The 72,089-nt window shown below is 37.9% G+C and overlaps 3 protein-coding genes across 4 annotated transcripts in view; 1 reads left to right on the top strand and 2 right to left on the bottom strand.

Annotated features, from left to right (window-relative positions):
* The window catches only part of LOC122659728 (transcription factor bHLH128-like), a 4,473-nt gene extending 4,006 nt beyond the window's left edge, over nucleotides 1-467 (bottom strand). The window contains exon 1 of the mRNA XM_043854840.1: nucleotides 1-467. This exon is cut by the window's left edge and continues 72 nt beyond it. Within this exon, the coding sequence (XP_043710775.1) occupies nucleotides 1-424 (424 nt within the window). The 5' untranslated portion in view covers nucleotides 425-467.
* Nucleotides 468-32,702: 32,235 nt separating this feature from the next.
* LOC122658697 (CBS domain-containing protein CBSX6-like) lies at nucleotides 32,703-37,689 on the bottom strand. Of its 2 annotated transcripts, none has more exons than XM_043853771.1 (2): nucleotides 36,995-37,689; nucleotides 32,703-33,632 (listed from the first exon to the last, which is right to left on the bottom strand). In XM_043853771.1, exons 1-2 carry the CDS (start codon nucleotides 37,336-37,338, stop codon nucleotides 32,732-32,734), a joined length of 1,245 nt encoding a protein of 414 aa, XP_043709706.1. In that variant the 5' UTR covers nucleotides 37,339-37,689; the 3' UTR covers nucleotides 32,703-32,731. The 2 variants fall into 2 exon arrangements, with proteins under 2 accessions (XP_043709706.1, XP_043709707.1); XM_043853772.1 differs by lacking the exon at nucleotides 36,995-37,689 and adding an exon at nucleotides 33,810-34,181 and having other exon boundaries at nucleotides 32,703-33,735.
* Nucleotides 37,690-56,540: 18,851 nt separating this feature from the next.
* LOC122659461 lies at nucleotides 56,541-58,502 on the top strand. Its single transcript, XM_043854568.1, has 4 exons — nucleotides 56,541-56,990; nucleotides 57,104-58,111; nucleotides 58,207-58,298; nucleotides 58,430-58,502. Exons 1-4 carry the CDS (start codon nucleotides 56,541-56,543, stop codon nucleotides 58,500-58,502), a joined length of 1,623 nt encoding a protein of 540 aa, XP_043710503.1.
* The last annotated feature ends 13,587 nt before the right edge of the window (nucleotides 58,503-72,089 follow it).

Genomic DNA, 72,089 nt, shown 5'->3' with positions numbered 1-72,089 from the left:
CACCGCTGCCGCAACCACCGCCACCTCCGGAGGCCACAGCACCAACAGCACCACCACCTCTGAAGCTAGATGTTGCGAAATCTCCAACGGCTATCTCGTTAAATCCGTAGGACCTATCTAGACCAGCGGAGGAACTGGTGGCGCCACCAACCCTTCCGTTCCCATGTCCTCGATAAGCTTCATTGAGATCAGGAGAAACGTTGGCTTTGCAGCTTGATTCTGACGTTAAAGACGACAAATCGGCGTTGAAGAATCGACCCATCATGGATTCCGATCCCACGGCAGAGAATTCTTGTTCACCACTGCCGCCGATGACTGAATTGACGGCGTTGGTTAAGAGAGAACCTGGTGCAGAACAGTAGCGGGTGAGGCCTCCTTGTGACGCCATGGCCGATGGCCTGTGTGGTTGAGGTGAAGGGTACATGGGTATGCGTGGACTTCTGAATAGGAAGGAGATAGGAGTGAATGGGAGGAACGCAGGAAGGAAGGAGGAGGAGAAGAGTATTAAAGTGGGGAGAGGCAAAATGGAAATTAAATATAATATTAGTGGGTGCTATTGGTTGAGGTTTTTGTAAGATGATAAAACTATGATTTTACCCTTGGCCTGTCCCTTAGGAAGCTAAAGTAACATCTTCTTTATGCCCAAAATACCCCTCATAATTGAAATTTAATAAAATGTTAATAGGTGATATGAATAAAAATTTCATTAATCTGAACACCATTTGGCAGGAGATCCATCTGCTCTGTCCCACTCTTTCTCAAGGGTAAGAGATCTCGAAGGAACTATTTCTTGGTTTCCCAAGGAGAGTTGAACTTGTGACCTCTTAATTGTGAGGTATTGGCCTTTGATAAACTGAGCTAGTGTTTCTTGTTTGCTTTTGTTTCCACCCCACACACCCCCCCCCCACCCATCCATCGACAATGGACGTGTTTGTGACAAGGAATGTTGTGTAGATCCCCTTCTAAGTTGATATCTTCTCTGTATAGTTTTTCTTCTTTTCAATAAAGAGATATTGTCTATAAAAAAAATTTCTATTAATTCAAGTATCAAAGTCTGTATATTAAGAATGGGATAAAGTTCTTTGTTCGGGAGTGTGGCCTATGCTAGCACTCCCATGAGTCTATCTCTCTCCTCTCCATTTGAAAAGACACCTCTACCCCTTTGTTTTGAGGAGGAGAGAGATAGACACATGGGAGTGTTGGCGTAGGCCACACTCCCGGACAGAAAACTACTTCCCATTAAGAAAATATGGATCTTTGTCCCCTCCAGTACCTTGTCCGACCTAATTCCTCCAATGCCTCTAATGAAGGGGATCACAATGACCACCTTATCCCTACCTGAGCACTCTATCCAGGTGGAATCCAACATCTCCCCCAACCCCCCCCCCCCCACCCCTGCAATTTTATTACAGGCACCGAGAGAACTGGCCAGGCAAGGCATTGGAGATGATAATTTTCCAAGAAAACATGACCTAAGAAGAGAATTTTAATTTCCACACAATCTTTAATTTGAGCTCGAGGTTAGATTAGTAATTTCACTATAATAGTCAACTGTTCGTTCGATTGGCTGTTTTCGTAATTACCGGGTAAAGCGAAGGTTAAACATTGAAATCGTGTCACTTCCTTTGTGTCTATCCTAATAAACCCCTCCAATCTCCCATCCTCCCCGCTGTCGGGTTCCTATCCATGCTACACGACAAAACAACAAAGTAAAATTTATTAATTTTTTATTAAAAATAATAATAATAATAAAAAGAGATTTGAAACAATCAATCAGAATCCTCACATCTCTCCCTTCACTCTTCCCCATCCAACTAAAATTTATTAAAATATAACAAATAAAAAAATAAAAACACGGCTGGACAGTGAGGATCCCAGTACACTATCGAAAATGGGCCCCACAATACTCCTAAGGTGATAGCAGCCGCAAGTGCGTTCACGCGCTATGGAATGGAATAAATATCTTTGACTACACTCAACGCGTCGATGCGGCGTTAAATCGTAACAGACGAGAGACCGACAGAGTTTTGATTTAACGGGGAAGCCTTTGGCTTTTCGTCCAAGTGATGCGCCGGAATAGTTCGGCTGTTCCTTAAATGTGAATGCTGAATGTTATCGATGTTTGATATTTCTTAGATGGACTTCCAAAAACTAGCTATGAATTTTATATCTGGATGTCTAACTTAAGGGTGTCAATTGATCAGGCTCAGTCGGTCTCGATCGGGTCTAGTAGGACCTCATCAATTTTATTGGCTGTATCATATCTGACTGTTTAGACATTCGGGCTTGTCTTGGGCCGATATAGTACAGTTTCATTTCGATCGATCGATGTTCAGTCTTTAATCAGGGCAGCCTTATTCGGGTTAAACGGGTCTAAAACGGGCTAATGAGTCGTTTAACTCTAAATGGTCTCTAAATGGTGTGGGCTTACTAATTGACATGGAACCAGAATTTTAAGTTCAAACCATCATACCATTGGACAGTCACTGTACACCTCAACTCAAAGTAAAATAAAATTTATCTCAACTAAAATAGCAGCACAACACTGAATAGAAACACATCTAACAAAATAAGTAGAGGGAAATAAAAAAATAGCAATACAACATCGAATAGAAGCACATCTAATAAAGTAAGATCTTAAAACTAAAACTAAGCCTCATCTCACTTACGTTAAGTATATCTCACCAATAAATGTCAAAGACCAATAAAGAAACAAATAAAAAAAGTGAAATTTGGAGAGAAGGGGAGGGAAAGTTTATAGATTAAAGGGGAGGGCTGGGTCAGGCTATAACAGGACGGTCAAGGTCGAGGTTGGAATCGATCGGTTCGATCGGGCGCCTGTCGAGCTAGGACCCCACACCGGGACTGCCCGGTTACTAAACGTGTCGGGCTTAAGACCGACACGTTTAGTAATCGACCCGGGTCAGGCCGGGCTTTAACCGGGCAAACTCGATCAAGCTTGGAATTAACACCCCTAATTTGACTTAATTAGCACACTCTCATGTGTGTATCTCTCTCTTCCTCAAAATAAGGGGTAAAAATGTCTTTTCATAAGGGGAGGAGAGAGAGACTCATGAGAGTGCCAGCGTAGGCCACACTCTTGAATAGAGAACTTTCTCCCATGTTTTTAATAGCATTGACATGTCATAGGGGTGTCAATCACTTGTGCCGATTTGTTTAAGACTGAATCAATTTTGATGTAGGAATGGTGAATTTGAAACCAAACCAATGAAGAAAAGTTCAGTTTCAATTTGGCTTCAGGTTCTTGTCAGTTTGATTTCAGTTTTGGTCATATTTGGGTTCAGTTTAACATGTATATGTATAAATTAATGAGGAGCAAAATAGGTTTTTAATGAATTTCGAATTGTTATTAGTTTCTTATCGATTTCTACCAGTTTGGTTTCAGTTTTACATATACGGGTTTGGTTTCGTTTAATTTAGGTTTGGTTTGGTTTGGATTCGTTTTAGAATACCCAATCCAAAATCGATTCAGTAAAGATCAATTTGGTTCGGTTCAATCTAGTTTAAGCCGGTTTCATTGGTTCAGTTTGCATTTTGACACGCCTAGAATCATGCACTCAGGCTTAATCTCCCTTAAGAGTGTTTTCTATAAGCATCTCCCTCCTTTGAGTTTCACTTAAATATATGTGATTTTCTCCGTAGTTTTTACTGCGGCCTTGGGTCAAAAAATCACAACTAAAGATCTGGCAAGACCACATCGAATTCAATCGCAGCTGTTGATAAACCGTCTTCGACCACGGTTCTAAAATCTGCATGGTGCACGCCAACCCCTCCTATTAGTGCCCCTTTTTATAAAATCCTTTTCTAATGGTCCAAAATTGAAACATTAATATCTCTTGATCCGTGTGGTCGACTTTTGCATACCACGTAACACCGCGAAGAATTTCTTGAGAATTTTCCATCTATATGGAGACTATGGTTAAAAATTTACTAAAAAGTGGCACAAATAATGAGGGATCCACTTAATGATGTTTTACACTTATCGAAACTTAAACAATATTGGATTTGAATGTAATTTTATGCACAAACTAAAAATAGATAAATAAGGTTATCCAAAGAGTTTCGATCCAAATCGGGGATGTCTAGATATTGAGAATATTCTAAGGATAAAATTTTCATTGTGCATTAGGTAAAAAACAAACATCGTTGAATTTGAGTGAAATTTTACGCAAATGCTCAAAATGAAAAAATAAGGTTATTGTAGGGGTTTTGGCTATATATGGAAAGATTTGGGTATAAAAATATTCTAGGGGTAAAATAATCATTTTCACCACTCAATCACTAAGAGAGTCAGCTGGGCTCTGATCATCATCACCGGAAGATCCTCCAAAGGTGTTAAATGTAGTGTATAACGACTGGAGACTAGTAGCTAGTGTGAAGAGTAGCGACGAAAATCAACGTGAAGAGTAGCAACGGGCAATGGTCGCAGTGAGACAATAGCTGTAAACCTGTGATCGACAACCATCACCCAAGGAATATGGAAAATGGTTCATACAAAGGAGACCACATGATGAAGAAGAGTACTAGGGGAAACATGAAGACGGACTAAAAAATGATGGTGAAAATAAAATTTTGATTGTAGACAATCTAATCATGATATAGAGAAACTACTTTGATAACATGTTGGAGGGTCCAACCTATAAAGCCCTAAGGCACTAGGTGGAGACATAACTTTATGAGTCCGATCCCAACATCTCAACACTTTGTCTTACGGGTAGTTTTGGCATACTTGGTTCTATACGTTGATGGACAACTCTAGGAAAGATAACAAAGCGACCTGGACTCTCATACCATATTGAATATGAAGATAAAACAAAGAGATCAATGAAGAAGAATAAGAAGACAAGCTGGAATTTACATGGTCAATAATATTCCTACACCCATAGGAAGATAGAAATCTATTTTCTATATGAGTTCTAGGGCTACAGTAGGGACGGGTTGGGCCACGTTTTTTAAAACCTCAGCCAACCCTGAGTCCTATTAGCTGAGCCCAAGCCCAAACCCGACCCTGACTTAGGACCTGAAAAATGCAACCCTACCCCACCCTCAGGGTCGGGCCGGGCTGACCTGATTGGCCCTGATCATGTAGTAGGAGAAGGGAGAGATGCATGGACTGGACTGAGTTGGACTGGTTCGGAGAGAAAATTATCAATTTTACATAAAATAACACTATAATAAAATATAGGAAAAAATTTTCATACATAGTCGTGTAAACCGTGTATGTGAGAGGGTGGGAGTTTCAAGGCATTAATTAATGGATGGGGATTTATGACTTTTCCAACTCTTTCTGAGAGACCCTCTCACATACACGGCTTACACAGCCGTGTATGAAAACTTTCCCCTAAAATATATTATCACTTATTATCTTCATATATAATATATTATATAACAAAATATGTGTGACATTTGAAGTTTATAATATATATAGTATATCAATAAATAATTTATAGTATAACTTAAAACGAGATCAGACTGGGCCGGACCCCTGACTTAGGGTTAGAAATTTTCAACCCTAACCCACCCTCAAGGCCAGGTATCTCAGCCCAGACCCTATTCAAGCTTAGAGCGGGCCAGGGCGGTTCGGGCCAACAGGGCCAAACTTGCACCCTTAATTGAGTTCTCATGCTTTTTTGTTTTGTTTTGTTTTGTTTTAAAGAGACGGCTTGCTCCACCGACCTCACCTCTCTCCTTGGGTGCAGTTTGACCTGATCTAATTAATACATGTCAACAAACTTTGAAAGGAAAAAAATTATGCAGCCGTGAGACACTCAATTGTTGTATATTGCACTTTTCATATCATATTTGGAGTTGCAATATAGCCCATTCTTTGGTGTTGGAAGTACAAGGAATCTAGGCTACCTTATTTTGAAGCTTTATGTATTAGGTTTGAACCATTTTCTTTCTTGTACGTGTTTGGGCAATTAGAAACAAAACAATTCACTGGTTGGCAAAAACCCAAACAACCCTTATGGACTCTATGTGGCTGGCTTAATTTCTCTCTTAATCAATGGTTACCCATTAAAAATTACAACAAAAAAAAATGGAATTTTAAAGTAATGTACTAGTGTACTACCAATCGAGTACTTAATTAGAGTAAGGCTTTTAGTCAAGTTGAATTATTTATATTGTGAATCGATGTATCAATGTGATGTTTATAATAAATAAACTGATTTACAGGAGAGTTAAGGTATGGTCAACATCCATAGGCTCACTTAGACTTCAAATATGATTTTTTAACGACGTAGTTTCTATTAAGAAATTCCTTCATTATGGGCATCAGTACCATTAGATTGCTGATTGGAGGGTACTTTTGACTTTGTCATGAAAAAAAACTTGGGCAAATTTCATGGACACCCCCTCTAAGTATTCAATATGTCACGGACTTACCAAACATGGTCAAAATGTCAACCTTCCCCCACAATGTTAAGCACTAGTACCCAAAGGTGAAATATCCATTTTACCCCTTAGTTATTTAAATAAAAAAACTGTCATTTCATCTTCTTCCCTTGATTTTCCCTTCAGTTATAAGATTAAAAATTGCACCCCTTAGTTTTTCCTTCAGTTTGAGTGACTCGAGACGCTGAAACCTGCGTTTGGGACGCTCTGGACTTGTTGTGTAACAATGAGCAAGAATAATATGCTTCCATGTCAACGCATCGATCTAAAACCGTTTATGGCAAACCAGAGACACAACATTGCGATCACGAGGATCACTGACGTATGCCATAACCAGTTCTAAAGTCACATCTGATACTCCAAAAAACTCATCAATCTGTTAAGGTTTCGCCCCACCATGGCTTAAACGTTCCTCCAAATTGGGGTTCCGCCGCGCGGGAAAGAGGAATTCCGAAAAAGAAAATTTTTTTTTGGGGAGTTGGAACTGAAAAGAAAAATTGAAATCAAAGAAAGTGGAAGTCTAGCTTTATAAAAGGTCGTAAAAAAAAAAAAAAAAAAAAACCCTGCTACATTCTAGAACCGACTTTAAACTCATTAGGGTACCCACATGGTTTAAATAAAAAAAAACACTTTAATTCATCTGCTAGCCTGCCACAAAGCACAAATCCATCGGAAAAGCCAAAACCTGACCGACCATCGGTGCCAATTATTCCATTGAAGAACCTCAAATCTCCTTCCGACGAAGTTTAAAATCTCCCAAAAATCCAAAACAACATCAAGTAGCAGAAGCTGATTAGCAACTGTGCCACCAGAATAAAATGATAGAGATAAAGTAAAAGCTTTTGTAATACCACACCAATCCAACAGAGTTATGAGCCAATCTGCAACTTATTTGCAACCAGAATAAATGCTTATTTTAACATGTAAACCAACCAACCAGCCATTAAATCAAGCTTAGAATCTGTTTGATGGAAGCAACAAGCACCTCGACACAGCAGGTAACTAAACGATAGTAAATCAATGGCAGTAGAAACTGTTCAGATCAATCGATACACCAATAAAGTAGCCATAGGGTCATAATTTACCAGAAGCATAGAGGTTTTAAGGAACTGAAACTTTGCCACCAAATCAAATCTGCCATTAATGGACTTCCAAACATCATAACCAAATCTATCTTCTACTATACCCAAGCCAAGCCAAGCCAAGCCAGCCTCATTACCTTCGGTGATTCAACTCGATTTACCTTTGATTCATCAGTTCTTTTGGCTTCAAGTTTTAACAGATCAAAGATTCCGGTGGTTTTCGATTGGGCGATTGGGAATCAGACATGTGAAGAAGCACTTCATAGTACTGATACAATATCCTATGCTTGTGGTCCAAATAGCTATTCTTGCTTCTTCCTCCTTCAGCCCAGCGAAAAATGGCATCGATTGTAGGTGGAGAAGTTCTCTGTTCTTGCTTCTTCCTCCTTTAGCCCAGCGAAAACGATGAAGAGAGAATGGTGTTTGTATTTGTGGTTTTACCTTTAAAGTTTCCTCTGTGATAAGGGTAATTTTGCAATTATAAAAGAATTGACAGTGACTTAACTACCCAGACCTAACGAAGTGGTCTAAGTTGAAATACAATCATAAAGTAAGGGTAGTCTGTGATATTTCTCCAAAGTTTGATATGGCCGTGATATACTTACAGGAGGTGTCCATGAAATTTACCCAAAAAACTTTCTTCACTTTTTAAAGACAACTTGACAGCGTAACCCTCAAATCCTAACAATAAAAGAAAAGAAAGGAATTTAATTACCTCTTTTAGAATCTTATTTGGAATTGATTTTATTCAAAGTTGATTGATATTATTCTTGTGGATTCACATCGGACCCAAGATTCTAGTATATAATTATTGTTCATTAATTAATATAAGATATGGTTTGATTGTAAGATTTCCTAAATCAGATGTCAACCGACATAAGATCCACATTGTTTATTTACACTACGTGACTTGAAAGGTTGATTAACTCTTTTGAGTTGGTGTGGGAGTTTGACCTCCAAACCCCCCCCCCCCCTCCAAAAAACAAAGAAAAGAAAAAAGATCTAAATCAAATGAGGGGTGAAATGGTTGGTTTGGATCGATGTGGATCTTGGATCCGACCGATTACATTTCATACCCTCAAAATCATGGTATGAATGAAAGGAGTAAGAATCTTCCAATACCCTCCACTTTCATGGTTGTTAGTCCTTAAATTAGGTTTTGAATTAGTTGATTGAGTACAGTTTAAACATTCAAAGACCTAATTGATGCGGGCCTCCTTGGAATGGTAAGATTGTTCCATTGTGAACTTGTAGTTGCAAGTTCAAGACCAGAAATAGCCTCACCACCATAAGACCTTCCTCAGATCTGGTAGTGGCCTAGTAATGGTGGGACCCTTGTACATAGAAAAGACAAATTTTTTCTTTTTGTAATTTTATATTAAGGGGACAATTTTCATACATGGCTGTGTAAGCGGTGCATGTGAGAGGGTAAAAGTTTCAAAGCATTAAAATAAGAGTGAGGTTTTATGACTTTTCTAACTCCTTGTGAGAGACAACATGATCGTGCATGCTTGCACGGCCGTGTATGAAATATTTGACCTATTTTTAATAAGACTTTTAACGTACTATTATTGACTTCTTAAAAGTTGAATAAAAACAGTAAATTTAATAATAAAAATTTAATCAATTTCCGAGTCAAAATCAATGTTATAGGACAAATTAAGGAAAATGAACGGTAGTAGATTAGACAAATTAACACAAAATTATTAGATAGGCTTACTAAGCCTACTCCCACTTGCCCCACTAACCTATAGATCGAATTGACACTCCTACTTAGCTTGAAGTCAGCAACAGTTAGAGGATGACTTATTTTGAGTTTCATCGTGCGCAGCAGTAAAGTTTATAGTTCCCCATTTAACTTTGTATCTATGGGCTGTCACCCATCTACTTATTTGAGAAACTCTCTCCCACGCGTTTAGCAACTTAAAACGACCAAAAAAAAAAAAAAACCATTAATTCTAATATATTATTGGAGATGTAAATGAATAGTTAAAATTCGATTCCGTATTCGTTTAGCAGTATCCGAATCCTTCTGAAAGTTAAATGGATACGGATATAGATATGGATAGGCTATAGCTATCTGAAAAGTTATATTTACATGTAAATGGATAAAATATCCGATCCGTATCCGTGTCCATATCCGTTTAGCACTATCCGAATCTGTCTGAAAGCTAATCGGATGCGGATGCGGATGCAGATATAGCACTATCCCAACCAAATCCAATCCGTTTACATCCCTATCTATTATATTAGTCATTAAAAGACAAAAAAAAAAAACATTCATTCAACATTAATTTTAGAAAATATGTTTTTATGATTATTGAAAGATAATCTCATGCTATTTTTAGCCTTGAATAGAAAGAGGGAAACAAAAAGATAAACATAGAAAATTCCACAAAACTCAAATCAATACTACTAGAACAATCTGAGTTTCCTTCAACCCACGGTGAATGGGATCTCATTCATTGCGGGCGGGAGAAACCAGGAAAGGGCATTGGCAGGGTATTTTGGAATATACTAAAACCCTAGGAGGGATTTGTGAACCCAAGGATAGTGGCATTATCATATTCGTATCCGATTATATTCGAACGGATTCGAATAATATCCTATTGATTTTCGGACAGTTCGGATAATTTTTGGATAGTGATTTTTTGAATACATGTTCTGCTAAATGGATATGAATACAGACTGAATACGATTTTTCGACTATCCATTGACATATTTACCGTTTTTATGATGAGGGTTAGGGTTGAGACTTGAGAGTTCAGTAACTACCCTTTCTTCTACTCTTCTTAGTCTTTTATTCTCTTACATTTTTTACTTTAGATTTTTTAATAGATATGTAATTCCATGTTTCACATTGGATAAAACAATATATATAAACCAATAGCAAATCTAGAAAAAGAATCACATTATCTTAACTTATAAATTTATAAAAATAAGATAACAAAATCCAATAAGATAACTTAAAAGGATAGACAAACACAGAGTTATATTTCAGATATTTTATTACCGTTGGACTGCTAAACGAATCGGATAATAATCGATCGGATAGGGAGATTATCATATTCGTATCCGATTAGTTTCGGACGGATTCGGATTCTCCTAAACGGATACGAACGCGGATCGAATACGAATTTACGAATATCCATTTACATCCCTAGATGGAGGGAAACTCATTGCTTATGAGAAATTACAAAACTATTATAACCTCTAAGAAAAAAGATGCTCACTATGCCCCCACCCATTTTACTATAGTATCCCTTTTTTAAATTCTCATATACCCTATTGTCAAGGCTTTCCGTAATAACCTTCCATCTAATGCCTGGGACTGCACACAGGCATCGGAGGCAACCCTCTCCCTAACCTCTAATATGTAATAGGAGACATCTTTGGATCTACTTAACTATGAATCATATATCAAACTCATTTGGTTCTCAGGAAAGTTGGTCCTTCAAAACATGGACTCATCATATTAGACATGTGTGCTTCTACCCACAAAAACAAAAAAAAAATATTAGACATGTGGTGCTTAATGAATTTCTAGAATTCACTTGTACAGGTTGCATATGTCAGGATCGCAGGAAAAAGGGGAAAAAAGTTTAGGGTTTTTGTCAAATCCCCCCCTTCAAAATGCCCATTTGTCCAAATGCATCCTTATAATTTTACAATTTACATGTGCTTCCTACCTCCAAAACATTGTAACGCTTCAATCTAGTCCATTAGTCTGGGACGTTATTAGTTTCAGGGAATCTAATGAACAAAATGCCCTTGAAATCATGGCAAGAGTTAGGATAGATTCATTGATTTTAGGGTTCATCTTCCCCAAATGGTTTAGGGTTTGATTTTCAATTTCAAACCCTAAACGATTTGGGAAAGATGAGGGCAATTTGATCACTTTACTCTTTAATTTTAGTGGGTTTTTTTTCACAAGGGTATTTTGGTCATTATATTTTTTGAAACTAACGTCTAACGTCCCAGACTAACGGATTGAACTAAAGTTTTACAATGTTTTGAAAGTAGAGGGGCACGTATAAATTGTAAAGTTGTAAGGGTGCATTTGGACAAATGGGCATTTTGAGGGGAGCATTTGACAAAAACCCAAACGTTTATAGCCCTCATTCCACGTCAGGACTCAGGATTCCCTTCCTTTTTATCCAATAATCTTTCTCAGAAAAGGATCCTAGAATACCATGGATTTTTATTTGGTGAAAGAATACCATGGATTGATGAATTTTTTTTTTTATGAAATCAATGTATCTTTATTAAAAAAAAAAAAGAGAATGTTTTCTGTGTGGGACGCAGGGTCCATGCCCACGCACAACATGGCCGGAATGAGCGCCATGCCCCCATGTATTGCGGAAATTCTACCCCCTTTTATGCCACAATGTGTGTTCTCATTGGCTGGCGCACAGGATGTGGTCCTTGCGTCCTACCTAGAAAACAGTGCCCCTAAAAAAAATATCATGAAAATATAGGTACGGTCCCGTATTTATAAAAAAATATTTTAGAGGGAAAAAAACTGGTTGGTTGTCACCTAGTAGGTTATATAAGTATTCTAATCTATTTTAAATTGTCTACAATATTCACAATTCTTTTCATAGAGGGAAGAGAGAGATAGACATATGGGCGCTGGTTGTTTGAGTTAAAATAATACCGCAAGCGTACGGGTCAATCGTAGCTACGGGTCGAACACGAGGAGATATGCTCCACTCTATTTAACTAACTTAAAAGTAATGCAAAGTGAATCAAATTAAAGTGTTAAATTAAATTAATTAAACTAATGAAAATTAATGCATCCTAACTCATAAGCATCTAACAAAATTAAGAGATTAAATTGACGTTTTAACACATGAGCATCTAACCTATCAAACTAAAGCGAATTGAAAGAAATAAAATTGCAGCCACACATAATAACCACATAAAAAGAATTAAGGGAATAAAAGTGCATCCACAAACCACAATCATATAAAAAAATAAAAGAGATAGAGGGAGAAGAAGAAGACGATGGAGAGAGACAGAGGAGAGGGAGAATGAGATTAAAGGTTTAGAGAATGAGATACCTTGATATGCTTGAATAAACTTACAATGGCTTCCTCTTCTAAATCTCCAAGTCTTGTCATCAACATAGGAATTTAGACTAGGAAGCTTTAAACTAAAACTACTACAACCATTAAACTAGACTTATGAAATCAAAACAAAGAACTTGAAAGAACTAATCTTATGAAATTAAAACTAAAAACTAGAAAGCCAAAAATCACAATTTAGAAGGAAAAGAAGAGAAGAAATTTCACTAATTAATTGAACTAAAAACTGCACTAAAAACTTAATTAAAATTGAACTAGAAAGTCACTAAAAATTGAACTAAAAACTAACTTGTTATAACCCAAAGGGCAAGGGGTATTTATAGGGGAAACGGAGAAGAGAGAAGAGGGAAGTGGTAGGAGAAATATTCCCTAAGAAAAGAGAATATTCTCTTCTCCTTCCTCCTTTAAATTGCCTTGAATCCCAAGAAAAAAGAAAAAAAAAATAGAAAGAAGGAGAGAAAAGAATCCTAGATACATAAATTAACCTTCTATTTATTAAAAAGTAACTTTCTAATTATAACTTGTGCTTCATTTTCTTTGTAAGTGTCTTCTCCAAACAATGAGATCAAGGCGTCTTTGACTTTTCAACCTTCTATAGATGAGAGAATATCTTTCAAAAGAAATCTATCCCAAGTAAAATTCCAAAAGTGCCCTTGAAAAGTTGGAGGAGAGAGAGAGCAAGGGTGATGACTAGGATTCCACTCACAATTAATGAAATGTCAAATCTGTCCTTCAAAAAAGTGAAGCATGGGATGCTTATATGAGCCTCACTGTTGTATTCCTTACGAAAAATCACCTAGAATAGATCCAAATTTCGTCCAATTTGGAGTTCGGGAGCCCAAGATATCTCAAGTTGAAGTTGGACTACTCCAGAGCCTTCCAAATGGAATCTTTTGGCTGACAGAAAGATAACTTTTGATAATTGCGCTAAGGCCCTTGAAATCCAAACTTTCGTTTTACTTTGTCCTCGGCCGACTGTCAATAATTATAAATTAACCTTGTCTACGGAAACGGCCGTCACTTATTCGTTTCAACTCGAAATCAAGTGTCGTTTGAACCGTTGCAAAGCTGACTCGATGGGCTACGCATCCATACTATTAATACCTCAAAATTATGCTAAGGGGCCCACTGTAATCATGTTCAAATTTGATTAATTGACATGATTCTTTCAGTGCTCAATCCAAACTTGATTTTCTCAACTCCTGGGCGCTTTCGGATATTCTTAGCATCTTTTGCTCCATTTTCATAAGAATTCACCTAAAACTTGAAAAGCACAAGAAAACACCGAAGTAACTCTATCCAATGTGGTAAAATGTATGCTTTATGTCCTAAGATTTCACACATAAATGTGCTCATCACTGGTGTATGACATGCTCCTAGGTAGAGAACTGTTTCCTAAAAATTAAAATGCAATTCCAAAATTCTTTAGGTGAGTCCACTTTTTTAAGAAAATGTCATCCTATCGGGACATAGATGGAATTAAGTTGCCTATTTTTTTGGGACAAAGTTTTCCTTTATCGTGTGTGGTAAAGGTTCAGACACCATCCTAGGGTTCACAAAACCCCAAATGGGTTTTAGTATGTTCTCAAAATACCCTGTCCATACCCACGTGCATCTAAAGGAATCGTTATCCCCTCCAATTTGTTGCCCGCTCCAATTCCTCACATAGGAGTAGAAATGACCATCCTACCCCCTGCACGAACACACTGCCCAAGGTGAGGTAGGGTGGTCATTTTCGCTCCTATGTGACGAACTGGAGGAAATTGGAGCGAACAACAAATTGGAGAGGATAATTATTCCATCTGAAACCGCTGTGATCAATGGAAATCAAGGCTGAAGGAAAACTCAGTCTATTGTTTTTTTTTTTTATAAATATTTTTATGAGAAGTTGCCAAGATGAGAGAATATGACTCTTTTAGGTTTTTGTTTTTTTTTTTTGGTAGAGAATCTTTTAGGTTTAATACAATAAAAAAGGGTACATGATATTAGAAGGTAGGAAAAAAGATTACTACAGTACCCACATACAAATTCCTTTATACCCTCGTGGCATAATAGATAGTGGGATTCATACTAGCATTTCTCTTATCTATTCTGACCATATGGGTCCCAAGATATGATACTCTTTTCCAGCCCCTCATGGGTTGTAATGTGCACATTCTTTCTTACACTGCCCTTTAAGGAACCCTCTCCCTATTATTCTATGTTTTATTCCCCTGTTTCATGTCTACTCCTTGAACTCTATTCTTTTAGAGTCGGTGTCAAATATTATTGACACAAAAGTAGGAGAATGGGCTTTGTTAGAGTTGATACAAAGGTATTGGGTTTCAGCGTCCTCTGCGAACAGTAGTGGCAACTGATGAGTGAACAAGGTGCCGGCAGTAGTTTTTGCGATAAAGTTTAGGGAGAAAGCTGCCTAGTCACGTGGTCCCTAGCTATAACAACATAGGGGCCACTGGGAGTGCGTGTAGGGGCATCTACACATAGGATTTTTCATTTTGTAAGGGGCCGGGACAGTCATTTAATGGGGTTGTGTCTGGGCATAGCGGCCATGCATCTAGGCAGCGTCAAGACTTACAGGTAAATTATCCATTTAACACAAAAGTCACCCATAAAAGGGCAAAAAATAGGGATAGTAGAAGTTAGGTTTCAATTCAATGTCATTCAGTTTAACCCAATTTAAAAGAATTTTCTTATTGCAACTCCCTTAGGTGTCAATAGATCTATAACCTTACTTTTTTGCCCCTTATTTTATTCCCAAAGTTTATTTAACATAGTTCTTAATGTGGAGGTAAAAAAAACATTTTCAAACACACTTATAGGGATCTTTATCGCCCCCAGTACCGGGGGCGCTTCTGTGCGTATCGTGCGGCGCAGCAACGCCCCCTGTACTGGGGGCAATAATTTTTCCACTTATAGAGGTGTTGTTTACACATTCCATATTTTACAATCCTTAAATCTTTTAAAGGAAAAGAATGTACATCGCTTTTACACTTTTTATTTAGGATGAGGGTTCTCCGAGCAAGCAGCATAGTGGAGCATATTGATAAGGTGCGAAAAATGGGATATACATAGAAGGGTAATGGGAACATTTCTTGTGAGAGAAAAGAGATTGACACAAGGGTGCTAGTGTACCTACCCCTGGATGATAACACTTTTTGTTTCAGGGTCATGTTTTTATCATAAAAATAAATTTTTTTTTTTTGTTTTTTCGTTGCTAGGCCAAATTTCTTGACAAAAAAACGTATTTAATAACACATAGTAAATTTTATTTTTTTAGAAAAAAAAAAACAAAAATACGTTCTTTATATACAATGATTTTTGTTTATGGAACTTATATAAATTTTAAAAAAATGTCATTGAATATTCAAAAATTTGGTGGTGGTATTGTTAGATTAAACTAATCATCTCTTTGGGTTTAAACAATGATAAAACCCTCACTATCATGTCCATATAAACCCTAGAACACAACACAGATTGGAAATAAAATGGAAAAGGAATTGTGGTACCTTGCACCTTGGTATGCTGATGAAGAACAATAAAACTCCTCTTAGCTCTGCCCTTGACAAACACACCTTAGAAGGGATTTTCTGTTACCTCCCGTTCTTCACTGTGAGCACCCTTTTCCTTGTGAGAGAAATATGGAAGTGAATGCAAACGTAACTGCAGGGACCTTTCTTAATAGTATTTATAATAATACTGTCCCAAACTCCTAACTCACTTCCACAATGGGTTAGAGCTGACCCATCTCAATTAAAATCGGATAACATACTTGAATCAGTTCCAGTATTAGGATCTCCATCAATTAACCGATCCAAGTAATTAATTAAGCCCATAACTTTAGAAATTACTTACAGTACCGATGGTGGTAGTGGAGGAGGTGGTGATTTTTTTTTTTTTTTGTTTAGTACGAGAGGAAGTGGTGATTGAAGTTGCTTTGAAAGTGCTGTTTTATTTTGAACATAAATTACTGCTTTGCCCATCAAATTAATCATGTACTCATTAATCCCTTCTTATTTCAATGTTTTCTTTTTTGATCTAGAGAGTTCTAAATAAAGCTTGTGTTTCTCTTTTTTTCAGCAACTTTTTTTTTTTGTGAGTGATTCATTTTCATGAACAAAAAATGAATCAACGATAACAAACGGATTTCAACTTTTTATTTATTCCCAAGAATAAAATAAAAAACAGAAAAATAGAATATTATCATGCTGGCCAATGAATAGGGATGTAAACGGATTGAATTCGGTCGGATAGTGCATTATCATATTCGTATCCGATTATATTCGGATAATATCCTAACGATTTTTGGATGGAGTCGGATAATTTTCGGATAGTGATTTTTTTAATACAGGTTCTCCTAAATGGATATGAATACAAATCGAATACGATTTCTCGACTATCTGTTGACATATTTACTATTTTTATGATGAGGGTTAGGGTTGAGACTTGAGAGTTCAGTAACTACCCTTTCTTCTACTCTTCTTAATCTTTTATTCTCTTACATTTTTCACTTTTGATTTTTTAATAGATATGTAATTTCATGTATCACATTGCATAACACAATATATATAAACCAATAGCAAATCTAAAAAAAGAATCACATTATCTTAACTTATAAATTTATAAAAATAAGATAACAAAATCCAATAAGGTAACTTAAAAGGATAGACAAACACAGAGTTATATTTCAGATATTTTTTTACTGTCAGATTGCTTATCGAATTGAATAATAATCGATCGGAGAGGGGGATTATCATATTCGTATTCGATTAATTTCGGACGGATTCGAATTCTCCTAAATGGATACGAACGCGGATCGAATATGAATTTACAAATATCCATTTACATCCCTACCAACGAACCTTTTCCCATCCTCTCTCTCTCTCTCTCTCTCTCTCTTTTCCTTCTTTGTATACGAATCACACCCTTGACCCCACCCGGTGTGTCCATTGGGTTGGCTTGACAGATCCCCTGCGTTTTTTAAATATGAATATGAAGATAATTTGCACCTGGGAAAGTGGCCACCACGTGAGAATGTCAAGTCCACACAACTCTCGGTGCCCTTCATGCTTGGGATTTGATCCTTATGAGGTAAGAGGTTCATTGAACAGTGACAACTTTCTCTCATCCAAATCTCAAATTATTCTTAATCAATTACCAATTAATTGTCAAATTTATTGTGACTTGCTTTAATCACAATTTCTATTCCAAATTGATATTTTTTTTCCCTTGGGGAAAGGGAGTGTTTTAAGTTGATACAGATAGATTCCACAGGATCTTGAGATGGGCGATTCTATTTGGGTTTGGATAAGCTTTCAAAAGTAAACAGCAGTCATGGTGTAATAAATTTACAAAAATGGCTTCCTCAAACTATAGTGGAAAGGGGGTGTTTTGATTTTTTTGTTTTTTTTTTTTAATCTTGGACTTTATAGATTCAGGTCATTGGATTGAGATAATATTTGGGGAATTTGCCTACATTTATAAGATAGAAAAATAAAGTATAAAACAAGTAGATTTTATGTTTTTGTATTCATTTTGTCTTGTAAATTTACTTATTTTGTAATTCTTTTTCTCATCTCAAGAGTTAGAAAATTACTTCTTCAAAAAGAAAAAATAAATTATCCCATATTTTCTCGTTGTTCACAATTGAAAGATTCTAATCCTCAACTATTTAAAAAAATTGAGGGATGCAAATTTTTCAAAGGCCTTCTTCCTTTAAAATGAGTAAGTACATGAATAACTTATTGGCTGACATGACATATGATTGTCACATTGACATCATTAAGTTTAATTTTAATTTTAAAATTAAGTAACTAATGAATTTGTGTATAATGAATTCATGTAATTTGGGTTGCAAGTTTGGCCCTGTCGGTCCGAACCCGCCCTGACCCGCCCTGAACCCGAACAGGGCTTGGGCTAAGATTTCTGGCCCTGAGGGCGGATTAGGGTCAGAAATTCCTAGCCTTAAGTCAGGGTCGGGTTGACCACCCGACCCTGATTTTGGCCTTGAAATTTTTTTTTTATTTATTAAAAAAATAAAAGGTATTATATGTATATCAAGTTCGCTGCGCACTTGGTAGTTTGTATTGTGTAAAATCCAATAGCTACCAAAAGGTCTTGGGTTCAAGTCTCTTCTCTCACATCTTTTGTCTTATAATTTTAATTTAATTATTGTAGGGCCAGGGTCAATCAAGGCAGGCTTGGGCTAGGCTTGGCCCGTTAGGGTCAAGGTTAGGGTCAAGGTATTTAGGTCCTGAATCAGGGTCAGGGCTGGCCTGGGCCCAACTAAGGGGACTCAGGGTTGGGCTAGGGTTTTAAAAAGCCCGGCCCAACCCGACCCTGTTGCAACCCTACATGTAACTAATGAATTCATATAACCACTTTCTTAATGTGAAAAGTTTGTTTTAATTTTATAATTAAAACTAGTAGTGAAGCTATGTAACTATCTCCACTTCTTTAATGGGAGGAAATGGAAGAGTTACATATGAGGTGAATACTTAAGTATCTCTTTCTATTTAACCACTTGTCTCGTCCCATTGAGAATGCAAGACTTTAGAGAAAATTAAGAAAGAGATAGACTAAAAGTGGGAGACTCTAAGAAAAGCATAAAAGATTATTCAATTCCAAATATCCAATGATGGCAAATTACTATGGTCCACGAGAAAGTAAACCACACAATTTATTTTTCGCATCTAGTATGATCTCTAGGATTATCCTCCTCCCTACATAAATATCAAAGGAGCAGAGGGATACCAACATTTTTTGCTTGGATACCAAGAGCTAGCTCCCTTCTTGAGTCCAATAGATTTTTGTATTAATTTCAAACGTGGGTTCAACCTAGCTTATGGTCGAATGCTCGAAGTCTTCAACGTATAGCGACCCCCGATCGATGGACAACTCATAGTTAGAGCTGCAACAGGGCCGAGTTAGGTTGGGTTTTTTAAAATCCCAGCCCAGCCTTGGATATCCTTAGTTTAGCCTAGACCCGTCTTTGCCTTGAAACACCTTAATCCAAACCCAACCCTGTCTAGCTCAGCCCAGCCCAGCCCAGCCCAAGCCTGTCCTAATTGGCCCCATGCCTTCCGCATGCATGGACTTCACCGTAACAATAAAAGACAAAAAAAGGAGATTACCTCTTTTATGCAAAGTTGATTGATAATAATCTTGTGCATTCACATCCGACCCAGGATTGTAATCAAATAAAAATGTTGATTAAATATGTTGTTATCGTTCATGTCAAGCATTATAACATGTTAGAAAACTAATATCAAAAGAAGGAGAGGACGGAGAGATAGCTTGCGTCGAACGAGAACACTCTATCCTTAAGACAGTATTTGCACCCTATTACTGCACTGGGTTGCAGCAAATCTGTCTCCCAAGATAAAACAGGCTAGACTGATTACTGATTTTCAGAGACAATAATCATTTGAAACTATCAGAGAATTTGTTAATGCTTGACTGACTAAAATCGTACCACAAAAAGTTGAATGATTTAGGTTGTCCATTTCACCTCTATTTATAGTGGTGGATGCATCTCTTTAAGACACCTCATGGAATAGGTGTGTCCATTGACATGAGTGGATAGGATTAAAAGATTCTAATCCAAGCACTCATATGTAAGTGTCTCTTGGAGATACCCCATGGTGTAGGTGTGTCTCTTGGAGATACCCTATGGTGTAGATGTGTCTCTTGGATCAATGGATTAGATTAAAAGATTTTAATCCAAGTACTATGAATGCACCTATACAAATGGATTTGTCTCTTTGAAGATACATGTCCCTTGGATATGTCTTTTTGAAGGTACATGTCCCTTAGCCAAAAAATCAGGCCAACATTGAACCAAATAATGACCCAAAACCGCCAAAAAATCAAACCAACATTGAACCAAAGAATGACCCAAAACCGTCCACACAATTATTGAAAAAATTCCAACAATGTTCTCCAATTTTTAAAATAATTGAGTCTCAGTCAATAACCTCTCTGTACCTTTAAATCACACTTGCATAAAGGTGTCTTTCTACTTGAACCTTCATGTTGTCACAATACATTAGGACTTGTCAAAATCAAAGTGGATGAGGCCTTGAACTTAGAATTTATAACGACAAATCTCATATACTAGACATATGATTTACTTGACATAGTTTCAAGAATACCCGCAGATTTATGGCCTTGTGCTTTCATCTTAGGTTTTCATAAGTGCCTTAGAGACAAGCTTTGAATCTCGTAGAAGCGGCCCCACTTCCTACACTTATATAGGTGAATCTAATAATATGCAAATGTATGACTTACATTTCCTATAGGACTTAGATTCATTAAAGGATTGATCCTATCCTCTGTCTGTTTCTCCATACATACATGCACTACTGTAGACACCACATTTTGACACCTTGGAAGTGTGTCTTGGCAATGATGGTAAAGTTCGTAACTCGTGTGGTGACTGAATGACAAGAATTACCAAATTACCCCTATCCCACTTTTTGTAACCAACTGTCCCAAATAGAGCTTAAACCCCTAACATAGCCGTATTTAGCCATTTTAAGTCCACATTTGAAGTTTCACCCGAATCCAACATCTTTCATGAAAATGACTGTTTTGCCCCTGGCATGGTTCTCGGTATCTGGACCACCCGATTTAGTCCGAAATACTTTGGATGACCTCATTTGGTCATATTAAGTTTTCACGTAAAGTTTCGGCCAAATCGGGTAACTTTTGTGAAAATGACCGCTTTGCCCCTGGTATGGTTCTTGGTACCTGAGCCACCCGATGTGACCTGAAATCATTTGGATAACTTTATTTGGTCATATTGTGCTTACACGTAAAATTTCATGTAATTTTGGTATCATTTGGACCTTGATCGGTGTGAAACACCATTTATGTGCTTTTCTCGATATCCGTACCATTTTTAGGCAAAATCCAACCATATCTGTCACATGGATGAAAAGTACGGGTTGAGACCTTCGCGGCAATATGTGGCGCGTCAAAATCGGCCACACGGATTGGAAGATATCAATATTTGAATGTGGGCCTTTAAAATGGAATCTTTAAGAAAGAGAGAAAAATAAAATAAAAAGTTGACCGACCCGAGTCAGACCGGATTGACCAGACCGGATCAACCCGACTTGACCCGACCCACCTGAACTGTCGGCAGGGGACAAAGCCCCACCATTTAGGCTGAGCCACACAAGGCCCATCACCCATGCCCACCTGCGCAGCAGGCCTAGGCACACGCAAGCCCAGGATGCACAGCAAGCCCAGGCTGCACAGCAAGCCTAGGCACACGCGAGCCCAGGCTGCGTAGCAAGCCTGGCCACACGCAAGCCAGCCCATCACTCCTTATCCTAGCCATTAATGCACCAGGGGTCTTTGAGACCTTTCCTCGAACACTTTTTTCCTATAAATAGGAGGTGTTTTAGAGAGGTTAGGGATGGAGGAAAATTATTGAAAAATTACCTTCACGTAGTCCTTGATCCCCTCTTTCCATCCATGGTTTTCTTACCATAGGTTATGCTCCATTACTGATATAAAATTCCGTAAATACCCTTTCTTCACCACTCTTGCCATTCGAAGCAACCACATTTGGAGCGGCTTTTGGAGGTTTCCAGCGATACTTACGGTAAAAAAAAGGTTACTCAAGCTGAGCCCAGGCACTTCCACGGTTCAAGGGTATTTTTCCATATTTTTTACTTATTTCTAAGTATTTGTTTTGATTTTCTTTACAACAAAGGTTGTTTTTCAGTTATAAAAATGTTAAAAATAATTCAAGAGTGATAAAAATATGAAATTTTCAGGGATGATGTTTGTCACTATGTTTGACATTCATTAATTTTCTCAAGCTCCAAATCATTTTTTGTGTGATATTTTTGCCCCTATAAAGGATTTCGGATTATGTAAAATCTGAACATGTAGGTGGGTATTTGGACAAAAGTGTTCTGACCATGTTAAAGATCATGTTTTGATTAGTGGGAATGGGCTCTGGTTTGATCCAATTCGGATCTGTGATGGGGATTTTGTATTTTTCTTTGTTTTCCCTTCTTTTTTAGCATTTCAGAAAATATTAAAAATAATATAAATGCATAAAAATTCACAAAAAAATTATGGAATGCATATTTCATCATGGTTGATTTTATGGAATCATTATCCACTGACATGCATGTTTGATAGTTTTTATACATTTCCAACATCATTTAGGGGTATAAATGTCATTTTTCTAATTATAAAGAAAAATTCTGGAAAAACAGGAAAAAATGTTTTTATGCATGACATGCTGTTTTAGAATGGTTTAGGATGTTTTCATATGCATACGTGACCATCATGCTTGATAGATATGCATACAAAGTCATTTGCGCCCTCTAGGGGCATTTTGGTAATTTACCAAATGTGGGCCTAGGCTATCATTCTGGAAATATCATTTGGTGTGTTCAGTCATTTTAGGATGTTTAACATCACTTTCGATGCCTACAATGATTCTAAGTGTCTTTTGACACTTTTGCCATTTTGCCCTTAGGGGCATTTTGGTCATTTTGTGATCAAACCTTGCTTAGGACCCCGGAAAGGCTCCTGTTACTTTTGCCGCATGTTTTAACATTTAATAAACATATTTTAAGCATAAGTCAACATTTTCATGAATTATCATGCATTTTCTACATGTTTGCCATAACAGGGGCATTTTGGTAATTTTTACCACCCCACATTTCCTTGCCATTTCATGTGCTCTTGATGATCCAAATGCATGATGTTAATGTTATTTAATCATGTTTTACTTATTTACAGCATTTAAATATGATTTCATGCCTTTGTACATATTTTGGCCCTTTAATGGCATTTTCATAATTTTGGCTATTTTGGCCTATAAGCTGTTTTGCTTATCAATATAATTGTCCTTCATCATGATATAATTAGACTTGGTTTTCTTTTTTACAGTCAACCATGTTTTAGACCATAGAGTTAGGCTTTCTAATTTAGGTAAAATTCATTAATTAACTTAACTAGGATGCATAATGTACATAACCATCTAGCCTAATGATAGCAATTAGGATTAAAACATTAATCTTAATTAGCCTAACTAGGCTCATAAATTTCAATCAAGATAATCAAAAATCTTCAAAAAAATTAGTTTAATTAAGTGCATAATATGTATAACAGAACAGCACGCAACAAAGTTTGGTCTAGGAAGATCGGCCGTCGGTCGGGCGGTTGCTGGGTGCCTAACACCTTCCCAGCCCATAACTTGACACTTACCCAGAGATCTAGGGCAGACCATCCATTGAGTCATTGGAGTTAATTTAGCGCCCCTTCTGTGAAGAAGGGGCACCATTCATGGGTCCTAGACCCTAAATCTAGGTGGCGACTCCCATTTTTCCATTTTCTTTCCTTCCCCCTGGGTGCAGGCTCAGCGACCTTCCGTCCGCTGCACCTACAACTACCTTGAGATGACAAGAGATATTATCTCTACTAATTAAGTGCATAACCGATTATTACTACAAGTGTTTTTCGTTGAACTAGATGACTAGATGTTGGTCTAATGTCTAGTTGGTTTCCACTTGCAGGTTACTTCTCTTTTAAAAGCTTTAAACCCATCTCCCTGGAAGTCTTTCATACCACATCCCTGCCTAGGCCTTTTGTAAAGGGATCAGTCAAATTTTCCTTTAACTTTACATAACTAATAGTCACAACTCCCTTGATGAGTTGTTCCCTTACATAGCTATGTCTTAAACTAATATGCCTTGGCTTTCCATTGTAAACTTTATTATAAGCTTTTGATAATGTCGCTTCATTATCATAAGATATTGATATAGCAGGCATTGGCTTAGGCCACAGAGGAATCTCTGTTAAGAGATCCCTAAGCCATTCTGCTTCCTTTACTGTCATTGCTAAAGCAATAAACTCAGACTCCATAGTGGAGTGTGAAACCACAGTCTGTTTCTTAGATCCCGAAGATATTGATCCTCCACCCAAGGTAAATATCCAACCACTTGTGGACTTTGATTCATCGGATCCTGTAATCCAATTTGCATCTGTGTATCCTTCTAGTACTGCGGAAAAATTCTTATAACTTAATGTATAATTCATTGTGTCATTTAAGTACTTGAGTACTCTAGACACCTCATTCCAATGAATTTGTCCAGGATTATGAGTAAACCTACTCAAAAACACCAACTGCAAAAGCTATATCAGGACGAGTGCACTGCATGTCATACATTAAGCTGCCAATGATACTAGAGTATTCCAATTGAGATATACAATTCCCTTCATTAGAAGTTAATATAATAGAATAATCATATGGGATAGCAACTGGTTTACAATCCTCATGATTGAATTTCTTTATGTAATGAGACTGTGATAAAGAAATAGAATCAGAGGATCTAACAATTTTGATTCCCAAAATTACGTTTGCTTCACCCATATCTTTCATATCAAAACATGTAGATAAAAAAGCCTTTGTCTCCAAAACAATGCTTGAATTAGTATCAAAGATTAACATATCATCAACATACAAACATATTATAACACCATGTCCTTTTTTGAATTTAGAATAAACATATTTATCAGATTTATTTATTCTAAATCCATTTGCTACAACCTTTTGGTCAAATTTATCATGCCATTGCTTAGGAACTTGTTTTAGACCATATAAAATTTGACTAATTTATAAACCTTACTTTCCTGGCCTTTCAAAACAAACCCTTCAGGTTGTTTCATGTAAACTTCTTCTTCTAAATCTCCATTTAGAAAAGCAGTTTTAACATCCATTTGGTGTATAACAAGTTTATTAATCGATGCTAAAGCAATTAACAATCTAATTGTACTAATTCTAGCAACTGGAACATATGTATCGAAATAGTCAATACATTCCATCAGCTTTAAGCTTTCGCTTGAAGATCCATTTACAACCAATATGTTTAAATCCAGAAGAAAAATCTGTTAAAACCCATGCTTTATTACCCATGAGAGAATCCATTTCATCATTTATAGCTTCTTGCCGAATGACAGAATCTTGAGAATTCATGGCTTCTCAAAAAATCAATGGATCATGTTCAACATTATACACACAAGAATATGTAACTTCATTTCTATTTCCTTCTACCAAGAATTGATAGAAATCTGGGCCAAAGGATTTTTCTACTCTAACTCTTTTACTTCTTCTTAGTTCAACACTCTCATTATTCTCAAAGTTTGATTGAACAGTATCTTGATCCTCCTTGTTTGTATCTTCATTCTTTCGTTTCTTAGATAATGAATCCTCAAAGAACTAAGCATCTCTAGATTCCAAAATTGTATTTTGGCTAACAGTTTCTGTAGATTCCATCGTTAGAAATCTATAGGCCTTGCTATGTTGGGCATAGCCAATGAAAATACATTCAATTGTCTTGTTACCTAATTTAGGTCTTTTAGGATCAGTTAATCTTACTAATGCTCTACATCCCCATACTTTGAAATATCCAAGAGAAGGTTTTATCTTCATCCAATATTCATAGGGAGTAATATTAGTTCTTTTATGGGGTATACGATTAAGTATATGACAAGCAGTCATTAATGCTTCTCCCCATGAATTCTTTGGTAAGTCAGAAATAAGTAAAAGTGTATTCACCATTTCTGTTAGAATCCTATTCTTTCTTTCTGCTACTCCATTCTGTTGAGGACTATAGGGTGTCGTTGTTTGATGGATAATTCCATAAACTTAACAGAAATCATCAGTAGAGAAGTATTCTCTTCCTCTATCAGTTCGTAAGATTTTAATCTTACGATCTAATTGATTTTTAACTTTAGCTTTGTAGATTTTGAATTGCTCCAAAGTCTCATCTTTAGTCCTTAATAGGTACACATATGTATATTTTGAACAATCATCTATAAAATTGATGAAATATATTTTATCACCTCTAGTTAGAATACCTTCTAACTCACACAAATCAGAGTGTACCAATTCTAAGAGTTGTGTATTCCTTTCTACTTTCTTAAAGGACTTCCTAGTAATTTTAAACTTGATGCATACAGAACATTTATTTTGACTAGAAGATGTGCATTCTGATAATAAGTCTAATTTAACCATATTTCTCATGCACTTATAATTAACATGCCCAAGTCTAGAATGCCATATATCAAAAGTAGAAACAATGTAAGCAGAAGATGGATTTTCATTAATCATATTAAACTTATATATGTCATTCGATGCATAACCTTTCCCAACATAAATTATCCCTTTGGACACGATGATGTTTCCTGACTCAAACAGGATTTTAAATTCATGTTTGTCAAGCAAGCATACAGACATTAAATTCTTCCTAATATCAGGAACATGAAGTACATCATTCAAAGTAAGCTTTTTTCCAGAGGTGAGATTCAGAACCACTGTGCTTTTACCTATGACCTTAGCAGTTGAAGAATTTTCCATAAAGAGATCTTGTCCATCTGCTATAGGTTCATAAACTTTGAACAGATTTTTGTTCTTGGCAACGTGTTTGGTTGCACTAGAATCTATCTACCATTCCTCATCATCACCCACTATACCTCATGTCATAGCAGTCCAATCATCATTTTCAACCATGTTGACTTGGTCTTTCTGCTGCTTCTCCTTGAGAAAGACTCTACACTGTTTCTTGAAATGATCAACTTTTTCGCATTTCCAGCAAGCTGCTTTAGGGTTAGTAAAACTACCCTTCTTCTTTTTCGAAACAGATCCTTTCCCATCAAACTTTCTCTTTTTGCCCTTAGAAGATGCATTTTCTACAACATGAGCCTTTGGAGATTTTTCCTCCAATTCAAGTTTATCCAATTTGCGAGAATTCTCTTCAACTTGGATATACTTTATCAACTCTTGCATAGTCATTGCATCTTTTTTTTGTTTCAACTCTTTCCGATAGTCTTTCCAAACAAAAGGTAACTTAGAGATAATTGTACATACTTGGAAAGACTCATCAAGAGAGTGGCCCTCAGAGATTATTTGATTCATGAGATCTTGCAACTCATAAGTTTGTGAAATAATAGACTTATCACCTACCATTTTGTAATCAAATAACTTACAAGAAACTTCTTGTTGCCAGAATCCTCAATTTTGTACTTTTTGTCGAGATCTTTCCACAGTTCTCTCGACGTGTTGTCTGCAAATTTAGGCTCATACACATCATAAAGTGTGTTTGACAACCCATTGAGAATATAGCCCTTGCAGATTAAGTCATCTTGTTCCCACTTCTGGCGCTGATGTTTCTATACCGGTGTTTCTCCACTTGAAGTTTCTCCAGTGGTGTTTGTCGGTGCTGTTGGCTTCTCTTCATTCAGAACATGTGCAATCTTCAAAGCAGTGAGCAAGATATACATCTTCCCTTTCCAACGCTTGAAGAACGAACCATCAAACTTGTCCAGTTTGGTGATCTCGTTCCCAGGTATCTTCATCACTGTTGTCTCCTCCATTGATCAAATACTGTCTTAAGATTGTTAAAAAACTAATATTAAAGGAAGGAGAGGACAAAGAGATAGCCTGAGTTGAACGAGATCGCTCTGTCCTTAAGACAGTATTTGCACCCTATTACTGCACTGGGTTGTAGTAAATCTGCCTCCCAAGATAAAATAGGGTAGACTGGTTACTGATTTGCAGAGACAGTAATCACTTGAAACTATCAGAGAATTTGTTAATGCCTAACTGACTGAAATCGTACCACAAAAATTGAATGATTTGGGCTATCCATTTCACCTCTATTTATAGTGGTGGATGCATCTCTTCAAGACACCTCATGGAATGGATGTGTCTATTGACATGAGTGGACATGATTAAAATATTCTAATCCAATCACTCATATGTAAGTGTCTCTTGGAGATACCCCATGATATAGGTGTGTCTCTTGGAGATACCCTATGGTGTAGATATGTCTCTTGGATCAATGGATTAGATTAAAAGATTCTAATCCAAGTGCTATGAATGCACCTATACAAATGGATATGTCTTTTTGAAGATACATGTCCCTTGGATATGTCTCTTTGAAGGTACATGTCCCTTAGCCAAAAAACCAGACCAACATTGAACCAAATAATGACCCAAAATCGTCAAAAAACCAGACCAACATTGAACCAAATAATGACCCAAAACCGTCCACACAATTATTGAAAAAATTCCAACATAACATATGGTTTGACTGTAAGATTTCCTAGATCAGATGTAAACCGGCATAAGATCCACCTTGTTACTTAAAAAGGGTGTGATTTTGTTATCTAAACCAAATGAAGGGTGAAATAGGATCTTGGATCCGATCCACTACATTTCATGCCTTCAAAACCATTGTATGAATGAAAGGAATAAGAATCCTCTAGTGCCCTCCATTTTCATGGTTGTTACTTGTTAGCCCTTAAATTATGCTATGTTTGGAAGCAAAAAAGAAAAGAAAAAACATAAAAAGATAAAAAAAACAAATGACTGATTTATGAGTCTATCTCTCTCCTTAAATTCAAAATTTTTGAATTTTTTTTTTCTTTTCTTGGCTTCCAAACATAGCGGTTTTTGAATCAGTAGACTGAGTACCAAAAATAAAAAAAAATTTAAACATTCAAAGACCTAGTGGTCGTGGGTCTCGGTGGAACAGTAAGGTTACTCCATTTATGACTTAGTGATCACCATAGTTCAAGAAATTGGTATCGGATCAACCGTATAGGCCGATTAACCGTATAGGCCGATTCATATCAGTATTGGTAGAGACCGATACGATATTGATCTAGGGGTACTAATCAAAGATAAAAATGTAAACAAAAATGATTTTTATTGAAATTCAAGGGTAAAATCGTTTCGATCCTGACCGATATGGGCTGATCTGGATTAGTATTGCATATATAAAGATCGAGATCGACATCGATCCCAATACCGATTACTAAATCCCTAAGGCCCCGTTTGTTTGACGGGGACTTAGGTGGGGTGGGAGAATTGAGGTGGGATAGTACTGATGTGGTACTTTAAAATCCCACCCTAACCTTATTTGTTTAACATAGGATGGTAAACTTACAAAAGCTCAGGGAACAACATTAAATACTTTGTCTGTTGACGTGGCATTTGAAAATCCCACCCTTATGCAATCAAAAGTCCCACAAAAAAAAAAACAAAAAAACAAACGACTTTGGCTACTGTTCATGTGAAAAATAAAAATCTCACCCTTGTTCTCCAATGCAATACACCGTGGGACCCAATCCCACAACATTCCCACCCCATTCTCGTTGTCCAATAAACGGGACCTAATGGTCGCAAGTTCAAGAATAGAAACAACATCTCCATAAAACGAGAGTAAGACAACCTAGATTATGACATTCTCCAGATCTTGCAGTGGCGGAAGCCTTGTGCACTAGGTACATGTGTACCCAGAAAGGACAAAATATTCATTTTTGTAGTTTTATGTTAATAAGACTTTTAACCTATGTCTATTGACCTTTTAAAAAGAAAATAATAACAGGAAATTAATAATACATATTCAATCAATTTTCCAAAGGCTTTTTTTTTTTTTTTTTGGTAAAATCAATTTCCAAAGTCAAGATCAATGAAAAATACTTTATCAAAAAAAAAAATCAATGAAAAATAATAGACCTAATTATAAGACAAATTAAGGAAAATGGAGGGTAGTAAATTAAGCAAATTAACACAAATTTATACCTATAGATCGAATTGCCACTCCTACTAGCTTGAAGTTAGAATTCGAAATTTGGCTTTAAAATTCCCATTTACCACCCCCCTTCCTATTGTCAGGGTTTCCCGTGAGTTGAAACTGCACTAACCTCTAATATGTAATTGCAGACTTGTGGCATTTTCTTTACCTTTTTTCACATCTTTGGATCAACTTAAGTATGAATCATATATCAAACTCATTTATTTACCAAAAAACTATATATATATCAAACTCATTTTGGTTCTTTCATTAAGGAAAGTCATTCCTTTAAACATGGACCCATCATAGGTTAGACATGTGGTGGTTAGTGAATTTACAGAATTCACTTGCACAAGTTGCATATATCAGGACCGCAGAAAAAGGATAAAAAAGTTTAGTGGGAGACCGTTTTCTGTGAGGGAACGCATAGGCTACGTTCTTGCGGCATCCAATAAGAGTACACATTAGCATCTCAAGGGCAGAATTTCCGTCTTTCATGAGGATGGGACAGTTATTTCGCCTCCCACTTCCCACAGAAAACTTTTCCCTAAAATTTATAGCTCTTGTTGTTTCACATCAGGACTCTTCCTTTTTATCCAAGAATATTTCTCTGAGAAGGATCCTTGAATACCATGGATTGATGAATTTTTTTTTTATTATGAAATCCAAGAATATTTATCAAAAAATATATATTTTACAGGAAAAAAAAAAAAAACTAGTTGTCACCTAAATAGGTTATAAAAGTATATAAAAATATGGGACAAAGAATGCTACTTGGTCGCATGTGGTATGCGGACCGTGCTACAAAAGAGTCCCATGCAGGTTTGGGGATGACAAGTATGTATTTTGCAATAAAGAAAAGAAAACCTATGGCACATGTTCCTGTCATATAATTTTATTAAAAGAATTTGGGCTGCTGAAGAATTGGAGTTCTTGAATGAACTACTTGAATTGCTAGTGATTTAGTTCTTCATCATATGTTTGTTAATATTTCCCTATTTTTATTGTCTCTTTCTTTCTCTATTGGTATTGCAATTCTTTATTGGTATCTTTACTATTAACTGTTTACTTTATCTGGTTATAGCGGAATAGAATAGTTTTTTGGAAAGAAAACCTATCCCTATACTATTTTTCGAAATGTTTCTTGGTGGGCTTGTGACCTTCGTCTATTTCCTGTCCAACCTCAGCCTATGAATTCCGAATGTACCCATTTGTTTGGGATCGGGCTCCTCTACGGCCAGGCAGCCGACTTGCCATGGTACGGCCTCACACAGGCAGGGAATGGACCCCACCCAGGCAGGTTGCTCGGACAGTGGGCAGGGCGGTCATTTCACCCCTGCCTGTTGTGGGCCACACAATGGCAGGTCGGCTGCCCAGCCATAGAGGAGCCAAATCCATTTGTTTATCTATTGATGTCTTGGACACCATTGACATACCATCCATGGATTCTCCTATAATCTTATTTGCTTGTGGCTTTGCACTACTTCTCAAGTTATTTCCGAAAGAGAACATTGTATGGCCTTAGCAGTATTTTAAACTTCTACTTGATATGGGATAGCTTGTAATCTTTTTCTTAATTTTATTAGTTTTTATTTTGCAGAAAACAACCCGAAATAAAGATGTCTTATCACTGAAATACCCCAAACAGTGTCTGTCTGGCCGGATCAAGGTTCAAAATACAGGTATCGGACTCGGTATTGGTCATGGCCAAAACCTTTCTGAATTGGGATTGGATCAGTACAAATCAGTCAGGATTGGTCAAAAAATCCTTAAAATCATTTTTTTATGGATCGGACAATGTATCAGCCAAAGTTGGTGGGTGTTGTGATCTCGGGATCGGGTCGGCCGATATTATCTGAATCTGATTGGTTGATATCGGTTTGTATCGGTTAGTATCGATCAAGATAATATAAAAATAAAAAATAACTTAAAAACTTTGAAAAAAATCCAAAAAATTTCAGTAAGATCGGTCAAGGATCGGATCAAATCGACCGATCCAGAGAACGATCCAGTCAAATTAACCTTGACATATCGGTCAAATCTCGGGATCGGCCTCGACCAATACCTATCCGAACCATGGCCCGGATCAGACTATGTCTTCGAGGAATATTCGAATCATGCAATGGAATTTTATAAAATGAAAATCTTAATGATGGGTTACCTAATAAGACCACTAAACAGACCCTACCTGTTTGTGCCAATGGATGGATGTTACCATCAATGATTCGTAAGATATCTTTTTCAATTTGAACAGGTAATAATTATAAGCAAAATGTAATACAGAAACTTCTCCTCCTGCAATTATGCCAATGATAAGCAATGACCCACCAAAGTTAAAAAAGAAAACAATCCAAATTCCCAAAAGATATACATATATATTGGAAAGTTTTAAACTACAATTTTAAAGCATTTGATCGACCCTCTCACAGAAAGAATACTTGTTTCCAGACCCATAATGGGAAAAACAACTAACAGAAAAAAGAAACACATTCATGTGCTTCATTTTATAAGTTTCAGGACCAAACAAGTCTCAAGATCAAGGGGCTTCTGTGACAGATACAACAGCAGTGGGCTGCTTTGTTACAGCACCCAGGATGTCAGTGTAACCCACAACACCAACCAGAACATCCTCACTTTCAGCCTCAGTAACCCATACATGGGTTGCCCTGTGAGACAGCATCTGTGCCAAGACTGCAGCCAGTGAGCTTGTGACCTTGCATGTCAATGGTGTACTTCTTCCCCTATACATGCTTCTCCCTGTAGCAAAAGAATCAGTTGGGCTACTTGGATTGCTGAAGAAACCAATGCTCCTACTGGAGAACTTCCTTGGCCTTACTGTTGCACCTCCACCTCCTTCATTATCTCCTATTTGAGAATTGAATGAGAAATCTGGAAGAGTTCTTGAAGTTACATTATCCTCTACCCCCATTACGAACTGTCCAGCTGTTAGGTTAGCTAGAGCCCAGGCAGCGGCAACATAATCGCATTTCCATAATCTTGAGGCTGAGATCTCCCCAATAATCTTTTGTTCACCTTCTGATGTGCACTCCACAACAGCCGCAGCACTGGGATCCTGGAGGCGCTTTTGGGCAGCCTCAAGGGCTGGGGATGAAGCATCAATGTGGTAATAGTTTGGGTTGATGGCCCCAAGGGCAGAGATTGAGGAGAGAGGTACAGGTGCCAGAGCACCAAGACATCCAATAACGAAACGAAGCATATCTTCTCTTGATAAGCAGCAAAACTTTTTGTCAGGGTACGAGGAAGTGGAGGGACGATTGCTTGGGAGAGAGCTGTTGCTTCCAGAGGCTTCGAGGTTCTTGAGCCACTTGCCATTGTAAAGAATTGAGAAACGTTTGCTCATGCCTTTCCACACCACACTCTTTGCCACAAGGAGGCGCTTCACACCTTGTTTCATCATCTCCAGAGCATCTATGAGTCTTGCAAGAGAAATAAGAATCAAGAAGACATTACTAAAAGAGGGAAGTAAATCAATGGTTCCTGGAAAGGGAAAATTTGAAATAAACACAGTACAGAACTTGAACACAGACAAGCCCATCAGCTTGCTTTACTTTCCCTTCCCTCCCCCCCTCGGTTTTGTGGAGGGATGGTAGGGAGAACGAGATCTGTTGCAGTGTTCACTGTTCCTGTATTTGTTTTGTTATCCATTTTGATACGTCGAATTTGAGATCTTTTAGCCAATTGTGTGTTTTTCGTTTCTCAATGAAATAAATTCAATATCTTTGTAGATTTGTCCTCTTCAACCAATATTAACCCCAGAAACAAAGCTGAAAACTTAAAACCGAAACAAGAACTGAACCAAAGATTCATAGTTATCAAAAAAATGAACACTCTTCAATACAGCATTGAAGCAACTACTGAACTCTTCTAACGGTAAGGCCTCGACTTAAGATGAAACTTGCGAGCGAGCATTAACTTGGTTAATTTCCCTCAAAGTAAAGCAGGTTGTTTGAACCTTCAATAGAGATGGTTTGGTGAAATCAAATCTTCTGTCGGAGGTGGTTTCAGGGATTCAAATCTTCTAGCTCTGAAAATTTAAATGGACAACAGGTTGAATGGTTCATTTTCTATGGGGATAATACAGAGGACTTTTCATGGCTATTAAGACTTAAGAGGGATCAGAAATTTGGAAAATTGAGCTAAATCTTCTGTCAACCAGCTTCTGTGGCACAAGTTGTCAGATCATGGGAGCTATTTAACTCAGGTTCCAAATAATGGGAAGCTTCAGTCTTATGATATTATCTGGTTCCCCACAGTAGATGGTCTTTTTTTAGCAGGGCTGCATTTGGATGAGCATTTCAATTACAATTAGCAAGTCATCCACTTCACAGTTCATACCTGAGGAAAGATTTGATCTTTGAATACAATAGATGTGGCCATCAAAGCAAGAAAATTAAAGCACTTCTAGCTCTGAAAGTTTAAATGGACAATAGGTTGAATGGTTCATTTTCTATGGGGAGAATACAGAGGACTTTTCATGGTTATTAAGAGGGATTACAAATTTGGAAAGATGAACTAAATCTTCTGTCAACCAGCTTCTGTGGCACCAGTTATCAGATCATGGGAGCTATTTAACTCAGGTTCCAAATAATGGGAAGCAGTCTTATGATATTATCGGTTCCCCACAGTAGATGGTCTTTTTTTAGCTGGGCTGCATTTGGATGAGCAGTCCAATTGCAATTAGCAAGTCATCCACTTCACAGTTCATACCCGAGGGAAGATTTGATCTTTGAATACAATAGCGATGTGGCCATTAAATCAAGAAAATAAAAGTGGATGACTCTCATGAACCATGATTCAGACGATCTCCACCAGATCCAAGATCAACCAATCAATTCCTGCCAGCTTAAATTTATAAGTGTTAAGGTGTGTCCTATAGGATCGTGGACCCCTAGTAATTGGGTGTTCTCACGATAGGTCTGTTCCTATCGTGAGAGGTTTAGTTTGTTTTGGTTTCTGTTTTAGCCTTTTAGGTAGTTTCCTTTCTGTAGTAGGTTTCCTATTATGATTGTATCTCTTTTAGTTTTTATAAATAAAGATAAATTAAATAGTCCAACAGTAGATACACTGACCTGTTCTACCGCTGAACTGGTTTCTCATCCTTCTTTTCTTTCCATCATCTTCTTCTCAACTTGTTTCATTATATCTTCTCTGTCTCAGTCACTGGTGGGCATATTACTGAGTTCTTTCCATTGTTACAACAAGGATACAAGTGCAGTATTGTATTAGAGTATTCAAATAAGTAGGTGTAGGATAATTTCAAGGGCTGCAAAACCCAAGACATTACCCGATAGCTACCATTCGCTGCTACCGACTCACTACCACTTTAGCTACTAAAACTCGGAAATCAGAGCATTAGCTCGCTCAAACTTGAGATCATCTCAGCCAACCATCCTAAATAGATTTATCTGAGTATGGCTCGTAGGTATTGTTTGTTAATGCGTGCAGATTGAATGAGACCATGAGCTTTGATAAGCAAACTAGTGAATCTCAAGATCAAATGCTTTCAGTTGAATTTTTCTGGCAAGGGTTTGGAAACTGTTGTTCCATCAAACCAGTGATATCCTTTTATTGCTGATCAAAAGAAAAGGGTATGATAAAAAGAGGAGAACCTAATGCTAAAAAAAAAGGATTTTCAGGTGATGAGCTCGGTGGATACTCTTAAGGCTGTGTTTTGTGGGCCATTACCGGTTTCGGGTGATTGATGATGAATAGCAAACACAACTATTGAGCAGCATGCAGAAATGGATTCCAGCAGATAGAGATATCGCATTATCTAGATGCTGATGGATCAGTCTGAGACTAAGCCAATACTACTGGGACGTTACTCATTAGAGAGGATGATTAGCATCTACTTTTTCCAAATGCATCCAACACAGTTTATTTATTTATTTTTAAAATGAGTTTTTTAAATCATTAGAGATATCACCCTTTAGTAACAGTTTATAGCTAACTAGAACCCACAACATTGTTTGAATTGTGGCATTTTCTGGATTTGCAAATTCAGTCTAAAAAAAGGTCATTCTAGGCGTCACTATACTGCTTCATTATTTGCCACATGACAGTACATGAGTTAGTCCTTGTGATAGAGGACCCTACATAAATCTCAATGGCCAAATTTTAATCCAAAGTAAGCAAGGAAAGTTGCTCAAACTCTGATTCAATGTTTTAGTAAAATTACCAAAAAGTAATCAAATAGAGATGAATATAAAATACAAAATGGAATCTTTTGTAATTCAACTACTTCCTCTACTCATTCTAAGCTGAAATTGTACCAATGAGATGCTTGCCTGGTCCTTTATTACATTGACTAACCCATGTACAGCGATGTGGCAAATAGTGAAATGATACTTCACTAGGCATAGTGCCAGGGAAGAAAACCCTAAGAAAGAAAGAGAGACATACATCAACAAATGCAAAAACTCAGGACAGATGCCAGGATCTTCTAGTCAATTTCCAAAGCAGGGAAGCAAGATGGAGGACAGGAACACTGAACGTCAATCATGCAAACATAACACAGACACAACCAGCATCTCATAGAGAAAGCATCAGAGACCAAACTTAACAACAAGAGATTAAAAAAAAAAGGAATACTGATAATTCAAAAGATGTGTTCCAAAAACAAGTCAATCTCCATTTAATGAAAAAATAACCAACAGAAATAACAAAAACCACCTGTGTGATGCTCAGATTAACCCCAAAAAAAATTTAAAAATATATATATATATAAACCTCACAATCGATATGATTCTTAAATACAACCAAAAATAAAAACTCTCACCTGGTGGCAGGATCAACCTCCTTGAGCAGAGAATTATTAGGCACAACCACCTCAGAAACTGGAGTCTTCAAGGCCTTTTCCTGATCAACCAAACACTCTTCTCTGGAAAGAAAAGAAACAATATCCAGAGAATTAATGATACCCACAAACCTCTGATGCCTCATCTCTGCATTCTCGACCACACTCTTCTGTGGCCTCTTCTTCCACACGGGTATCCCACCTTCAGTGCATTCCCCAATAGCCCTAATCGCCGATTCGACGGTTTCGGTCTCCAGGAACTCAATCAACTCCGGTTTCCCAACCGTCAGATCACCAACGACATGGTACAGAAACACAGATGCCATAAAAATCCCTTTTTTTGGGTAAAAACCAAACAGACAAAGGTCTAATTTGAGCTAGAGTTATAAAAGGGAATGGAGTAAGAAGAGAAGAAGAAGGAAACCACCGATGGGTTTAGGAGGATTGAGAAATCCGGTTTTGGTGGTGGTTATGTTTGGCTGATTCAGAAAGAGAGAACTACAGATAAGTTTGTGAGGACTGAGAAAACCGGCCATGGCGTCAGAGGGAGAAGGCCCATGAAAGGTGGATTTTTTTCTATATTTATATTTGGATCAAAATTTTGAAAAAAAATTAGAGCCGAAAATAGCGGCAATAATGGCTGAAGGTTGCTGTTTTCCGCCGGTGCGAATGGATTTCCGAGAGTGGAAGAATGTCTCACAGGTGAGAGAGAGGACTGAAGGGAAAAGGCGCTACCCACAAAGAGAGTCACGATGACCTTTCACGTACCAACAATTAGTTAAGAGAACGCCAACCGGTTGCGCAGCGCACGATGCCCCTGCACCGCCGCACCCTGGAAAAATAGAAATGGGTGTCACGGTCATGTCACGGGAAAATTATCTCCTCTAGTTTCCTTTGCCCAGTTAATTCTCCAGTTCCTCTAATAGGGGTGGTGGATCCCACCTGGGTAGACTGTGTGAGTAGGGATAAGATGATCATTTCAGTCTCCCTTGTTAGAGAACTAGAGGCAAGACGCATGGAAGGCGTGTGCTGCGACGACCAAGTGGCATTTTCTTTCCTTTTATATTTTTCGGGTAAACATAGATTGAAACTGTGACTCAAGAATAGCTCTCTAGAAAGGAACATTCAGTCGGTTCTAAAGTTCATTTCTAGAGTAAGGAAGATGCATGTCTAAGCTAAGTTCTTGGATGAAAAAGATTTATTTTCTTTAGATTTAGACCCAGAATCAATTGGTTCATGTGATGATTTTCTCATTAGAATCTTTTACTCGATCCAGTGGATGGGATTTTATTACTTAGAAATTTTGGGAAACCGTCTCAAACTGAAATTGTACTGGACTTTGATGAAGATAATGTAGAAATGATTGCTGATATCCAAAGAGCCGAAAAGAACCTTTTGCAGATTTCAAAATAGGGTGAGCACCAAAAACCATGGACATCAGTGACTAGTCTTTTTCGTTTATTAACCCAATTAGATTTAGGGACAAGACAGAAGTTTTCTAAATAGAGGAAAGGGAAACAGGAGGAAAAAAAAAAAAAGGAACATTGAGGTTGACCTCTACAGGGCAATTAGGCAAATACGTCCTCAGTTCACAATTCCAGGTGAGGTGCTCAACCATGACGACCTCAGTTACCCCTTGATACTAGTTAACCTCCTCAATCATTACCTCTGAATCTTCCATTTGACGGTCCTAATCCCACTTCTACCATTGCCAACACTGGTCAAGCCAACAAGGACCGTAAAAATGTCGTCCAAGCAATTTGTACTCGAGCTCAATAAACCTGATCTCAGAGAAAATGCCTTCTTCCTCTCTCCAAAATAAGCATTAACGGGTAACATTGAACTTAGCTTTTGGTTCATCCTCTGTATTTCTTTTCTCCATCGGTCTCCTGAAGCACATTGTTGATGGAGATGGTCTAAAATCGGTTGTCACCGTAACAGCAAGTAACCAGTAATCTAGGTTCATCATTCAACGCTTGAGATTAATTTCAGTTCAAATGTGCGGTTACTATTAAAGAACGGGAGAATAAGTTCACGACACGAACGTTCCACTACCACTCACCCTTTTCCAAATGACCCTTTCAAATTGCGCATTTGTACAGATGCATTCCTAAAATTTTACTATTTTCGATTGCACCTCTATTTTCTAAACTTTGTAACACGTTAGTCCAGTCTTAGTCTGGAATGTTAGACGTTAGTTTCAAGGAATCTAATGACCAAAAATGTCCTTGTAATAAAAACCCACCAAAATTGAAGAGTAAAGTGATCGAATTACCCTCATCTTCCCCAAATCATTTAGGGTTTGAAACTGAAAATCGAAAAAAACCTTAAAATCATCCAAACAACCAACCCTCTTTGGATTATTGATGAAAGGTTGGATTTTAAAACGATCTCTCTTGGTGGAAAGGTTGGATTCTAAAACGATCTCTCTTGGTGGAAAGGTTGGATTCTAAAATTCCTTGTTTTTTGTTCGATTGAATCAATTGGCCAATAGAGAGAGAAATAGCATCGATTAGAATCCAATCTTTCATCAATAATCCAAAGAGGGATGGTTTTTTGTATGATTTTAGGGTTTTTTGTATGATTTTTAGTTTCAAACCCTAAATAATTTGGAGAAGATGAGGGCAATTTGATCACTTTCTTCTTTAATTTTGGTGGATTTTTATCATAAGGATATTTTGATCATTAGATTCTTTGAAACTGACATCTAACATCTCAGACCTACGGTTGGACTAAAGTCTTAAAAATTTTGAAAAGTAGAACTGCAATTGAAAATAACAAAGTTTTAGGGGTACAAAAGAACAATTTGAAGGAGGGTATTTTAAAAAACCCACATTTTTCTTCAGCTCCTAAGATAAGAGCAGATAACGTGTAGAGTGTAGAGCGTAGAGTTTACAACAAGAGCAGACACCTGACTTGTTACCGCACTGGGCTCGGGGATGATTCTGGAAGGGAACAGATGTCTCCATCGGAGTTTGGCTCAGCTCCCCGTATAAGGAGGGATTTGTTTCTCCTTGTACGTTGGTGATCTTTTTTTTTCTTTTTTTAACAAGTTGCGTTCGTTACCGAATTTTTATCCTGTTCTGTTCCTTATCCGAACAGGACCGTTCAGTCCCCCATAGGGGGTGCAAAAAGATGAATTAACCTCCTGCGGGCAGTATGTTTGGGTAGGGGGTTAGGTCGTCATTTTGTACACCCTATGAGGGGATTGGAAGATCCTGTTCAGGCAGGGAACAGGAGACGATAACGATTTGTTGGTTACTTGTCATTCTCCTTGTATGTTGGTTACTTACCACTTGTACAGGAAAGTTATCTGCTTCATTTCCTGTTCGCTCTATTTTCTCAAGTGCCCCTAATAGAAGGCAAGGGTAAGGTGATCATTTTACCCCCTATTTGAGGAACTTGGAAAAATGGAGCTACCCGCAAAATGGGATCCCATCTGTACGCGAGTTACTATATCACAATTTTCATTTTTTAAAATTTAATCTTCTCAAGTGTGATGCTCTTCAAGTGCACCACATTTAAAAATCCAACTATTGACGGTCCACCCAACACGTGAAAGGATAAAAGGATGCCATTGCCCATGTTTTTACAATAAGAATCTTAAATGTGGTGCTCCATTTTCCAGTAACATAAATGGATATGACTTTGTAAAACAATTTAAACGAAAATTTGTCAAAATCACCCCTTTTAACCTTTGTTTTAAGTTTCCTCTCTGCCCCTAAAATCCTCCTCCTAGATCTTTATCGCCTACGATTCCCTGCCCGGTATGATTCCTATAGTTCCCTAACAAGGGGATGAAATGACCATTCCACCCCTTGATCGAACACTCTGTCCAGGTGAAGTCCACCCCTCTCTTATTAGAGGCACTAGGGAATAATACCAGGCAAGGAACCGTAGATGATAATTTCCCCTCCTCTTCCGTACAACTCCTGAATTCATCCTCATCTTCAACTATTTTCACTCCCTAGTAAAATTAACGGATAAACCATCATTGGAAACATCATGATTCTCCAATTTCAACACCAGTCCCTAACAGCTCTACAAAATCCCAACTTGTGACGTTTTTCAATGATCAAATCCGAAACTTTCAGGCGTTCCTTCTGTATCAAATCCGAGTTAAAAACCCATCACAAGAAACAATCCAATCCCCTAAATTTTTTTTCGTTCAATTTTTTTGAAATTACATTGCATTCAACAACCAACAAATCCTGAGGCTTCCACGAAATTGAAAAGGGATTTTGGACAAACTTCATACGAAACAAAATCCACTAAAAACTCATTAAAAAAATATCTAAATCTTTCTTTTCATATCTCCAGCATACCAAGTAGGGATGTAAATGGATAACTGAAAATTGAAATTTGATCCTTATTCGTATCTGTTTAAGAATATCCGTATTAGTTTAGAGATATCCGGAAAAAAATCCGAATACTCCAATAAAATTCCATCTGAAAAGAAAATCTATATACTTAATAATAAAAAATTAAGTAGATAATGATCTTGAGGGTTTTTGAAGATTCAACAAGTTCTAGAATATGAGGAAAAGAGAATCATAATCTAAGAAATATGGATTGACAGGGAATTGTATCCGTTAGGGAGAGGAAGGTCCAGGTTATACAAGGCAAAGATGTAAACGGATGGTTGAAAATCCAAATTCGATCCGCATCCAAAATCCATCCGAATCCCTTTTTTTTTTAAACATCGAAACCGTTGGGTGTTTTTTGCTAGTAGTAAACACATTCTCTGTGTATCATACTATCATATTATAGTGGAAAAATGATTTTCTCCAAAATTGTGGCATTTGCATATGAACACGGGATCTGACAAAATAACTGCCAGGGTTCATAATATTGGTCTCGAATCCGTATTGGCCCAGACCGATCTACTAGGGATAAAATAGTTAAAAAAAATTTGTTATGAAAAAAAGTAGGAGCCAATCCATTAGATTCTGCTCGATTTAGGGTGATACCAAGACAGATCTAGAGATCAATCCCGAGATTACAAAACATGATGACCACCCCCATGAAAGGTAGAAATACTGTCATTGTTGATGCTTCTGTTCACTCTCTTTGACCCCTGTGCCCACGTTGCTGCCAGACAGAAAACTCTTCCCCTACTATTATATATATAACATTGCCAAGTTGCATAGGGTATGTTAGCGCTTCCTTGTGTTTTCTCTATCCTTCCTCCTATAAAATGACATATCTCAAAGTATTGAGACAGAGCAAGACCTTATTGGAATATTTGGGTATCAACTAAAATTCTAATCCTTAAATTATGAAAAATTGGGACAATAAAAAAACATGGACCGAGTTTCACTCCACCCACGGTGAATGGGATCCCATTCACCTTAGGGCGAGAGAAGGCGGGAGGGGGTATTGAGGGCGCATTTTAGGAACATTCTAAAACCCTATAAGGATTTGTGAACCCTAAGATGATGGGTGAACCGCGTCTTCTCTGGGTGGAAGGAAAATTAATCCAAAAAAAGGGATTATAAAACAAAAGAAGAGGCGTAACGGTTTCTTGATAGGGCTTCATCATCAAAAAATAAGTTTCAAAATTAGCTTCTTCATAAACATGGCTAGTTTCTCTATCCAAGCTAGTAGGCAAATGTGGTGAACAGTTAGAGTTCTCCATGGTCACTTCATTTATCTTATTATGCATTTTGATTCTTGTCATGGGGTCTTTTTATTATTGCTATACATTTTTCAACGCAACTAGGGTTTGTTTCCAAAATTGTACCCATCAAGCCTATAACTAACCCAGCTCACAACGGGTTCAAGGATTGGGCAGTGGGCTGCCCGCTGCCCCGGCTAATCTTGGCCCTTGCCTGATTTGTGATATTAAATTGAACAAATATGAATTTCCTTGCGACAAAGTGGTCACAGGTAAGAGTCTGGAAACAATCTCTACAAAAACAAGGGTAAAGCTGCGTACATTATGATCTTCCCCAGATTCAATAGTGGCGGAACGTGCATTGGGTACATTTTTTTTAAATCAGATTTTCCCTCCATAGATTGAAAGGGTTTCCATGACCTTAATTTCTGCCACGTGATACATTAGGTGGAATCCAAATTTTGTAAAGTGAGACCCAAAGTCCATTTTGTCGTGCATGGTATTCAATCATACTTTTAATCAATGGATGGACATGATCGTGTACATATCGAATGGCACCCAAACCCCTGTTACCCCATAGGTGATGTTATTTTAAATTCTTCTTTAACTCTTAAGCATGTGTTTTACGTTCCTACATTGTGTTTTAATTTGTTCTCCATTTCTGAGATTACTTCCAGTGTTTCTTGTGCTGTTATTTTTTTTAATTCCTCTTGTTTTTTTCAGGACCTACGCTCGAAGATCACTATTGTGATGGGTAAACGATGTGATGACCTTTATTTTTTGGACCTTCTCCATCGCTCTGTTGATCGTTCCTCTTTTTACTTATGGCATTGTCGCTTCGGTCACCCAGATTATTCCATTATTTCTTCTTTAAAACATTTGGACTCTAGTATTTTGTTTCATAAGGACTGTTTATCTACTGTTTGTTCGATGACGAAACAGACTCGTATACCATTTCCTAATAGTTATATATCTACACTTGCTTGTTTTGATATGATTCATCTTGATGTTTGGGGACCGTATTGCACACCCACTTTGTTGGGTGCCCGTTATTTTTTGACCATCGTAGATGATATATTTCATAAGAACATAAAATATACCCCTTGAAATGATACTAATAAATCCTGTACCTATTGGGTTTTAGTGTGATAGTTTCCAATTCTAATCCCAAATTGACACCCTTTGAGTTGCTCCGCGATCAGCAAATTCAGCATGCTCACCAAAATAAAAGCCACTGAAAGACTAATGTTAAGTTGGAAGCAAGAAAGTGATTCCAACCCTGTTTTGTAATCTTGCATGCATTTTTCTTCAGGGCCATCCACTAGAGATTCTAATCCTCTACGGCCGGGTAGGTAGCAGTTAATTGGTCTTTGTGGGTGCAATGACTGCCTTACCCACTGCCCGAGCACCCTGCCCAGATGGGATCCTGCCCCGTTTGGATATAGGCAGTACAATGACCGTTACGTGTCCAGCCATAAAGAATCCAGATAACATCCGCTAGTCGATATGGGACTAAAAAATAGTGATTCATGCATACCTTCACTTCACTTTCATACTTTAAAGTCGAATTGAGACAAAACAAACCGACATGCTTTGTCTCCTTTTTGCTTTTCCACTTAAATACTAAAGCAGCCTACCACCACCGCTAGACACGGTACTAAAACAGCCAAAGCCAGTATCCCACGTTCCCCCACTTGCCTGTCACTTTCTTTGTTGATGTAAATCGGCATGTTCGAAGGCTCCTCCAAGGTCAGAGCCTTTAGTTAGATTAACACTGTGTTTGGTATGCATTTTCAGAATGCATTCCAGGTCGATTTCATATTCTTAAATGATACAAGTAGTTATTTTTATCGTCTTATAATAAGAAAGCGACCTAGAATGCTTATTAAATACAGCCTAAATTTTCAATATAAGTAGTTTTGTTCAATTACTTTTAAGGTACCTTAGTGGTAAAGTTCATTGGACAAAGGTTTCCTTCACCCACAGAAAACAGTTCACCCACAATTTTAGGGTAGATAAACCCCTCCTAGGTTTTTTTTTAATGTTCCAAAATCCCTCTAGATACCCATTCCCGCCCTCTCCCGCCCCTCGGTGAATGGGATCCCATTCATCGTGGGTGGAGGAAACTTGATCAAGTCCATAAGTCCATTGGTGTCTAGTCAATCATTCTTGACCAGGATTTTAGTAATCCGTATCGGGTTGGATCGGTCATGTTTTCTTTAGAAAGTTTTGATTTTTTACTTTTGTCCATACTGATCCACCAATATAGGATCGGTCAGAAATTGGTATCAATCTCCACCGATACCGATCCGATTCCTCAAATCTCCTTTGCTCCACATTTTTTATGGGCCAAAAGCCCATATGTTTAATGGGCTTTCATGTTGTTGCCTTTATGCATGAGATGTCAGCCAGACTTGGTATAAAGTCCTATGGATTAGTTACCGTAGTCTTTTGGCTTAATGAGTAATATTGATTAAGGGTGTTAAACGGTTCAATTTCGGTGTAATCAGTTTAATTCGGTTCGATTTCTCGATTTTTTCAGTTTATAGGGCCCTAAATGGTTTCGTCCACGGTTATATACTTGGTTCCTAAACGGTTTGCCTATTTTACACCGAATATAAAGCTTGTTTCAACCAACCCACATTGAAAAAGATATGATTCTAATTAATAGAGAAACCAAAATATTCATAGAAATATTGAATACTATTATACTAATTTATTTGAATGAAAAAACCCAATTATTTTATGACAAATTCCACACATAAACTTCTACCAATCCATGTTTGATTAAAATTATTTTCAAATTAAGCAGCAACCTATTATCTTAAGATGCTAATGGTTATTTATTACCATTACATATTACTAATATTTGTTTCAATTTAAACGATTCGATTTGATTTAAAACGTTTAATTAAACGGGACCAATATTTAAAACAAATACCGAATTATTTTATTAAATGGTTTCACGGTTTCTTTAGTGTAAACAGCTCAGCTCTGTCTCAATTTGATTTTACTACCCTTAATATTGATGCAGATATTTAAATAATAATTCTTCAATTTATCTGAGTATATTATTGTTTTTTTATATCGTACTTAAAAAAAAGGTTTAAAATGCATACCTTTCGTTTTCGTTTTTTTTTAATGCTCTTAAAACGTTTGCCCACTTTTTTGACTTTCCCATTTAATTTATCTTCTTTGATTTCATTGTTACCTAATTCAATGATTGATATGGTTTCAGGTTTCTGTTAGATTTTCTAACACCAATTAGTTGTTAAAAAATGGGGTGACTTTCGTGATGAAATTTTCCTTCAAGTCCAACCACTTGTGTCTTAATCTATAGATCGAAATTGATTTAGGTTTACGTACGAGAACATTCTCGTACGCCTCTGATGAAATCCACTTTCTCGTATGTAAATCTGAGCTGGACCTTAGAAGAGTTCGACTCAGGTTGACATACGAGAACTATCTCGTACGCCCTTGAACCGACCTGATGGAATCCACTTTGTGAACCCCACTTTGTGGATTCCATTAGGTCTATTACGATGATTACTTTTAAAATCTCATATAAAAAGATCTTAGCCAACTCTATACTTTTAGGGTGATGTATCAATCAACGGTGTCTAGTCCTAGGAGATGCATGTTCACATCTTAAAATCTAACACGGCTTTATCCCTTATCCACCATTCAACACCTGCCATCCAATAGACAAAATGTTTGTAAAATTTGAGTTTGGTTCCTCTACACGTACCAACAGGTGAATGTTCAAGTGAGAGTCAATCACTTTTTCTATTTTTACCATTTACAAGGGGAGGAGGGGTTTTTATCAAAATAATATTAAAATGTGATTGGCTCTGAGAAGTACGTTCATCTTCACCTGTTGGTACGTGCAGATGATCCATTCTCGTAAAATTTGGCCAGGATGATTGGATCCTTAACAAATTAACCATCTTGGGGTGATAAGGTCTCAAACGTACACTACAAGAAAGAGCTCAACGAGAGGGCTTTGGCGGAGCCCTATGGCGACAATTTAAAAAACCGTCGCTACATATAATATATACCAACAGTTTTTAATTACTGCCGCAAAATGTACTGCGCTCCGTTGTAAAATATATCTATCTCAAGGGTTTAAAAAAACCTCCATTAAATACTTGGGAAAAAGAACTCTGTCTGGGAGCCTGGCCTATGCCAGCACTCCCATGTGTCTATCTCTCTCCTCCTTAAAACAAGGGGGCAAAGCTATATTTTCATATGGGGTAGGAGAGAGATAGACTCATAGGAGTGCTGGCGTAGACCACATTCCCAGACAAAAAACTGTTTCCCATAAATACTTTTAGGGAAAAAGATCTCTACTAGGTGGTGTTTCCTACGCCCTCTCACAGGTCACCGTGAGATGATGCCTCCGCCCCCTGGGTAGATACCCAGGCATGCTCACCCATTGACCCAAACGCTTGTGTTGAAACCATGCGACCAAGTAGAGATCTCTTGCCCATACTTTTATATGGCCACTAATATAGAAAACCACCGTCGTATATAGGTATATTGGCGGTTTGTAGACGTGGAATGCGGTTTTAATGGATGGGATGCATAGCTGGCTACGGTTTCTAGGGTTCCCTTCATAAATTTTCTCATCGGCCAACGATGGCTCTCGAAACGAATTTTTTTTTCCTGGAACCCCGATTGACCTGATTTCAATGTCATTGGATACCCCCATTGGAAATAGGTGGATTAAACTTAGAATTTTTTCAATTTTTCATGGTTCCCTCACAGTTTTTTTTGCTGTTCAATGATGACCCTCGAAAGGGAATGTTTTTCCATGGAAATCGATTGACCTGATTTCAATATCATCGGACCCTCTTTAAAATTCAATGATTTAGTTGTTTAGACCTAGGATTTTCAAGTTTCCAAGGTCCCCTCACAAATTTCTTCTCAGACACTGATGTATATAGAAACAACATCTTTTTTCGTGGAACTCCAATTGACATGATTTTAATGTCATCAGACCCCCTTTCAAAATTAGGTGATTTAGTGCTAGGATTTTCAATTTTTTAGGGTCCTCTCATAAGCTTCTTGTTGACCAATGAAGGGCCCTGATATAAAATATTTTTCCTATCGGATTCCAATTTACCTGATTTTTTTTAAAAAAAAAAAAACTGATTTTAAGGTCATCAAATCCCCTTTAAAAATTAGATGGTTTAGATCTAAGATTTTCAATTTTTCCAGAGTCCTGAGACCTTGGTTGAGGTGCATTAGTTTGGGGAAGGATTTAGGGCATAGGGCATAGGGTATATGATTTAGGATCGACTAGGGGTATCAACGGGCCGGGCTTGCACTAAACCCTAACCCAATCATAGGAGCCTTAACCTAAACTCAAGCCCAGCCCGGCCTTGCCAGGGCCAAGCATACCCTCAACCCAGCCCGACCCTGGCAGGGTTTTCCCAAGACCGGCCCGGCCCGGGCCGGTTGGCCCTGAATATCTTTGCCCATGAGTTTTTTTTTTTGGTAAACTCTTTGCCCATGAGTTTGTGAAACTAACAAAGCCCACTCCGTCTACCCACTTAACCAAGCCCAAACTATAAAAAAACATAATTTTTCAGAAACAGACTGTTACTAGACTCAAACCTCCGACCAATTTGTCATGGTAGAAGAATTTTAACTGTTGTATCAAGAGCCTCTCTTTCTTTGTTTTTTAAATACATAGTATATAATACAGGGTCGGGCTGGCCCTGCTAGGGTCGAGACCTCAACCCAGACCCGACCCAGCCCTACTAGGGCCAATAAAAACTAAACCCAGCCCGACCCTATATTAAACACAAGCCCGGCCGGCCCTGCTCGGGCTCAGGGCGGGTTTGGGTTGACCGGGTTTTTTTGACACCCCTAGGATCGACTTGGCCGATTCTTGTCAATTCTGCTTATTCACTATTTTTAAAATACTTAGTGTAAAAAAGAGCTATATTGTGTTCCCAATCTTTATTTTAATAGTGCTCACAAATTTTTAGACTTTTACATATATATATATACTATTAAATATGCACGTGAAAATGCACGTGGACAAGAATGTGTTTGTGTGTGTGTGAGTGAGAGAGAGAGAGAGAGGAATGGTGGGAGGTGAGAGATGTACGCGAGAGGGTGAATTTGACCTAGCAAATTTATTGTGATTAAATTTAAAAAAAATTACATTTGACTAATTGGCAAATTGCTACCCATATGTCTAAAATATGACTTTCATCACAACACAGAGAAATATGATTTTCATATTACCGCGCGTTGAGCAAACTTATAATACTTAGTGGTTCATTTGCAAAGCTGCAAAAGAAATAAAAAAACAATGAGCAAATTGATGGTCTTCTAAAGATAAGAGGATTTTCCAGACTATTTTGATGCTTCAAAACAAATTGGTTATTGCATTGAGAAAAATAACTCCAGTAATTCACAATTGAGGGCGGAATACTCCTTGAGAAACTGGATTTGTGTTGTATAACATTGTCAAATCAATGATTAATATCCAAAAATGTTACAACAGAATGATGAGAAAGAAACGGTCAAATCAGACAATGGATGGTTGAGGAGGTTAGACAACCCTCAATGCAACCAATTATAATTATGAAACACTTGGCCAACTATTTATATTAAAAATCGATACAAAAATGTAATGAATGAATACAACGATGTCACATTTAAGCTCCAAATATACTAATGCAAGGAATTCTTTTATATTTTTCTATTTACAACTTTAGAATATGAATACAACCTATGACTCGCTAGAGTCTTTAACAGCTTCAGTATCATTCGGTCCCAGTTTACAGTCAGTGCATAATGCCTTCAACAGCTTGAAAAATGCGGATTGCTCTTGGTGGCAATGAGACGCAGTAGCAAGTGAAGTCTTGGGATTCCTTACACTCCTACTGAGTCGGACTAAAAGCAGTGGTTAGTATGTTTCCTAGCTTGTTAGGATATTTAGCCCATCTCCAATCCATTCATCATCTCACTTTTTTTTTTCAAGATTTTCTGCTTCATTGGGCACTTGGGTGGGAAGGGAGTTTCTAAAGTTGCCCCATGTTTTTGCAACTAAAGCTCAGCACAACATGGAGTGAGGAGAACATGGACTCATGAGCCATCAGACTTGCTCGGGCATATGGTCTCTCTTGTTCTTGCTAGGTATTCTTCTTTTTATTGAACTATGTTTTCTGCCTTCTTTCTAATATAATCCCTTTTCATTCTAATCCCCCCCCCCCCTTTCCCCCAAAAAAATTATCTTATTAATGAAAGTTTTCTGCATATATGAGGCCCAACTACAGTGCAAATGAAGATTAAACCGTGACAAGTGGTAACAACTTCTTTTTAAACTCACATAGAAAGTAACGAACCTGAAGGGATAAATCATCACTGCTAAAAATCAGTTTTCCAGATAACAAGTACTGAACACCAAAGACTCCTCGACGATAGCCACAGTTATCGGCTCCGCATGCTCAACTGCTCGTCAAACCACAAACAGAACAATCAGATTACGCATAAGAAGGAAAAATAGCGAAAAACAAATAAAAGAAGACAGAGGAATTCATTACCTGAAAGAGATCGAATCGCAGTAATAATTGACATTGCAATCGACACCATTGATTTAATCTGCGAATGGTTCCAACTTTCTAGCACTACTCTTCCATCTCCGATCTTCCTTGTTTGAGGATCAAATAGAACTTCTCCAAACCAGCTTTGATTGAATCACAGCGAAGTCTCTGAGAGAAATCCTTCCGTTCCTTCTCTTCGAAGAGGAACTTCAAGAGTTTGGCGATTTCAGCCATGGCGACAGTGTAAGAGAGAGGATAGGAATCATGAGATATGTTTCCACGGCCACGGGGAAGGAGAAAGTCTTGGCAAAAAGAGGGTCCAGGGTTTGAGAAGCAACTGTTCGACGGAAAAATAAAAAGAATGAATCGAAATGTGCTGTAAAATAAAATTAAAATATGGAGGGTACCACCAAAATTTTGTAAATTAAAATGAAAGACAATGAGAATAATGAGAAAAAATTGATATTTAAATAAAAAGAAGGATAAAATAGTCAAGTGAAAAAGTAGCCACGAAACATGAGTTCGTGCACTTATATAATAGTAATAGTAGTAGTAAAATAGAACTTCTCCAAACCAGCTTTGATTGAATCATAGCGAAGTCTCTGAGAGAAATCCTTCGGTTCCTTCCCTTCGAAGAGGAACTTCAAGAGTTTGGCGATTTCAGCCATGACGATAGTGTAAGAGCGAGGATAGGAATCATGAGATAGGTTTCCATGGCCACAGGGAAGGAGAAAGTCTTGGCAAAAAGAGGGTTGAGGGTTTGAGAAGCAACTGTTCAACGAAAAAATAAAAAGAATGAATCGAAATGTGCTGTAAAATAAAATTAAAATACGGAGGGTACCAGTAAAATTTTGTAAAGTAAAATGAAATACAGTGAGAATAATGAGAAAGAATTGATATTTAAATAAAAAGAAGGATAAAATAGTCAAGTGAAAAAGTAGCCACGAAGCATGAGTTCGTGCACTTATATAATAGTATGATATATATATATATATATATATATATATAATATTTCGATAATATGTCAGTATTTTTCTAATCTTTTTTACAAATATTCATTTTTGTTATTTAATAGAATTTTTCTGAATGTTTTAAGGATATATGCTACAAACAGTAACCATATACCGATATATAATGGCTGTTTTTCTTAATCGCGGTCATATGTACATAATTAGTGGCGATTTTCTCTTATCGTAGATATATAAACAATGATTTTTATTGTTTTCTATGTATAATGGGTTATATAGGAAAAAAAAAAAATTTTCTTCTGAAACTTCGATTGACTTGATTTCAATGTCATCAGATCCCTCTTTTAAAATTAGGCTATTTATACCTAGGATGTTTAATTTTCCAAGTTCCTAAGACCATGGTTGAGGTACAGTAGTTTAGGGTATATAGGGTATAAAATTTAGGGTTTTGTTTCTAGGGTTTACGCTCGACATTTTCCATTATTGTTGATTCCAACTATTCACTATTTTAAGTGCTAGGGGAAATATTTGCAGAGATATGTGGATGTCAAAATCAGCCTTATAGATTGGAAGATAAATAGTATTTTGAGTTTCACCCCTTAAAAAAAGAATGGGAGAGGGATGGATGTGTTAGCAGTACACCGTATGCTAGCACTTACATGTCTATCTCTCTCTTCCCCATTTGAAATGACTCCCTTACCCTTCAAAGGGGGGAAGAGAGAGAGAGAGAAAGAGAGAGTGTGTGTGTGCTAGCATACGGTACACAACCTTTTCCCAAAAAGAATTTGTGAATAAATTTTTTTTTGGCCAATCGGGTCAACCTGGTCAGATCTGAGCCAACCCAGTTAGACCCGAGCTGACCGGGTCTGGATGAGCCCATACCCCAGGCCTTTCGCAAAACCACACGCCCATGGCAAACTGCTTGTGTGCGTGCAAGCCTCGGGCACACCTGCCCCTACTACCCATGCTGCCTGCCCATATCTCCACGAGTGACTCAGCCTCTCATTGTGGCAGATCAGGATCGTCTCCACGGAGCCCACAGCCCAGGGTGCTGCCAGGGGGCATCCTTTCGGCGCACGCCTAGGGATGTGTGTGGCACAGCCCAATGGCTGGCAGCACCCTGGGCATGCTGGGCTCCCTGGAGGTGAGCTAAACACCATTGTGGCATATTGATGAACAGTTTTTGGGCTTTAAGTAGGAGCCCGCTTGACGACCTTTTAGGGTTGGAAAATTTGGTAAAAATTGGCCCCCTAGAAGCCCATTTTTCCCTCTTTCAGATGATGCGTTCACCCTCCTCAGAATCCTTCCCTATGGCCCAGTACAATTCCTTTAAATATCCCCACATGCAACTCTTGCCACTTGGAGCATCGCAATTCGAACCCCATTTCGGTGAGCCCTGATAGTGGATTCCGGCGAATCAGACGTGCAAACACTGCCGGAACCTTCCCAGGCATCAATGTTAAATTTCATATATTTTTAACTTATTTTTATTTTTTTTAATTCCTTTTAAAATTTAAATAGGCTTAAAGTGTCTTTTCCAACTTAAAATCATGTACAAAAATATTTCTGTACATGTTTTTGCTAAAGATCAGCAATGTATTGATTAAGTGAAATGTAAAGGAAACAATATACAAGAAAAGTTAAATGAAACAACCAAAACTTAAATTTAGGCGAGAGGTAAGGTCTCTCAGCCTCTCCAACAAGAGTGATCCGTCCTTGCTATTTGAAGCAATGCCGTAAAATTCTAAGTGAATCTGTAATACGGATGCCCGGATGCTTCCCAGGAGCTTGCATGAGCAAGGAACCTTGGAGGAGAACTCCAGAAGTTGGTTGTTTGCTCTTTTGCAGCATAGTTCGCTAGCTTATCCGCTGCCACATTTGTTTCCCTGAAGCAATGAGTCATGCGCCAATGGATTGAACCAAGGAATGGTGAAATAGTCCACCATTTTTGCAGCAAGCACCAAGGAATTTTGCGAGAAAGAATACAAGTTACCACCGCAGCCGAATCGCTCTCAATCCAAATTCTTTCTATATTCAGCTCTTGTGCCTGGCTCATCCCAACAAAGAACGCCTCCATTTCTGCCATGTAGTTGGTTCCCACCCCCTGAAAAGCCGCAAAACATCTTGCTACTGCTCCTCTGTGATCGCGGAAGATTCCACCTGCCCCTGCCGATCCTGGATTACCCCTTGAGGATCCATCAATGTTGAGTTTCCACCAGCCTATGGGAGGTTGTTTCCAATGGACCTCAATGATATTCTTTGCTGCTGGTCTATTGATTGAGAGCCAAAGATTTCTTGCCAGGACCAGCGCTTGTATGGAGTTTACCTGCACCCCACGTATTGTGCTGTTGTTCATGATTTCATCAAAGCAAAGCCTTACCACCTGCTTAGGGATTTTCGTTGAGTTCTCATACCTTCTCATGTTGCGTTCCATCCATAAATTATAACATATGATAACTAGCATTATTTAGCTTCTTTAATTTTGGTAAAGTAGTAAAATATGGAATACCGTGCATTTGATGTATTCTGAGATTTGAATGGTCAAAATGCGATTTTTATGACACTTTTAGCCTTAGGGCATTTTAGTAATTTTACTTTAAAGAGGGTTCCAAAAAGTGAAAAATTTTGGGTTTTTATTTATTTATTTATTTTTGTGTGTTTGTGAAAAATATCACTTTGTGCTACTGTGTATAAGTAGTGTGTAGTACATTTTCTTTAAAAAAAATGGTTTTCAAACTCAGCTAGGGTGTTTTACCATTTTGCCCTTTAGGGCCATTTTGGTCATTTGGTCCTTTTTTACTTTTAAAAGGCAAATATATATATATATATATACTGAAAAAGTATGATGTGTATTTAATTAAATGTAGAGCAAATTACTCAGACCTCCCCTGGTCTTACTGACAATTCAGTGAACCACCCTTGCCCTTCTGACAACTACTCAGACCTCCCCTGATTTCCAAAATGGGCTTCACTTAGGCCCAGTCCGTTAGTTTTTTAACGATAGGTAACGGATAATTGCTCAAAAACAAAAAAAAACAGGTTTTTACCTAATATGAATTTACCCTATTACCCCTTAATGAATAGATAACCTAAAGAGCAAACCCATCGTCATCTCTAACTTTCACAAGCTCTCAACGAAACCGAAACCCTAACCAGCAATGGATCGATTCACTCACCTCCCATTGTGCGCTGAGGTTTAGGGGTGGATCATCTTCTCGGACTGAAGCATCATCATCTTCTGGGACTGAAACATTGTCATCTTCTCTGGCCAAAAACCCCATCGATTTCAGTGATTTACGGTGGCATGAAATGATAATCATCTTCTTGGACTGAACCATTCTCATCTTCTCTAGCCAAAAACCCCAAGGTATTTTGTTCTCCTTATGAATCTATCTTATTCATTCATTTATGCTACTATGAACTGATAATCATCCCTCTCTTGTCAGACTGAAAACTCCAATCGAAGCACTCATCGGTTTTGAGTTGATACTCATCCCTGAACCAAGAACCCAAGCTTAGCTCCTTACTGTAAGGTAAAAACCCCCCATTTTTATGCTCTGTTATGATTTATCGAATCAATTTCTCTTCCCTTCTACCAAAAAAAAAAACAAATCAATTTCTCTTTCTCGTATAATTTTTTAGCTCATCCATAATAGCTCAGCCCTTTATTGTAAATTAAATCCCCCACACCATTGGTATGCTATGCCATACTCAGTTATGGAATAAAAAATTAACCGTAGAAGTCCCCCTTCCCACCCCATTTTTATGCTCTATCATGCTCTGTTATGATATTGAATGTAATGTCATTAATCCAATAGCTCAACTGTAAGTTAAATCCCCCCACCCCCCATTTTTATGCTATGTGATGCTATTAATCCATGTGTATTTTTAGTGCAAGTAAAACATTGTGAATTAACTGTGCATTCTCAAAAATCTATCATGTCTGTAATTTATGATGAGTTATATGTATATCTTAACCATTGTAGGCCACTATTTGAGTACTAGTTTGAAACAATATGGGTACTGTATGCAAAATAATTTATCATTACTATGGGAGGACTACAGAGAGATATGTAGACCCAGATAAATATGGATACCTTGATATGGTATATGATGTCTACAGTTCAGTCTTGAGACATATCCCTAAGGGAAAAACAGTGACTTTCCAGATGAAATTCATGTTACCTGATATGATTCAAGAGATGGAAGTGAAGTGTGATATGGATGTTTTAAAAATGTTTTGTGTGGCTGAACAATTGGATGCAGTTGAAGTAATTGTATACAATGTGCAAGCTAGTGAGGAAATAACAAATACTTGGACCATTAATGGATATCCTGATGATGTGGTAGGTAGGGATGAGGTAAGCAGTTTGGCAGTTAGAGAGTATGAGTTTCTATGAACTATGGAGACAGCCAGAACTGATATTCAAAAGCAAGGTGGTCCTAGCACCATAAGACCTAAAAAGTCTACTGTTAGGAGAGGTGGTGCCACTACCATGGGTAATAATATTGTGAGGTTTAATAGTAAGAGTATTGGCACAGTTGGTGCAAATACTAAGACTCCTTCTACTATCAGATCATCAAGTAGAAACTATGCTAAACTTAGTGATACTGCTGCTGGTTTTGAGCATGTTCAGACTACTAGCAAGTGTGCTGGAGGTGTTGGTGTGGTAAAGGTGTCAAGTCAGAGTACAACCACTATAGGGGATACTAATGCTAAAGGGGGTGGACATGTTGATTCAAGTAGCCAAACTGCTACTATACAGGCGAGTAGTGCTCAAGGGGGTGGAGAAGATGATTCAGGTACCAAGGATGCTACTGATGATGAGGGCTTTGAAATGTCTGATCCAGATGATGAAGAATGGAAAGAGGGTTCTGAGGATGAAATTGAAACATCTACAGATAGTAGTGATGGAGATTCTGAACATAGTAAATCAGAGGAGGTAGAGAGTAAGGATGAGTTGTCTGATTATGATGAGTTGTCTGATTACCAGTCAGATGAAAAGGAGGGATTAAAGGGGGTAAATCAGGAGGGTGAAAGAATTAGCTTGCAAGTTGGACAAATTTTTACTGATGTTTATGCATTCAGGGCTGCTCTTGTTGATTATTCTATTCAAGAGGGATTTGAATTTCTTAGACAAAAAAATGAAAAGTCAAGGGTTACTGTAATTTGTAAAGGTGATGGGTGTATGTGGAGGTGCCATGCTTCACCTATTGATGAGGTGGGCACTTATATGATTAAAACATATATCTCAGAGCACACTTGTGTCAGAGTTAGCATGGCCAAAAAACTTGAGGAGAAATTGAGAAGTGACCCAGATTTGAAAAAAGAGACAATGAACTAGTTGTTGAAAGACAAATGGCAACTTGAGCCTCACAAAATGCAATATTATAGGGCTCGAGTTCGTGCAAGGGAGTGGATTGAAGGATCACATGCTGAGTCATATGCACTTTTGCCAAAGTATGGAAATAAGTTATTAGAAAAAAATGCAGGGAGCAATTATGTGATAGAATCTGAATTGAGAACAGTGCTATTGAAAGAAGTAAGAGTATTCAAACGCCTGTTTATTTGCTTTGAAGCATGCAAGAAGGGATTCTTAAATGGGTGTAGGCCATTTATAGGCCTAGATGGCTGCCACCTTAAAGGACCATATGGTGGTGTGTTATTGGTAGCAATTTCAGTTGATGGGAATAATGGATTATTCCCTGTTGCTTTTGGTGTTGTTGAATCTGAATGCAAGGATAGCTGGATCTTCTTCTTACAACACTTGCATGATTCAATTTATACAGAAATGGAGTTGCCTATCACATTCATGACTGATAAACAAAAGGTATGATGAGTAAGGTTTGCTCTTGTTTTAGATCAATTTTGGAAACTAATTTGTTTATGACTTGTTCTATACATCACATAAATTTTGATCAATTTCATTTTGTTGTTTTATAGGGACTCTCCCAAGCAATAGCACAGATATTTTCATATGCCAACCATAGGCATTGTGCCAGACATCTGTACAACAACTTTAAAGTGAATTATCCTGGTGCACTATTAAACAGCCATTTCTGGGCTGCTGTCAAAGCCTACAATCCCATTCAGTTCCAGAGGTCAATGAATGCCATGAAGTTTCTCAATAAGAAAGCCTATGACTGGTTGATGAAAAATCCTGCATTAGCATGGGCTAGACATGCATTTGACCATAGGATCAAGAGTGATCATGTCACTAACAATATGACAGAGTCTTTCAACCAGTGGATAGGACAGTCAAGAAGCAAACCAATCCTTACCTTGATTGATGAGATAAGGTTGAGATTGATGGGTAGGTTACATAAGAGATATGAAATGGGTGTCTCATTTGTGGGTAGGGTGACACCACAAATGAAGAAGAGATTGGACATAGTACAAAGTGAGTCCAGATTTTGTACAGTTTATCCTGCATCCACAAATCAATTTGAGGTACAAGATGGGAGGTACAAGTTTGTAGTCAATTTGGAGAATAGTTATTGTGATTGTGGAGTGTGGGGTGCTACAGGACTACCTTGCAAACATGGTGCAACATCAATTAATTTTAAGAGAAAAAAGATAGAAGATTACTGTGATGAATATTTTACAGTAGAAACATATCTAGAAGCACATCAGACCATGATACACCCATTACCAGATGTAAGCCTCCTATTGGATGATGATAATGATAGCAATCTTGTCTTGCAGCCTCCACCATTGAGGAGGTTACCTGGTAGACCACACAAGAGTAGAAGAAAGGAACCTGGTGAAGATATTAGGAAGTCCAAAAAAAGTATCAGATGTGATTTCTATAAGGAAATAGGGCACAATAGGAGGGCTTGTCAAAGAGCTCCAGTAGCTGAGAAGGGTTCTTCTTCTAGGAAGAGATCAAGGTCCAAGATATTATTCCTAAAAGTTTTTAAACAAACTCTAACAGGTTATGTTTTTATGTATGTAATAGAACAGGGGCTGCCAAAGAGCTCCAGTAGATTAGAATTTGAGCTCTTAGAATTTTGTTGTTGAAACTAATTGAGAATGGACTTTTACAGGGAAAGCAGAAGAGTAATAAACATTGTGAAACCAGCTCATCTCAAAGGGTGACAAGGTCAACGGCATCTTCTACAACCTCAGTTGTCACTGCGTAAGAGCATAGATTAGCAAAAATGGCTACCAAGTTAGCCAAGAAGAAGGCAAGGAGGGCTGAGAAAGTTGCCCATGGTCCTCATGAACCTGGACCATTTTGACTTCCTGATGCTGATGTGCTGCTGTTAGGATGATGGTGTTGCTGCTGGCTGCTGCTGCTACTGTTGCTGTTATGATGGTGATAGTGCTGTTGCTGTTATGATGGTGGTGGTGCTGTTGCTGTTGTGGTGGTGATGGTCCTGCTGCTGCTGCCAGCCCACCTTGTTGCGTTGTGTTTTTTTGTTATTGAGTTAATTTGGTGAACCTATTGGGCTTCTATGGTTGTTTATGGAACAGTATAGATGATGTGTGTAAAACAATTTGATGTTTTCTTTGTGTTTGAGAAGTAATGGAACAGTATGGAGTTTATGTGTATTTCACAGGTCTTCATTGTCCAATACCATTGTTATTGTCATTGCTTGGATGTATTTGAGTTGGAGTAGGACATTCACATGAACAATAGGTGTTTGTTTTAAAATAAAAAGGAGAAGTAGTGCATGAGTTGTTGCTGCCACATGGATCTTTAGAATTTGGATGCCACATGTTATTGAAGTATATGCAGATTTGAACACTAGTGCAGCCTATCTAGCAAGTTACTTTGCTGGAGTTTTTATTTTTTCAGCAAGATTCCAGACCTTAATGGTAATCTTCTTGCATGGTATTTAAATATAGAAAATCAGATTTGAGAGTCCGTGAGGAGAAGTAACCTGGGATTCTGCATAGGCAGTAAGGGTTTGATATTATATCTAAATTGGGTTGCTGCTATCTAAAATTTAGGAATACAGCAAGGGAGTGATAAGTATAGGTCAAAATTCGAGGAGGTCTGTAGCTCTATAAATGGAATCCCATGTTTACTGATGGCAGCCAATAATATCCTTTTTTTTAATGAGATAAGCCATTGATTAATGTCATTGGATCTCACCATTCATGTCAAATATTTCAGAAACAAAGCTAAGAGTAACTATTTAACCACAAACAAGGAACCATTGCATTAAGAAATTAGGGGTTCTTACATCCTTTAAACCACAAAAAGATAACAAAGCTGACAATGAACAAAAGTTTGTTCAAGGTTCCCATCTTCCCTATTTCAAATTTTTACAATAATGACCACAACCATAACAACAAACAAAACTATCATGATCTTCCCAAAAATCTGTAGTGTTTCATTAAACATCTCCAGCTTCTTCACTCTGCTCTTCAGACTTTTGAAATCTTCTAGACTAACTTCTCCCACATTTCTTGGTGCATTCCTAGTAATACCATTTTCCTCTCGAGCATCCATAGTCAAACCATATTCCCCTGGTGAATCCATGGGCATACACCATGAAAAAAACCCACAAATGTCATCAAGACATACATAGTAAAGCTTGTTTGGGTTTTTAGCTGACTCAAAGATCTTCACAACAGCCCTTTTTTGACATTTGCATTTGATGTTTATATATTTCCCTTGCCTACACCTGCTATCATTCACACTGGAGCTTGACATCATACCTGCATAAATCATGCAACTCAGTTGATGTACTAGTTCAACATCACTATGTTGCAATTTGAAAGGAATTTTACATTCTCAAAAATCAATTTCGGATAAAAAAAAAACCTAGTTTCATAACTAATAAGGAAAATGCAAACATGATTTTTTAAATTAGACTTCACAAAATGGAATGGAGCTTGCTGGAATGTGAGGGACTGCATGTATTGGTAAAATAGAATGTTCAAGCTTGAAGTTGGGGTGATTCTTAGCTATATGGGTTGAAATTCAGATGGAATGAATAGCACCAGGGTAGTAGAAGGGAGTGAAGCAGCAATGTAGGTGAAGTTGTAGTCGCCAGAGGTAAGAACAAGGTCGCCGGACTGATTACTTGTCAGTCGGTGATGGAATGAGATCAATTTCAGTCATCGGAGAAGAACTTCCAGTTGCCCCTCTTCTTCTTCAACCCCTATTGTCTCTCCTTTGCTCGATTCAGGTGGTGTGGATAATGAGAATATGAAGTGTAATGGTGCTATATAACTAAGGGTAATTTGGTCAGTGAATGCATATTTTTAACGTTGTTAATGGACTGGGGCTAAGTGAAGCCCATTTTGGAAATCAGGGGAGGTCTGAGTAGTTGTCAGAAGGGTAGGGGTGGTTCACTGAATTGTCAGTAAGACCAGGGGAGGTTTGAGTAATTTGCTCTTAAATGTGTTATGTCGATTGGAACCTGTCCCATATCTGTTTCATGTATATATTAATATATTTTAATGTTTTAGCCCTCTAGGGGCATTTTGGTCATATGGCCATTTTAATCCCAAAAAGACAAAATGTTTTAAAATAAGATTCGCATTTCTAAGTGTATGTAACCATTTGTTAGGCCATATCCCACTGTTTTAGGTGGGAATTACATGTGTTTTGTTGATATTATGTGATTTTTATTTATTTATTGGGAGAAGGAAAGCCAATTGGTCACGCCAGACATGCCGTCCTTGCGACCTCACACAGGGGCAAGCAAAATGACCGCCACACCCCTGGTCATTTTCGGGGTTCCAGGGGATGAGGCGGTCATTTTGCACGCCCCTGTGTTAGGGCGCAGGTACGGCGTGTGCTGTGTGACCGGATGGCGTTCTCTTTCCCTTATTTATTTAATTGATTTTCCGCATTTTTGCTTGTAGAGTAGGTTTACTTTAATGCATTTAATATAGTATGATTATAATTAAATTACATTTTTCATATGTATGTTGAATGAATTTTTTTTTTTTTTTTGTTAAAATATGTATGTTGCATGATAGCATGTAAAGTTGGTGTGAAAATTTATACAGAATTTTTCAATGCATGTGTTATTTTATATTTGCATATTTCCATTTTTGCCCTTTATGGCCATTATCATTATAAAATTAGTAAAATTACTTTTTATGTTTTTAAATTTAGAAAAAAGATACATGAATTCTCCCTAAAATATCTATTTATGATAGGAGGTATTCCCTTTGTAGGTGGTAACAATAGAGGTGCCTTTTTACCCTTTTGACCCTTAAGGATATTTTGGTAATTTGCTCTTTTCTATTTCCTAAAAATGCATAGCTTTAAATATTTTTATGCATGTCGTCATATTTCAAATTATTTTTGGAAGTATTCATGTGCATACATGACCATTCAAATTATTTTTACATAAAATTGCCTTTTGTTGCCGTAGAGGGGCATTTTGGTAATTTTGTTATGATCAGGGTAAATTCAGGTTTTAAGCTCAAAATGTTGCATATTTTGACATACCAATGTGTTTTAAAACATGCATGATTATTTTAAATTCCTTTTAAATGAAAAGAATGATTTTGGCCATATTTATCGTTTTTGCCACTTAAGGGCATTTTGGTCACTTGACCACTGCTTTGTTGTTGCACCTTACAAAATGATTTTCATTCATAATTTTTTAACATATTAGATATATTTTAAGGCACAAACCTTTTCCCATGCATTTAGGGTATCTTAAGGGTGTTTGGTAATTTCACGCATGATTTTTATCGGAATTTAGAAAACAATTTTTTTTTTTAATGTTTCTTACATGTATTTATTGTCATTAGAAAATGTTTTGGTAATTTCTTGCATTCAAATATGGTTTTATGTCTTTTTCTATCGTCTTGACCCAAAGGGTATATTCATCATTTTGCAAACATCAATGTTTAATTTCACCAGAAGCTAGATGTTATAGTTTTTATTATTCTAAACCTATATTAGGTGTTTTATTGATTTTCAATTTGATCTTAAGATTTTGGCTTTAGAGTTAGGGTAAGTTACACGTCACCCGTTGGTTTTCAAACGAAACTCAAATCACCCCCTAGTTTTTGAAAATACTCATCCGTCCCCCTCTAAGTAACGGTGTTAATATGTTGTCAGTTTTTGGTGTGAAAGGACTATTTTACCCTTGTACTAAAACATTAGAATTAAATTTATAATAGTATCCTTCAAAATCTATCTTTGGATGTCAAGGGTAGTTTAGGTATTTAAATTTATTTAACTGGCTGACATCATCACTTAACAGCATAAAACTACCGGTATGGACTAATTTGTCATATTGGGGTCTAATACAGGGGGTGATTTGAGTTTCGTTTGAAAACCAGGAGGTGACGTATAATTTAGCCTTAGAGTTAGGGTTCCAAATTAGGGTAGAATGCATTAACTAGGTTTCATAATGTACATTACCTAACCTTGATTAGCTAGGATTAAGACATTGATTCTAGCTAGCTTAATTAGGTCCATATTCCTCAACCAAGAGAGATTAAACCTTTTCTCAAATTAGATCATGTAGGTGCATAACATGTATAAATAACAAATATACACCAAGAGTAGGATAAGATCGGCTCCGACTAGGCGTTGTGGGGGTACCCAACACTTTCCCCAAATGAAACTTGACACTTACTCAGTGATCTGGGCAAACCTACCATTGAGTTTGGAGTCAATTTAGTCTTCCTCCTACAAAAAAAGGACATCATTTATGGTTCCTAGACCCCAATCTAGGTGGTGACTCCCTTTATATCCATTATCACTCTTGTGACGTGAGTGAATACTACATAGTCCAATTCAGATATCCTCGATTCATCGTACCCACACCTCTGAACTCTTTTCAAACTTGGTTTAGGTGCAGGTCTTGTGGGAACTGCAGAGGTCGTGGGTTAGGCTTGGAATGCAGACCAAAGTTGCAAGTTGGGGCTTGGGTTGCTGACCAGAGAGTCATAGGTTTACAAAGGCTTTTGTGGGTCTGTCTGTTACACCTGAACCCTAAATCTAAACTAACTTTGGACATGTGTGTAGGTACTACCCCTATAACTGGCAACACTGATGATTTTGGACAATAACAGTTGATTCCATTTGACTGATGGTAAGCACATTAACCTTGATGATTGGTCACACCATAGCATGGCAGGACATCACCTTTTATAGTACCTAACCATTGCTTAAAATCCCCTTGAGGATGGGTGAGAAAATTGGGAAAAGACCAGCTAAACAAAGATACATTGATTAGCCGGTTGATCAGTGCCGACTGAGCAAGACCAACTGGCAATGATCAACCGACAAGTATGGCTAGCTCATCTAGATGGAGTTGTGGTTGTGGGACCCAGTGAATTGGGGAACTGGTCTTCCCATTTTTTGATCTCATATACCTTGGGAAATGACCATGGTTCCATGCCGAAATTGAAACCAAGATGGTGGGTCCACTTGGGCTTAAATAATGATTTATGCAGTTTCAAATTAAGAAGCCCCTATGCCAAACATGCCTTAAATGCCTGGGTTTATAAATAAGAAAGTGTCTTCATATCCTCATTTATTACATACTAAATTGGGGAAAATAGAACGAGAAACTGGAGAAGGAGAAAGGGAGAAGAAGAGTTGAAAAGAAGGAGGAACCTCAATCTCCAATAGCAAACTCCAAGTTCTAGAGTTGTGGGTGAGCTCCTCACCCCTTCATCCACATTTCTACTTAGGAACTAATCCTAGATTCTCTTCTATTTGCTGTAGCTTTGTAGAAATGTATTAATCTCTCTATGTAATCCATACTTTAGGGTTTATTTGTCAGTTTGGTACTCACCTACAAATTTTGTAGCTTAGGATTGCTATTACCCCCAATGTTTTGATGTTTTCCTCAAATTTGAGCCCTATTTGATTGCCATAGACCAATGGAATGGTCTTGGATCCTCCAAGAATGGTTCCTCCTAGTTGGGGATTGGATTATTGATTTATTTAGAGGGTTAATTGCATGAACTATCAAACCATTAACCATTGGAAGTGGCAGATCCAGCCTAAGGCTGAGATCAGCTCACAGGGGGAACTGGTTGATCATTGTCAACCAATTGGTTCGACTTAGGGTGACCAGCCGGCAGCCTAGTGGCCCAAAACCCTAAACTTTTGGTTGATCAACAGGCATGTTTAGGTGGCCAGTTGGCTTTCACTAACCAGCTAGGTCAAGTTTGACCTTGTATAGGGCTAAACAATCGGACTCTTGAGGGACTCTTTAAGAGGTATTTTAGGGATATTAATGGCATATTTTCACACTTGAACATAGGATACAAACAAGACACCTGGTGAGGGTGAACGTGATGTATTTGGGAATTTCTATTGGGAATTTCCATCAAGTTAGCAAACAAGGTGAGTGGGTTTGGTTTTATTTAATTTACGGAGTGTTTTAAATTAGATTATCTGTTGTATGTTGCATGCATGTGCATTTATTTTTTATGAGTGCTATAACATGAATTGTTTGTGTTAATTTTACTCTTATGATGTTATTTATGTTGTTAAATATATTTCTTTTGTTCGATATGTGAATTGGTTATGTATGATGGAACCCGGTGTGGCCGAGGGTGGATTCTGGTACCGAGGTTGCCATGCCTTGTTGTATTTATTTGTGCCATTTGCATTAGAAATACTGTTGCATTAGGACTTAGAATGGATTTGCGGTGTAGCCGATGGTGGATTCCGGTACTGCATTCTCCATACTCAATTGTATGGTATGTTAATGTTTAAGGAGATGGGTGGACAATGTGGCCAAGGGTAATTTTGGTATTGCCCTCACCTACCTTGAATATTTGCATGTGCATATAACCAATTGGTCATGATAGAAATGTATGCAGCTAGGATAAACAAAACCTGTGCCACGACCTCTTGCCAAAAAGGGGATAGGTGTTGGATAACTCATTATGGTAGGCTTGATGAGATTTTTCCGAGATAGCATATCCATGGTACAATGTGATTGTTGTCGGAGGCAGACCGAGCCCGGGTGATCAATATTTGATTTCGGGACCATGGCACCAAGACGGGGTTATTGGGTTTGCAGGGTGACCCATGGCGCATTTAGGGACCGACAGGCTCCTATATTGCAACTGGGGTTTGATATCGCTAGGTGACCGATAGACGATTTCGGACCAGGGATACTACTCTTTGGGTTATAGTGGCACTTAACCAGAGACTTAGTTGTATTGTTAGGTTATTAATAAAAATGGGTGTAGGTTCCGCGACCTCCGGATGCGGGTTCCTCTGCTTTACGAGCGAGATTTGTTGGGTTTCCGGGGCCCCTTTCTGACGAGGGCTATGGATGGCACTGCATCTTGATGTATCAACATAGGGGATTAGGGTCGTGCTTCATAAATTAAAATAAATGGAGTCGTCACCTAGGATTCGAGCCTAAGACCCAATGAGTGGAGCCCCATCCGGGGTGAGCGGAAAGAACTACGTGATTCCATATGGTCTAGTCAGAGATTATGGGTAAGTGGCCAGATTACGAGAGTGGAAAGGTGTTATACCCGCATCCAAACTACACCCTAATTCTTTGGGCCACGTTGAACTTTCATTGGTAGATGTTGCGACGCTACCAACGGTCAACACCTGTGACCTTGAGCCGTGGTAGTCAAGGGGATAACTGGAACAAAAGGGTGGAATTTTCATCTAATGGGCGATGCGACTGCGTGAAGGTGAGCATTTAATCCTTAAATATCACGTGTATGCACTCCTTTTGTAACCCTCGAAAGGTGGGCCAAGCCCGGGGTCTAATGCCTTGGGTTTACCCTATTTCTGTAGCACTGGACCTTGAGCTGGACTCACAGGGGTGAGTCCACCCTTGTTGTAAGGTTTATTTTGGGTAAAGTGCTATGGGACTCACTTGTCCCATGTCTTAGATTTCATCGTGGTGCCCCTGGACATGGTGGGCCCCACCCTCTTCTTTTATATTTTGTGTTAGGCCTTAAAAGTTAGCCCTAAAGACCCAACTTAACCTAAAAATGGATTTTGAGACTTAAGGACCAAACATCCAGGCTTGGGTTCATGCATGGATTCACATCCAAGCTTGGATCCGGCCTTGTATCCGATGCGGGTCGGATACGAAATTTCAAGAATTTTGTGTAATACATTATTATATGTATTTAAATGAATTATATTATAATAATGTTACTCTATAAATTAAGATATAATATAATATTATTTTAATATAAGTTATATATAATGTAATAATATGGTGTTTATGTTTATATCTATATATATGTTTATATATGATTTAAATAGCACATGGGTTATGTTGTATTACTTAAATAAATAGTGAAGTAGGAGGTGGCTAAGAATGGAAGTAGTGGTTGGTGGACAAAGCCACCTAGCCGATGCAAGGTGGAGGTGTCATTTAGTGAGGTTTAGCAATAGTTTCCTAACTAATCTAGAGACTCAACGATTGAATTAGTTCTGCAAAATTGAAAGGAAAAAGAGAAGAAGAAAAAGAAGAAGAAGAAGAAGAAAAAGTAGTGGAGGAAGAACTTGAGATCCCATTTTTTATTTTGAACGTACGGACTCCACTCTCTCTTCCATTTTTCTATTAAGACTATGGCTTATTTGTCAACCCTATTCTCTTACCCAATTGCCTTAGGATCAAGCTTGAAATCAGTCCTCCCTATTCTTAAGATCTTTAATGAAATCTAACTAAGCAAAGTCTCACTAAAAACTTAAGATTTAACTGTTTTTCAACTTCAGAATTTATAGTAACTATTACCTAATATTAATCCTTGATAGTTCCTTTGGAATCTATGGAAATAGAGCTAAATCACCTCTATGGGGAGCTTGATGCTCATCTCTAAGACCATTATTGACTTTCTATTTAACCTCTCACTTGATCTAGGGTTTCAAATGGAAAACCTAAGATTTGGGTCATTATGGTGGTTTATTCCATAGATCCATCAATTCCTTGATAGGAGTAGGTTATGGTGACCCAAGTAGACCCAAAGACCCCTTCCCCAAGTCCTTGTGACTTAAAACCCAAGTGAAATCAAGTTAGGAAGCTTAAACCTTAGGAAATTCGGATTCAGTAGAGGTGGACCCAGGAGTGGACCCAGCCCAGAGTCCGCCCCGTGGGTCCGCACGCTTGCTGACCCAACCCAGAGTCCGCCCCGTGAATCCACATGCTTGCTGGTTCATGTTGGACCTAGGAGTGGACCCAGCCCAGAGTCCGCCCCGTGAGTCCGCATGCTTAGTGGTTTGTGCTGAACCCAAGAGTGGACCCCGACCAGAGTCCACCCAAGAGTCCGATCCTAAGTTTTAGAGCTTTTTGCCCTGGTTGGACCCAGGTATTGTGCCTCCACTCAAGAGTCCACCTGGACTCTATTATCCTTCCTTAAATCTTAACCTTTGGAGACCCTTTGGGACCCTCCAACCTTACCTAATTTGCTTTGTCATACTTCTTTAGGTAATATTACTCTTACGGTGAGGCGTATCATACGTTGATCGATGATGAACCCTAGTAAACGAATCGCAAACTAATAGGTGAGTGGGTGTGGATTTGATTTAATTTGGGAGTGTTTTGTATTATGTTATGCTTGTATGCCATTTCTCATGCATACTCATTCTTGCATTATTATAACCATGTTTGTGGAAATTACGAATGTATGCGTTATGAATGTGGCATGTTAATGTCTTCATCATATTTATATTACTTTTAACACCATAGTTGACCCTTTAATATGATTCATTATTATTGTATTGCTTCCGTTGTTATTTATTGAACTGGTTTATGATGTGTGGGTTTGTGAACCTGAAACACTACATGTGCAGATCATGGTAGGTCTAGTTGGATATTTGTGAATATTCAGTCACATCGCCGGTCTAGTGGGAGCAAGGTGTGATAATGTCTACAATAGAGACTACAGTTGCGGGGGTAGGGGAAGGTGGGGTTGCTACAATGGTCGTCGGCTAGGCTTAGGATGCTAACCAACGTCGCAAGTTAGGGCTTGGGTTGCTGATCAGAGACACTAGTTTGCAAAGGCTTTTGTGGGTCTGTCTGCAGTGGCACTCTCAAAGTGATTGCAGTTGCGGGGATAGGGGAAGGTGGGGTTGTAGTAGTGGTGGGGGCGAGTGAGGTTACAACAAGGGGTGGGAGTGGGTGGGTTGTAAGAAGGAAAAGAAGAAGAGGATGGGGCATGGAGGTAAGACTGGGTGCAGGTTGGGGGTGGTGGTAGAGTCGTCGAAACATGGAGTGGTGGCGCATGGTGGTTTAGATAGGGAAAAACCCATCCCTACCAAAGCTAGTAGGGGTAGGTGTTTTTTTAATAACTTGTTTACTTTTAGTGGCATTATGTCATTATCACTATTAAAAGTAATTATTTTTTATAATAAAATAAATTTCAACAACAGTTTTTTTAAAACTAGCACTATTTTTTTTATTTTTCATAATAAAAATAGTAGAAATTATTTTCAAATTAAAATATAACCTTCAACGGGGGTTATAATAAACTGTTGTGTTACGTGCATGTATATGGGATGATTTGAATATTAAAATATTCATGGGAGTGGGAACGGTTAAGTAAGAGTGTTAATTAGTATGTATGTATGTAGTGGAGATAGTTACAACTACTATGCTAAAATGGGTAAGGAGTTTCATAGATAGTGGGGAACTGTTGTTATTGAGTACTTGTCTATTATATATATGTAATTTGAATTGCAATGAAATTAGTCTTTGACTTCCAACAAACTCTTTAAAAGTGAGGGTGTGGTCTCCTCAATTTGGTCAACACTACATCAGCCTAAATTTTCTAGCGTTTTGTACGCTATCTAATCCATTCATGATAGGTAAACGTGGAAGCGTACCGGTTTGGTATCAGAGCCAAAGAATGGATGATCGAGTGGAGAGACTAGAAGGAGAGGTGAACACGATAGCCGAGGGACAACAAAATATACTGTCCAAATTGGAACCAACAAGAAGTTTGATCCAACCTGGCCAAGATGTTTGAGAAGTTTGGACCTCCTATAGTCTCTAACACAAACTATGAAAATGGTGAACAATCAAGAGGCTTTACACATCAATCGGGAATGGATCGATTTTCCAATCCTAAATAGACGGTAAGAATCAACACTTGTCAACAATTTTATGCTCCAAACTTTGTCAAGCTCAACTTTCCCCGATACAGTGGAGAAGAGGATACCACGAGCTACACTTGTAGAGTCAATTAGTTCTTCGAATTTCGTCAAACACCAGAAGAAGAAAGGGTAGTGCTCACATCCTTCCATTTGGACGGTGATGCACAATGAAGGTACACACTTCACAAGCTCGAGGTTGGGGTCATGACATGGAAGAATTTTTGTGAACGAATTCATACTAGGTTTGGACCTACCTAGTTAGGCATGGGTCGAGAGTGTCAGGCAAAATTTGAATAAGTTTTTCTAAGGTGGCCCATCTTGCACCTGATCAACAAGTTAGTTTCTTCATTATTGGGTTATGCGTCTGTTATGTGCCTAATGGGGCCCACTATAGTGTATGGGCACTAGATTGGGCTAGTCTAGTATGGGATAGGTTAAAGGGCTTGATTAAACGCGTTCCATCAGCCTCGGAGTTTTTGGCGTATTGGTCAAGTACCTAACATTTGGTATCAAAGTTGGGCACTAGGTCAAGGGTTCGAGTCACGGAAAGGGCTACCTAGGAGAAGGGTTACCTGGAGTAGAGTGAAAGCCGTCAAGAAAGGGCTACCTGCCGCCAAGCAAAAACCTTGGAGCAGAGTGAAGCCGCTTGAAAAGGGCTACCTACCGCCAGAGTGAAAGCTACCTAGAGTAAGAGCCACCGAGGGGCGTGGTGGTGCATTATGTGCCTAATGGGGCCCCTATAGTGTATGGGCACTAGATTGGGCCATGTATGGGATAAAAGGCGATTGGGCCCACTATAGTTTTGGCGTATGGGCACCTAACCGTCAACATTAAAGCCGACATCCTGGCTGGTCGACAATCTACCTTATTAGCAGTCATAGGACTGACTCGGTTAAATGAGGCTAGAAATAATTCTCAGCATTGATCCATTTGAGGGGAAAGATGGTAATCATCATGGTTCGAGACAGGTTCTCAAAATATGCTCATTTTATGACTTTGACATACCTTTATACAACTACAGGGGTGGCACAAGTTTTTTTTGTTGAGCAGGTGTTTAGGTTGCATAGAATGCTTAAATCAATAGTCTGTGACAATGATGTGACTTTCACCAACACCTTTTGGTAGGAACTGTTCAAGCCAAATGGAACTAGTGTCAATCTCCATTCGGCATATCAACCTCAAACCAACAGGCAAAGTGAAGTGGTCAATCACACCTTGGAGATGTACGTACGTTGTTGTACGAGCTTTTTTGTTTTTTTTGGCTAAAGGATAATATCATTAAAAAAGAAATCAAAAGAACAACCAAAAAAAACAAAACAAAACAAAAAACCAAGAACAGAAATAACCAGACCTCCACTTATGGCCTTGTCATCAATAGAGGAACCCAGCTGCAACTAGGAAAATCTGTATCTAGGCTCAGACATGGCATCCGTCGCCAACTCATCCAAAATATGAGACGGAAAGGAAATCCCTAAATCCTAAACTTCAGACTTCGTTGCTTGCTTAGCAAGGTAATCCGCAACTGGATTAGCTTCTCTGAAACAATGAGTTATCTTCCATGAAATAGAACCTAAATAAGGTTGCAGGCAATACCATCTCTGTAACACCAACCAAGGAATATTATCATTTTGAATCGAGTCCACAACTACCATAGAATCAGACTCAATCCAAAGTGCTAATCTAAAAAAGTGACCTCTAGCTATGCCCACGACTTCCTTCCCTTCGTGTAGCTCAGGGTGGTTGTAGATCAGTTTTTTTATTTTTTTTTTCAAGAATGAATTCGCCCGATCATGACAAATCGATCTACATGTCACTAGTGGTGATGATGATACCCTACATCCCACTCCACAGGCCATTCTCGAGAGGAGGGTTCATAAGCGGAAGGTGCAGGTTCTCGTCCACTGGAATGGGTTGTTGGGTAGTTGTCTAGTTATTATATATGTAATTTGAATTACAATTAAATTAGTATTTGATTTCTAACAAACTCTTTAAGAGTGAGGCCATGGTCTCCACAATTCGACCAACATTGTCAACCTAACTTTTCTAGTGTTTTGTGGGCTAACTAATCCATTCACGATAGGTATATCTGGGAGCGTACCCACATTGCTATATAAATTCCCTTGAGTAATAAATGACTGTAGATTTAAACTGTTGGAATAGATTTACCCAATGGCCGCGGTTTAAAAAAACCCACTTTGAAATATTAGTTACACTGTCGGATTTATAAACCGTCATGGTTCAAATACGACAATCAATTCAACGGTGAATTCCCCACAGATAATAAATTGCAGTCGTAGTTTTGAAGGGTGAATTCTACCCGAGTCCTGACAAATGATATTAGAGATGGGGAATGACAACTCTGATGTGCCTCTTAGTATGAAGAAAATCCCTTGGGGACGATCTCAATTTTCACGTATACTCCTGCATGGAAGGGGAGATTAACAGGGTTCCACGCGAAAGCAATTATCCCACATCGGATATGAGTAACTATGATGATGGAATGCAAGTTAATTTTTTGAAACCGAATCCAATTGACACATTGATTCCTTTATAAGAATGGAGTTTCCCCTTATCGAAAATGGTACTAGCTGGGCAATACATGGTTCACAAATATCGCAGTGTTAGTGGAGCTTTTGAACATGACAACCATCAAAACAAGAACCTGTCCTTTGGCAACTAGTTTAGTTGCCTCCTATTCTATTGCAGGCACCAAAGAATCAAGTTTGCTTTGTTATCAAGTAGTGCAAACTCTAGAGCAAAATGACGTACTATTCATTTTGAACTCTACAACCTAACTAGGTCCGATTGATCAATGTATCCATTAACACTGCTTTGGCAAGTCTATCTAGTATGGGAAATCCTACACCATTGAAACAAAAATGTGAATTTGTTCTTACCCTAGAA

The sequence above is a fragment of the Telopea speciosissima genome, chromosome 4, assembly GCF_018873765.1.
Source record: "Telopea speciosissima isolate NSW1024214 ecotype Mountain lineage chromosome 4, Tspe_v1, whole genome shotgun sequence".
Taxonomy (NCBI): Eukaryota; Viridiplantae; Streptophyta; class Magnoliopsida; order Proteales; family Proteaceae; genus Telopea; species Telopea speciosissima.
The sequence above is the reverse complement of the archived record's forward strand: the minus strand, read 5'-3'. Positions and strand labels throughout refer to the sequence as shown.

Coding starts and splice junctions, on each gene's coding strand:
- LOC122659461 (XM_043854568.1), top strand. CDS start 56,541: ATGCAATATTATAGGGCTCGAGTTCGTGCAAGGGAGTGGATTGAAGGA. Junction 58,112..58,206: donor CAGGTTATGTTTTTATGTAT/GTAATAGAACAG, acceptor GGACTTTTACAG/GGAAAGCAGAAGAGTAATAA. Junction 58,299..58,429: donor ACAACCTCAGTTGTCACTGC/GTAAGAGCATAG, acceptor TGCTGCTGTTAG/GATGATGGTGTTGCTGCTGG.
- LOC122658697 (XM_043853771.1), bottom strand. CDS start 37,338: ATGGCATCTGTGTTTCTGTACCATGTCGTTGGTGATCTGACGGTTGGG. Junction 33,633..36,994: donor GAGGTTGATCCTGCCACCAG/GTGAGAGTTTTT, acceptor TTCTCTTGCAAG/ACTCATAGATGCTCTGGAGA.